This window comes from Pseudophryne corroboree, unplaced genomic scaffold (assembly GCF_028390025.1).
Source record: "Pseudophryne corroboree isolate aPseCor3 unplaced genomic scaffold, aPseCor3.hap2 scaffold_1159, whole genome shotgun sequence".
NCBI lineage: Eukaryota > Metazoa > Chordata > Amphibia > Anura > Myobatrachidae > Pseudophryne > Pseudophryne corroboree.
In genome coordinates, this window is record NW_026967784.1 from 8,055 (window position 1) to 80,143 (window position 72,089).

A 72,089-nucleotide genomic window follows, 5' to 3' on the forward strand; every position below is an offset into this window, starting at 1 on the left:
CCTCCCTCCAACACACGTACCGCGCCGTCCTCTCCTCCCTCCAACACACGTACCGCGCCGTCCTCTCCTCCCTCCAACACACGTACCGCGCCGTCCTCTCCTCCCTCCAACACACGTACCGCGCCATCCTCCCATCCCTCCAACACACGTACCGCACAATCATCTCCACCCTCCAACACACGTACCGCACCGTCCTCTCCTCCATCCAACACACGTACCGCACCGTCCTCTCCTCCCTCCAACACACGTACCGCACCGTCCTCTCCTCCCTCCAACACACGTACCGCACCGTCCTCTCCTCCCTCCAACACACGTACCGCACCGTCCTCTCCTCCCTCCAACACACGTACCGCACCGTCCTCTCCTCCCTCCAACACACGTACCGCACCGTCCTCTCCTCCCTCCAACACACGTACCGCACCGTCCTCTCCTCCCTCCAACACACTTACCGCACCGTCCTCTCCTCCCTCCAACACACATACCGCGCCGTCCTCTCCTCCCTCCAACACACGTACCGCGCCGTCCTCTCCTCACTCCAACACACGTACCGCGCCGTCCTCTCCTCCCTCCAACACACGTACCGCGCCATCCTCCCATCCATCCAACACACGTACCGCACCATCCTCTCCTCCCTCCAACACACGTACCGCACCGTCCTCTCCTCCCTCCAACACACGTACCGCACCGTCCTCTCCTCCCTCCAACACACGTACCGCACCGTCCTCTCCTCCCTCCAACACACGTACCGCGCCGTCCTCTCCTCCCTCCAACACACGTACCGCGCCGTCCTCTCCTCCCTCCAACACACGTACCGCGCCGTCCTCTCCTCCCTCCAACACACGTACCGCGCCATCCTCCCATCCCTCCAACACACGTACCGCACAATCATCTCCACCCTCCAACACACGTACCGCACCGTCCTCTCCTCCATCCAACACACGTACCGCACCGTCCTCTCCTCCCTCCAACACACGTACCGCACCGTCCTCTCCTCCCTCCAACACACGTACCGCACCGTCCTCTCCTCCCTCCAACACACGTACCGCACCGTCCTCTCCTCCCTCCAACACACGTACCGCACCGTCCTCTCCTCCCTCCAACACACTTACCGCACCGTCCTCTCCTCCCTCCAACACACGTACCGCGCCGTCCTCTCCTCCCTCCAACACACGTACCGCGCCGTCCTCTCCTCCCTCCAACACACGTACCGCGCCGTCCTCTTCTCCCTCCAACACACGTACCGCGCCGTCCTCTCCTCCCTCCAACACACGTACCGCGCCGTCCTCTCCTCCCTCCAACACACGTAACGCGCCATCCTCCCATCCCTACAACACACGTACCGCACAATCATCTCCACCCTCCAACACACGTACCGCACCGTCCTCTCCTCCCTCCAACACACGTACCGCACCGTCCTCTCCTCCCTCCAACACACGTACCGCGCCGTCCTCTTCTCCCTCCAACACACGTACCGCACCGTCCTCTCCTCCCTCCAACACACGTACCACACCGTCCTCTCCTCCCTCCAACACACGTACCGCGCCGTCCTCTCCTCCCTCCAACACACGTACCGCGCCGTCCTCTCCTCCCTCCAACACACGTACCGCGCCGTCCTCTCCTCCCTCCAACACACGTACCGCGCCATCCTCCCATCCCTCCAACACACGCACCGCACCATCCTCTCCACCCTCCAACACACGTACCGCACCGTCCTCTCCTCCATCCAACACACGTACCGCACCGTCCTCTCCTCCCTCCAACACACATACCGCACCGTCCTCTCCTCCCTCCAACACACGTACCGCACCGTCCTCTCCTCCCTCCAACACACGTACCGCGCCGTCCTCTCCTCCCTGCAACACACGTACCGCACCGTGCTCTCCTCCCTCCAACACACGTACCGCACCGTCCTCCCATCCCTCCAACACACGTACCGCACCGTGCTCCCATCCCTCCAACACACGTACCGCACCGTCCTCCCATCCCTCCAACACACGTACCGCACCGTCCTCCCATCCCTCCAACACACGTACCGCACCGTCCTCTCCTCCCTCCAACACACGTACCGCACCGTCCTCTCCTCCATTCAACACATGTACCGCACCGTCCTCTCCTCCCTCCAACACACGTACCGCACCGTCCTCTCCTCCCTCCAACACACGTACCGCGCCGTCCTCTCCTCCCTCCAACACACGTACCGCGCCATCCTCCCATCCCTCCAACACACGTACCGCACAATCATCTCCACCCTCCAACACACGTAACGCACCGTCCTCTCCACCCTCCAACACACGTACCGCACCGTCCTCCCATCCCTCCAACACACGTACCGCACCGTCCTCTCCTCCCTCCAACACACGTACCGCACCGTCCTCTCCTCCCTCCAACACACGTACCGCACCGTCCTCTCCTCCATTCAACACACGTACCGCACCGTCCTCTCCTCCCTCCAACACACGTACCGCACCGTCCTCTCCTCCCTCCAACACACGTGCCGCGCCGTCCTCTCCTCCCTCCAACACACGTACCGCACCGTCCTCTCCTCCCTCCAACACACGTACCGCACCGTCCTCTCCTCCCTCCAACACACGTACCGCACCGTCCTCCCATCCCTCCAACACACGTACCGCACCGTCCTCTCCTCCATCCAACACACGTACCGCACCGTCCTCTCCTCCCTCCAACACACGTACCGCACCGTCCTCTCCTCCCTCCAACACACGTACCGCACCGTCCTCTCCTCCCTCCAACACACGTACCGCACCGTCCTCTCCTCCCTCCAACACACGTACCGCACCGTCCTCTCCTCCCTCCAACACACGTACCGCACCGTCCTCTCCTCCCTCCAACACACGTACCGCACCGTCCTCTCCTCCATTCAACACACGTACCGCACCGTCCTCTCCTCCCTCCAACACACGTACCGCACCGTCCTCTCCTCCCTCCAACACACGTGCCGCGCCGTCCTCTCCTCCCTCCAACACACGTACCGCACCGTCCTCTCCTCCCTCCAACACACGTACCGCACCGTCCTCTCCTCCCTCCAACACACGTACCGCACCGTCCTCTCCTCCCTCCAACACACGTACCGCACCGTCCTCTTCTCCCTCCAACACACGTACCGCACCGTCCTCCCATCCCTCCAACACACGTACCGCACCGTGCTCCCATCCCTCCAACACACGTACCGCACCGTCCTCCCATCCCTCCAACACACGTACCGCACCGTCCTCCCATCCCTCCAACACACGTACCGCACCGTCCTCTCCTCCATCCAACACACGTACCGCACCGTCCTCTCCTCCCTCCAACACACGTACCGCACCGTCCTCTCCTCCCTCCAACACACGTACCGCACCGTCCTCCCATCCCTCCAACACACGTACCGCACCGTCCTCTCCTCCATCCAACACACGTACCGCACCGTCCTCTCCTCCCTCCAACACACGTACCGCACCGTCCTCTCCTCCCTCCAACACACGTACCGCACCGTCCTCTCCTCCCTCCAACACACGTACCGCACCGTCCTCTCCTCCCTCCAACACACGTACCGCACCGTCCTCTCCTCCCTCCAACACACGTACCGCACCGTCCTCTCCTCCCTCCAACACACGTACCGCACCGTCCTCTCCTCCCTCCAACACACGTACCGCACCGTCCTCTCCTCCCTCCAACACACGTACCGCGCCGTCCTCTCCTCCCTCCAACACACGTACCGCGCCGTCCTCTCCTCCCTCCAACACACGTACCGCGCCGTCCTCTCCTCCCTCCAACACACGTACCGCGCCGCCTCTCCTCCCTCCAACACACGTACCGCGCCGTCCTCTCCTCCCTCCAACACACGTACCGCACAATCATCTCCACCCTCCAACACACGTACCGCACAGTCCTCTCCTCCATCCAACACACGTACCGCACCGTCCTCTCCTCCCTCCAACACACGTACCGCACCGTCCTCTCCTCCCTCCAACACACGTACCGCACCGTCCTCTCCTCCCTCCAACACACGTACCGCACCGTCCTCTCCTCCCTCCAACACACGTACCACACCGTCCTCTCCTCCCTCCAACACACGTACCGCACCGTCCTCTCCTCCCTCCAACACACGTACCGCACCGTCCTCTCCTCCCTCCAACACACGTACCGCGCCGTCCTCTCCTCCCTCCAACACACGTACCGCGCCGTCCTCTCCTCCCTCCAACACACGTACCGCGTCATCCTCCCATCCCTCCAACACACGTACCGCACAATCATCTCCACCCTCCAACACACGTACCGCACCGTCCTCTCCTCCATCCAACACACGTACCGCACCGTCCTCTCCTCCCTCCAACACACATACCGCACCGTCCTCTCCTCCCTCCAACACACGTACCGCACCGTCCTCTCCTCCCTCCAACACACGTACCGCGCCGTCCTCTCCTCCCTCCAACACACGTACCGCACCGTCCTCTCCTCCATCCAACACACGTACCGCACCGGCCTCTCCTCCCTCCAACACACGTACCGCACCGTCCTCTCCTCCCTCCAACACACGTACCGCACCGTCCTCTCCTCCCTCCAACACACGTACCGCACCGTCCTCTCCTCCCTCCAACACACGTACCGCACCGTCCTCTCCTCCCTCCAACACACGTACCGCGCCGTCCTCTCCTCCCTCCAACACACGTACCGCGCCGTCCTCTCCTCCCTCCAACACACGTACCGCGCCGTCCTCTCCTCCCTCCAACACACGTACCGCGCCGTCCTCTCCTCCCTCCAACACACGTACCGCGCCGTCCTCTCCTCCCTCCAACACACGTACCGCGCCATCCTCCCATCCCTCCAACACACGTACCGCACCATCCTCTCCTCCCTCCAACACACGTACCGCACCGTCCTCTCCTCCCTCCAACACACGTACCGCACCGTCCTCTCCTCCCTCCAACACACGTACCGCGCCGTCCTCTCCACCCTCCAACACACGTACCGCGCCGTCCTCTCCTCCCTCCAACACACGTACCGCACCGTCCTCTCCTCCATTCAACACATGTACCGCACCGTACTCTCCTCCCTCCAACACACGTACCGCACCGTCCTCTCCTCCCTCCAACACACGTACCGCGCCGTCCTCTCCTCCCTCCAACACACGTACCGCGCCGTCCTCTCCTCCCTCCAACACACGTACCGCGCCGTCCACTCCTCCCTCCAACACACGTACCGCGCCATCCTCCCATCCCTCCAACACACGTACCGCACAATCATCTCCACCCTCCAACACACGTACCGCACCGTCCTCTCCACCCTCCAACACACGTACCGCACCGTCCTCCCATCCCTCCAACACACGTACCGCACCGTCCTCTCCTCCCTCCAACACACGTACCGCACGCGCCATCCTCACATCCCTCCAACACACGTACCGCACAATCATCTCCACCCTCCAACACACGTACCGCACCGCCCTCTCCTCCCTCCAACACACATACCGCACCGTCCTCTCCTCCCTCCAACACACGTACCGCACCGTCCTCTTCTCCCTCCAACACACGTACCGCACCGTCCTCCCATCCCTCCAACACACGTACCGCACCGTGCTCCCATCCCTCCAACACACGTACCGCACCGTCCTCCCATCCCTCCAACACACGTACCGCACCGTCCTCCCATCCCTCCAACACACGTACCGCACCGTCCTCTCCTCCCTCCAACACACGTACCGCACCGTCCTCTCCTCCATTCAACACATGTACCGCACCGTACTCTCCTCCCTCCAACACACGTACCGCACCGTCCTCTCCTCCCTCCAACACACGTACCGCGCCGTCCTCTCCTCCCTCCAACACACGTACCGCGCCGTCCTCTCCTCCCTCCAACACACGTACCGCGCCGTCCACTCCTCCCTCCAACACACGTACCGCGCCATCCTCCCATCCCTCCAACACACGTACCGCACAATCATCTCCACCCTCCAACACACGTACCGCACCGTCCTCTCCACCCTCCAACACACGTACTGTTATGAGCCACGGCTGTGGCTCATTCCTGTTTTGCATTTTTGTTAGGTATTTCATGTTTATTAAGTTGTCTTGCATGCCAGGATTTCCTGTTGCTCTGTTTTAGTATGCTCTTGTCTGCTGCCGCTGGTTAGTCTGTGTAATTGCAGCTTGTTCCATGTGTTCAGCCTCACCTGGCTGCTAATTGCATTTTGTCAGTTGGAATCATGCAATAGGCCAGCTGCTCTGGATTATTTAATTAGGACTCTCTGTTAAAAGCACTCCCAGGACTCCTCACAGACGCCGGTGATAGCTTCCTGTTTGCCTGATTCTGCTGCAGAGAGAGTTCCCAGTCCCGGTCTGTTCGTTTGTTCCTGTTCTCAGTGATCCTGTACTCGGAAGTTGCCATCTGTTCCTGGAGTCTGATCGAGCACCTTTAGCATCTGGTGGTGTTCGTGAGTCGCGGCGCAGCCGTGTGTTGCGGCTTGTCCGCTATTATTTATTATTTTGTTTATATTGTGTTCTGGAGCTTTGCGGAGGATTCCGCTTCCACAAGATCCACTCTGGTGTCCAGCGGTGCCGGATAGGAGTGTCGGATCAGTGGATCTTTGGTTGTCCTTTTCCCTGGCGGCTAGTCCGCACATACCTTTTGATTTAGTTAAGTTAGCTTGTAACCCCTGGCTTGGTTGCTTAGTCAGAGGGCCCCTTGTTATCACCCTGTCTCGGACTTCCCCTTGTCTCCCATTAAGACCTGCGGGGGCATCGGGGTTGGGCAGACATAATCCGCCCTTCGAACGCGGCTGCCATGGGCTCAAGCAACCATAGTCTCGCAGGGGATTTCTGATAACACGGGCGAGACAACGGAGTTAGGGTGCCAGGGGTTACTAGGCTTTCCAGCTCCCACAACCTGTATTTCATTCCTGTACTCAGATCTCTGCCATAAGATCTTCTCCAGTCTGGAGTACAGGAATCGTAACACGTACCGCACCGTCCTCCCATCCCTCCAACACACGTACCGCACCGTCCTCTCCTCCCTCCAACACACGTACCGCACCGTCCTCTCCTCCCTCCAACACACGTACCGCACCGTCCTCTCCTCCATTCAACACACGTACCGCACCGTCCTCTCCTCCCTCCAACACACGTACCGCACCGTCCTCTCCTCCCTCCAACACACGTACCGCGCCTTCCTCCCATCCCTCCAACACACGTACCGCACAATCATCTCCACCCTCCAACACACGTACCGCACCGTCCTCTCCTCCATCCAACACACGTACCGCACCGTCCTCTCCTCCCTCCAACACACGTACCGCACCGTCCTCTCCTCCCTCCAACACACGTACCGCACCGTCCTCTCCTCCCTCCAACACACGTACCGCACCGTCCTCTCCTCCCTCCAACACACGTACCGCACAATCATCTCCACCCTCCAACACACGTACTGCACCGTCCTCTCCTCCATCCAACACACGTACCGCACCGTCCTCTCCTCCCTCCAACACACGTACCGCACCGTCCTCTCCTCCCTCCAACACACGTACCGCACCGTCCTCTCCTCCCTCCAACACACGTACCGCACCGTCCTCTCCTCCCTCCAACACACGTACCGCACCGTCCTCTCCTCCCTCCAACACACGTACCGCACAGTCCTCTCCTCCCTCCAACACACGTACCGCACCGTCCTCCCATCCCTCCAACACACGTACCGCACCGTCCTCTCCTCCCTCCAACACACGTACCGCGCCGTCCTCTCCTCCCTCCAACACACGTACCGCGCCGCCTCTCCTCCCTCCGACACACGTACCGCACCGTCCTCCCATCCCTCCAACACACGTACCGCACCGTCCTCTTCTCCCTCCAACACACATACCGTACCGTCCTCTCCTCCCTCCAACACACGTACCGCACCATCCTCCCATCCCTCCAACACATGTACCGCGCCGTCCTCTCCTCCCTCCAACACACGTACCGCGCCGTCCTCTCCTCCCTCCGACACACGTACCGCACCGTCCTCTCCTCCATCCAACACACGTACCGCGCCATCCCTCCAACACACGTACCGCACCGTCCTCCCATCACTCCAACACACGTACCGCACCGTCCTCCAATCCCTCCAACACACGTACCGCACCGTCCTCCCATCACTCCAACACACGTACCGCACCGTCCTCTCCTCTCTCCAACACACGTACCGCGCCATGCTCATCTCTGTAACCTCTATGGACCCCCACCCAGTCCCCTTCTCACCTGTCTCAGGCACTTGTATCCCATAAACCCCGATGCACAGACGCATTGCGTGTACCCTGGTCCATCAGGCGCGCACAGCGAGTTCTCTGGACACAGCAAAGCTGAGAGGAGACAGAGTCACATGTCGTGTGTTATGCAGGTTCCACATGAGTGCCGCCATTCCCCGACACCACCTGCTCCTATTAGAGGCACACGCCCCCCAACTGCTCTCTATTAGAGGCACACCTCCCCTAACTGCTCTCTATTAGAGGCACACCTCCCCTAACTGCTCTCTATTAGAGGCACACCTCCACTAACTGCTCTCTTAGAGACCCACACGCCTCCCCTAACTGCTCTCTATTAGAGACCCACACACCTCCCCTAACTGCTCTCTATTAGAGGCACACCTCCCCTAACTGCTCTCTATTAGAGACGCACACACCTCCCCTAACTGCTCTCTATTAGAGATCCACACACCTCCCCTAACTGCTCTCTATTAGATGCACACCTCCCCTAACTGCTCTCCATTAGAGACCCACACACCTCCCCTAACTGCTCTCTATTAGAGGCACACCTCCCCTAACTGCTCTCTTAGAGACCCCCACACCTCCCCTAACTGCTCTCTTAGAGACCCACACACCTCCCCTAACTGCTCTCTATTAGAGACCCACACACCTCCCCTAACTGCTCTCTATTAGAGGCACACCTCCCCTAACTGCTCTCTATTAGATGCACACCTCCCCTAACTGCTCTCTATTAGAGGCACACCTCCCCTAACTGCTCTCTATTAGAGGCACACCTCCCCTAACTGCTCTCTATTAGAGGCACACCTCCCCTAACTGCTCTCTATTAGAGGCACACCTCCCCTAACTGCTCTCTATTAGAGGCACACCTCCCCTAACTGCTCTCTATTAGATGCACACCTCCACTAACTGCTCTCTTAGAGACCCACACACCTCCCCTAACTGCTCTCTATTAGAGACCCACACACCTCCCCTAACTGCTCTCTATTAGAGATGCACACACATCCCCTAACTGCTCTCTATTAGAGATGCACACACCTCCCCTAACTGCTCTCTATTAGAGATGCACACACCTCCCCTAACTGCTCTCTATTAGAGATCCACACACCTCCCCTAACTGCTCTCTATTAGATGCACACCTCCCCTAACTGCTCTCTATTAGAGACCCACACACCTCCCCTAACTGCTCTCTATTAGAGGCACACCTCCCCTAACTGCTCTCTTAGAGACCCCCACACCTCCCCTAACTGCTCTCTATTAGAGACCCACACACCTCCCTTAACTGCTCTCTATTAGAGGCACACCTCCCCTAACTGCTCTCTATTAGAGGCACACCTCCCCTAACTGCTCTCTATTAGAGGCACACCTCCCCTAACTGCTCTCTATTAGAGGCACATCTCCCCTAACTGCTCTCTATTAGAGGCACACCTCCCCTAACTGCTCTCTATTAGAGGCTCAAGCCCCTTAACTGCTCTCTATTAGAGACAGACCCCCCCCGCTCTCTATTAGAGGCACACACCCCTAACTGCTCTCTATTAGAGGGACACACCCCTAACTGTTCTCTATTAGAGGCATACACCCCTAACTGCTCTATATTAGAGGCACACCTCCCATCTGCTCTCTATTAGAGGCCACACACCCCTAACTGCTCTCTATTAGACAGACACGCCTCCCACCTGCTCTCTATTAGAGGCACACATTGCAAACTGTTCTCTATTAGAGGCGCACATCCCCAAACTGCTCTCTATTAGAGGCACAGATCCCCTAACTGCTCTCTATTAGAGGCAAAGATCCCCTAACTGCTCTCTATTAGAGGCACAGATCCCCTAACTGCTCTCTATTAGAGGCACAGATCCCCTAACTGCTCTCTATTAGAGGCACAGATCCCCTAACTGCTCTCTATTAGAGGCACAGATCCCCTAACTGCTCTCTATTAGAGGCACACCTCCCCTAACTGCTCTCTATTAGAGGCACACTTCCCCTAACTGCTCTCTATTAGAGACCAACACACCTCCCCTAACTGCTCTCTATTAGAGGCACACTTCCCCTAACTGCTCTCTATTAGAGACCAACACACCTCCCCTAACTGCTCTCTATTAGAGGCACACGCCCCTTAACTGCTCTCTATTAGAGACAGCCCCCCGCTTTCTATTAGAGGCACACAGCCCTAACTGCTCTCTATTAGAGGGACACACCCCTAACTGTTCTCTATTAGAGGCATACACCCCTAACTGCTCTATATTAGAGGCACACCTCCCATCTGCTCTCTATTAGAGGCACACACCCCTAACTGCTCTCTATTAGAGACACATGCCCCCTAACTGCTCTGTATTAGAGGCAGCCCCCCGCTCTCTATAAGAGGCACACATCCCATACTGCTCTCTATTAGAGGCACACCTCCCCTAACTGCTCTCTATTAGAGGCATACCTCCCCTAACTGCTCTCTATTAGACAGACACGCCTCCCACCTGCTCTCTATTAGAGGCACACATTGCAAACTGCTCTCTATTAGAGGCGCACATCCCAAACTGCTCTGTTAGAGGCACACATCCCAAACTGCTCTCTATTAGAGGCACACGCCCCAAACTGCTCTCTATTAGAGGCACACGCCCCAAACTGCTCTCTATTAGAGGCACACGCCCCAAACTGCTCTCTATTAGAGGCACACGCCCCAAACTGCTCTCTATTAGAGGCACACGCCCCAAACTGCTCTCTATTAGAGGCACACGCCCCAAACTGCTTTCTATTAGAGGCAAACGCCCCAAACTGCTCTCTATTAGAGGCACACGCCCCTAACTGCTCTCTATTAGAGGCACACGCCCCTAACTGCTCTCTATTAGAGGCACACGCCCCTAACTGCTCTCTACTAGAGGGACACACCCCTAACTGCTCTATATTACAGGCACACCTCCCATCTGCTCTCTATTAGAGGCACATGGCATTAACTGCTCTCTATTACAGACACATGCACCCTAACTGCTCTCTATTAGACACACGCCCCCTAACTGCTCTCCATTAGAGACAGCCCCCCGCTCTCTACTAGAGGCGCACACCCCAAATTGCTCTATATTAGAGGCACACCTCCCATCTGCTCTCTACTAGAGGCGCACACCTCTATAACTGCTCTCTACTAGGGGCGCACCCCCCAAACTGCTCTCTACTAGGGGCGCACCCCCCAAACTGCTCTCTACTAGGGGCGCACCCCCCAAACTGCTCTCTACTAGGGGCGCACCCCCCAAACTGCTCTCTACTAGGGGCGCACCCCCCAAACTGCTCTCTACTAGGGGCGCACCCCCCAAACTGCTCTCTACTAGGGGTGCACCCCCCAAACTGCTCTCTACTAGGGGCGCACCCCCCAAACTGCTCTCTACTAGGGGCGCACCCCCCAAACTGCTCTCTACTAGGGGCGCACCCCCAAACTGCTCTCTACTAGAGGCGCACCACCCAAACTGCTCTACTAGGGGCGCACCCCCCAAACTGCTCTCTACTAGGGGCGCACCCCCCAAACTGCTCTCTACTAGGGGCGCACCCCCCAAACTGCTCTCTACTAGGGGCGCACCCCCCAAACTGCTCTCTACTAGGGGCGCATCCCCCAAACTGCTCTCTACTAGGGGCGCACCCCCCAAACTGCTCTCTACTAGGGGCGCACCCACCAAACTGCTCTCTACTAGGGGCGCACCCACCAAACTGCTCTCTACTAGGGGCGCACCCCCCAAACTGCTCTCTACTAGAGACGCACCCCCCAAACTGCTCTCTACTAGAGACAGCCCCCCGCTCTGTATTAGAAGCGCACCCCCACCTGCCCGGTGTTATATGCTGCACTGGTGTATGAGAGAACCTCCTGTTATGAGCGCTTTGTACGCAGGAAGAGGGGAGAGACTGAGTAGGCTCCGGAATAGTATAAACACGGCCGGTAAGAGCGCAGGGCAGGAGCTATGAATGTGACATATAACAGTGTGCTAGAACCATGGGGGGCACTTACCCTGGCCTCCAGTAGTGTTGCAGGCATCTCTCTGCTGCTGACAGATCTGTGCCCCCGCGGTGACCGTCGCGCTCTCCCATGCACCCTCGCCCCCGGGGCAGCTGATGTTTACGGGCAGCGCTCTGATAGAAGACAAAGCGTTAACCCTCTCATGCCAGGCTGCAGCCAGCAGAGGCCACGGAGGCGCTGATACCTACATGTACTCCAGGCCGGTGAGTCCCTGGAAGAAGTCAGGCGGCAGCTCCTGCAGAGGATTCTGGGAGATGTCTCTGCAGGGAGAGTTTGGTACCATTACACAGTGCCCTCTGAGGCAGTGTCAGGCTATGGGTGAGGGCACAGCCTGGCACTGATCACAGCTAGAATGTACGGAGGGGTAATTACAGCAGTCTCACATAACGGCGGCAGCAGCGGTCAGGCGCACTCCAGGGTCCAGGTGAGAGAGCGAGCAGTTCCAGAGGTCCAGCCTGCAGGAGAACATTAGACGGATAAGAAGATACAGCCAGGTATGAGTTATAGCGGGAGGTAGGTGACCAGGACATACCCTATAATCACATGGCTCTGGGCGTGGTCAGTAACACAGCAGCGGCCCAGGATCCTCGCTCCAGGGGTCAGCGAGCAGTGGCGGGAGACCTCAGAGGTGTTCCTCAGCTCTCCGGGGCAGGACAGGCACACCTGGAGGCGCAGGAGACAGAACGCCAGTCAGAGATCAGAGAGGGCTTGTCCTCGCCAAATGTACTCCCGAATAGCAAACATTGCCGACACTGACACAAGAGCCGACACAAGAGAGCAGCTGTATGGTCAGGACCAGCCAGAGACGAGGCGTCTATTACATTCCAGAAACCATCTCCCCCATGAAAGAGGGGGTCCCATTACTGCCCGGTCACCAGACATCAGCCCCCCGTGCTGCGGAGAAAATAGGATTTTTAAGTACCTACCGGTAAATCCTTTTCTTGTAGTCTGTAGAGGATACTAGGATCCATTTAGTACCATGGGGTATAGATGGGTCCACTAGGAGCCATGGGCACTTTAAGAATTTGATAGTGTGGGCTGGCTCCTCCCTCTATGCCCCTCCTACCAGAATCAGTCTAGGAAACTGTGCCCGAGGAGACGGACATACTTTGAGAGAAGGATAGATAAGGACAGTGGTGAGATTCCGAACCAGCGCACACAAACAAGACGAAACCAAACTGGAAACCGGAACAGCAACAGCTGAACCAACGATACTTAACCAAGTAACAGTGCAGGAAACACGAAGCGCTGGGCGGGCGCCCAGCATCCTCTATGGATTACGAGAAAAGGATTTACCGGTTAGTAATTAAAATCCTATTTTCACTTGCGTCCTAGAGGATACTGGTGTCCACATTAGTACCATGGGAATGTACCAAAACTCCCAAACCGGGTGGGAGAGTGCTGAGGATCCTGCAGAACTGACTGACCAAACTGAAGGTCCTCAGAGGCCAAAGTATCGAACTTGTAGAACTTAGCAAACGTGTTCGAACCTGACCAAGTAGCTGCTCGGCAGAGCTGTAAAACTGAGACATCCCGGGCAGCCACCCAGGAAGAACCCACCGACCTAGTAGAGTGGGCCTGTACAGATTTTGGACACAGCAAATTTGCCGTGAATTAAGCATGCTAGATAGTAAGTCCGATCCAGCGTGTAATTGTCTGCTTTGAAGCAGGACACCCAATCTTATTGGGATCATAAAGAACAAATAGCGAGTCCGATTTCCTGCGACGAGCTGTTCTGTTCACATACACCTTCAAAGCCCTCACAACATCCAAAGACTTTGACTTCAACTTCCATGCCATCAAACGTAGCCGCGGTAAGTCCTGATAGACGAACAGGCCCTGTTGCAGAAGATCCTCGCGAAGAGGTAGAGGCCACGGATCTTCGGGGAGCATCTCCAGAAGGTCCGCGTACCAGGCCCTTCTTGGCCAATCAGGAGCAATGAGTATTGCTTGAACCTTTTCCCTTTTTATTCGTATTAGAATTCTTGGGATCAGAGGAAGAGGTCTGCTTCCCAGTTGTCTGCTCCCGGAATGAAGACCGCTGACAACGCCACAGCGTTTCTTTCTGCCCAGAGGAGAATTCATGACCCCTCTGACATTGCTGCTCTGCTGTTCGTACCGCCCTGTCGGTTTATGTACGTTACTGCCGTCACATTGTCCGACTGGACCTGAATTGCCCGATCTTGAAGAAGATGTGAGGCCTGCAGAAGGGCGTTGTATATGGCCCTGAGTTCCAGAATGTTGATTTGAAGGATGACTTCCTGACTTGACCGTCTTCCCTGAAACTGCACCCCATGAGTGACTGCTCCCCAACCTCTGAGGCTTGCGTCTGTGGTTAACAGAATCCAGTTCTGAATTCCGAACCTCCGTCCTGCGAAGAGATGAGAAGACTGTAGCCACCACAGAAGGGAGATACTGGCCTTTGGCGACAGACGGATCCTCTGGTGCATGTGAAGATGCAATCCGGACCATTTGTCCAACATATCAAGCTCGCCCAAGTGAAATAATAAAGTCTGCCCTTAGATTGATCCTTTTACGGCAAAGAGAGATCTCAAAGTTCTTGAATCTTTTCCTCCTTCCAGATAAATTCCTTTTTGCAGTTAATCAGAAGGTACCCAAAAAGAAAAGGACAATAATAGTGCAATCCTGTGTGGAATTATAACCCAAAAATAAAATGGAATTGCACTCACATTTCATAAGTAAGAGAAGCTCACTTGATTGTGAGTGATTTTCAGGACTTATAAGATCGTTTTCTTCTAAGTCCTGAATAAGCGGATATGGATACCCGACACAGCGATTTAAAAAAAAACATAGTATCAGAGGGGCTTTCTATTTGAGTCGTCCACCAATCCTCATGGGTCGACTACTTGAAAGTGAAAAACTAGATACTCAGGTGTAGCAGGAATTCACTTAGGTGAGAACCTTTAGTGGATTAGCAGTGTTAGCCTGGTCTCTGAGTAACGAATTGGTGGACGACTCAAATAGAAAGCCCCTCTGATACTATGGGTTTTTTATATCGCTGTGTCGGGTATCCATATCCGCTTATTTTTGATAATACTTTACCATACCGTTAAGAACTTGCAGCTTGGTACAAACTGGGGACATTGCATTTGAGGATTATCCATTAAAGGTCTTACTTTAGATGAAGAAAACGATCTTCTAAGTCCTGAAAATCACTCACAATCAAATGAGATATATGCCTTCTCTTACTTATGAAATTTGAGTGCAATTCCATTTTATTTTTGGGTTATAATTCCACACAGGATTGCACTATTATTGTCCTTTTCTTTTTGGATACCTTCTGATTAACTGCAAAAAGGAATTTATCTGGAAGGAGGAAAAGATTCAAGAACTTTGAGACCTCTCTTTGCCGTAAAAGGATCAATCTAAGGGAAGACTTTATTATTTCACTTGGGTGGAATTGACTCTTTGTGTCCATGTAACCTCACCTAACGCCTATTGAAGCCTCCATATTTTCTTTTTTCTTTACTTGTTTGAGAAGTTGGGTGTTACTTCTGAGAGACTTTTTGGTTGTTTGTGTGGGGTGTGGTGCGCCTATTCATATATCATTTTGCTATTTTGATTCAACAGATCGAGCTGGAAGGGTCTTGCTTGAAACCTTCCGTATTGAAGCGCCTCGTAAGAGGCCACCATTTTCCCCAGAAGGCGAATGCACAGATGCACAGACACCTGGGTTGACTTCAGGACATCCCGAACCATCGACTGGATTAACAATGCCTTTTCCAACAGAAGGAACACTTTCTGCGACTCTGTGTCCAGTATCATTCCCAGGAATGGAAGCCTCCGTGTTGGCTCTAGGTGAGATTTCGTAATGTTCAGAATCCACCCGTGATCCTGGAGGAGTTTGGTTGAGAGAGCAATACTGTCCAGCAACCTTTCTCTGGACAGCGCTTTTACCAGTAGATCATTGTCGAAGTCGAAAAAATAAGAATTTACTTACCGATAATTCTATTTCTCATAGTCCGTAGTGGATGCTGGGGACTCCGTAAGGACCATGGGGAATAGCGGCTCCGCAGGAGACTGGGCACATCTAAAGAAAGCTTTAGGACTAACTGGTGTGCACTGGCTCCTCCCCCTATGACCCTCCTCCAAGCCTCAGTTAGGATACTGTGCCCGGACGAGCGTACACAATAAGGAAGGATTTTGAATCCCGGGTAAGACTCATACCAGCCACACCAATCACACCGTATAACTTGTGATCTGAACCCAGTTAACAGTATGATAACAGAGGAGCCTCTGAAAAGATGGCTCCCAACAATAATAACCCGATTTTTGTAACAATAACTATGTACAAGTATTGCAGACAATCCGCACTTGGGATGGGCGCCCAGCATCCACTACGGACTATGAGAAATAGAATTATCGGTAAGTAAATTCTTATTTTCTCTAACGTCCTAAGTGGATGCTGGGGACTCCGTAAGGACCATGGGGATTATACCAAAGCTCCCAAATGGGCGGGAGAGTGCGGATGACTCTGCAGCACCGAATGAGAGAACTCCAGGTCCTCCTCAGCCAGGGTATCAAATTTGTAGAATTTAGCAAACGTGTTTGCCCCTGACCAAGTAGCTGCTCGGCAAAGTTGTAAAGCCGAGACCCCTCGGGCAGCCGCCCAAGATGAGCCCACTTTCCTTGTGGAACGGGCTTTTACAGATTTTAGCTGTGGCAGGCCTGCCACAGAATGTGCAAGCTGAATTGTACTACAAATCCAACGAGCAATAGTCTGCTTAGAAGCAGGAGCACCCAGCTTGTTGGGTGCATACAGGATAACAGCGAGTCAGATTTTCTGACTCCAGCCGTCCTGGAAACATATTTTCAGGGCCCTGACAACATCCAGCAACTTGGATTCCTCCAAGTCCCTAGTAGCCGCAGGCACCACAATAGGTTGGTTCAGGTGAAAACGCTGGAACCACCTTAGGGAGAAACTGAGGACGAGTACTCAATTCCGCCCTGTCCGAATGGAAAATCAGATAAGGGCTTTTACAGGATAAAGCCGCCAATTCTGACACGCGCCTGGCCCAGGCCAGGGCCAACAGCATGACCACTTTCCATGTGAGATATTTTAACTCCACAGATTTAAGTGGTTCAAACCAATGTGACTTTTGGAACCCAAACTACATTGAGATCCCAAATTGCCACTGGAGGCACAAAAGGAGGCTGTATATGCAGTACCCCTTTTACAAACGTCTAAACTTCAGGGACTGAAGCTAGTTCTTTTTTGGAAGAAAATTGACAGGGCCGAAATCTGAACCTTAATGTACCCCAATTTCAGGCCCATAGACTCTCCTGTTTGCAGGAAATGTAGGAATCGACCCAGTTGAATTTCCTCCGTCGGGCCTTACTGGCCTCGCACTACGCAACATATTTTCGCCAATTGCGGTGATAATGTTTTTGCGGTTACATCCTTCCTGGCTTTTGATCAGGATAGGGATGACTTCATCCGGAATGCCTTTTTTCCTTCAGGATCCGGTGTTCAACCGCCATGCCGTCAAACGCAGCCGCGGTAAGTCTTGGAACAGACAGGGTCCTTGCTGGAGCAGGTCCCTTCTTAGAGGTAGAGGCCATGGATCCTCCGTGAGCCTCTCTTGAAGTTCCGGTTACCAAGTCCTTCTTGGCCAATCCGGAGCCACGAATATAGTGCTTTCTCCTCTCCATCTTATCAATCTCAGTACCTTGGGTATGAGAGGCAGAGGAGGGAACACATACACTGACTGGTACACCCACGGTGTTACCAGAGCGTCTACAACTATTGCCTAAGGGTCTCTTGACCTGGCGCAATACCGGTCGAGTTTTTTAATCATGTGGACGACTTCTGGGTGAAGTCCCCACTCTCCCGGGTGGAGGTCGTGCTGAGGAAGTCTGCTTCCCAGTTGTCCACTCCCGGAATGAATACTGTTGACAGTGCTATCACATGATTTTCCGCCCAGCGAAGAATCCTTGCAGCTTCTGCCATTGCCCTCCTGCTTCTTGTGCCACCCTGTCTGTTTACGTGGGTGACTGCCATGATGTTGTCCGACTGGATCAACACCGGCTGACCTTGAAGCAGAGGTCTCGCTAAGCTTAGAGCATTGTAAATGGCCCTTAGCTTCAGGATATTTATGTGAAGTGATGTATCCAGGCTTGACCCTAAGCCCTGGATATTCCTTCCCTGTGTGACTGCTCCCCAGCCTCGCAGGCTGGCATCCGTGGTCACCAGGACCCAGTCCTGAATGCCGAATCTGCGGCCCTCTAGAAGATGAGCACTCTGCAACCACTACAGGATGGATACCCTTGTCCTTGGTGACAGGGTTATCCGCTGATGCATCTGAAAATGCGACCCGGACCATTTGTCCAGTAGGTTCCACTGGAAAGTTCTTGCGTGGAATCTAACGAATGGGATTGCTTCGTAGGAAGCCACCATTTTTACCCAGAACCCTTGTGCATTGATGCACTGAGACTTGGTTCGGTTTTAGGAGGTTCCTGATTAGCTCGGATAACTCCCTGGCTTTCTCTTCCAGGAGAAACACCTTTTTTCTGGACTGTGTCCAGGATCATCCCTAGGAAACAGAAGACAAGTCGTCGGAACCAGCTGCGATTTTGGAATATTGAGAATCCAATCGTGCTGCCGCAACACTACCTGAGATAGTGCTACACCGACCTCCAACTGTTCCCTGGATCTTACCCTTATCAGGGAATCGTCCAAGTAAGGGATAACTAAAATTCCCTTCCTTCGAAGGGATATCATTTCGTCCATTACCTTGGTAAAGACCCGGGGTGCAGTGGACCATCCCTACGGCAGCGTCTGAACTGATAGTGACAGTTCTGTACCATAACCTGAGGTACCCTTGGTGAGAAGGGTAAATTTTGACATGAAGGTAAGCATCCTTGATGTCCCGAGACATCATGTAGTCCCCTTCTTCCAGGTTCGCAATCACTGCTCTGAGTGACTCAATCTTGAATTTGAACCTCTGTATGTAAGTGTTCAAAGATTTTAGATTTAGAATCGGTCTCACCGAGCCGTCTGGCTTCGGTACCACAATAGTGTGGAATAATACCCCGTTCCCTGTTGCAGGAGGGGTACCTCGATTATCACCTGCTGGGAATACAGCTTGTGAATGGCTTCCAAAACTGCCTCCCTGTCAGAGGGAGACGTCGGTAAAGCCGACTTTTGGAAACGGCGAGGGGGAGACGTCTCGAATTCCAATATGTACCCCTGAGATATTACCTGAAGGATCCAGGGGTCTACTTGCGAGTGAGCCCACTGCGCACTGAAATTCATTGAGAACGGGCCCCCACCGTGCCTGAGCTTGTAAAGCCCTAGCGTCATACTGAGGGCTTGGCAGAGGTGGGAAAGGGTTTCTGTTCCTGGGAACTGGCTGATCTCTGCAGCCTTTTTCCTCTCCCTCTGTCAGAGCAGAAAAGAGGAACCTTTTGTCCGCTTGCCAACAAAGGACTGCGCCTGATAATACGGCGTCTTATTTTGAGAGGCGACCTGGGGTACAAACGTGGATTTCCCAGCTGTTGCCGTGGCCACCAGGTCTAAAAGACCGACCCCAAATGTCCCCTTTCAAAGGCAATACTTCCAAATGCCGTTTGGAATCCGCATCACCTGACCATTTTACTGGTAGAATTGGACAACGCACTTATACTTGATGCCAGTCGGCAATTATTCCGCTGTGCATCATGCATATATAGAAATGCATCTTTTAAATGCTCTATAGGCAATAATATACTATCCTTATCTAGGATATCAATATTTCCAGTCAGGGAATCCGACCATGCCAACCCAGCACTGCACCTCCAGGCTGAGGCGATAGCTGGTCGCAGTATAACACCAGTATGTGTGTAAATACCTTTTTGGATACCCTCCTGCTTTCTATCAGCAGGATCCTTAAGGGCGGCCATCTCATGAGAGGGTAGAGCCCTTGTTCTTACAAGCGTGTGAGCGCCTTATCCCCCCTAGGGGGTGTTTCCCAACGCACCCTAACCTCTGGCGGGAAAAGGTATGCAGCCAATACTTTTTAAGAAATTATCAATTGTTATCGGGGGGAAACCCACGCATCATCACACACCTCATTTTATTTCTCAGATTCAGGAAAACTACAGGTAGTTTTTCCCTCACCGAACATAATACCCCTTTTTGGTGGTACTCGTATTATCAGAAATGTATAAAAACATTTTCCATTGTCTCAATCATGTAACGTGTGGCCCTACTGGAAATCACGGTTGTCTCTTCACCGTCGACACAGGAGTCAGTATCCGTGTCGGCGTCTGTATCTGCCATCTGAGGTAACGGCCGCTTTAGAGCCCCTGACGGCCTATGAGACGTCTGGACAGGCACAAGCTGAGTAGCCGGCTGTCTCATGTCAACCACTGTTTTTTTATATAGAGCTGACACTGTCACGTAATTTTCAACAGTACATCCACTCAGGTGTCGACCCCCTAGGGGGTGACATCACTGTTACAGACACTCTGCTCCGTCTCCACATCATTTTTCTCCTCATACATGTCGACACAAACGTACCGACACACAGCACACACACAGGGAATGCTCTGATAGAGGACAGGACCCCACTAGCCCTTTGGGGAGACAGAGGGAGAGTATGCCAGCACACACCAGAGCGCTATATATATACAGGGATAACCTTATATAAGTGTTTTTCCCCTTATAGCTGCTGTATGTTTTAATACTGCGCCTAATTAGTGGCCCCCTCTCTTTTTTTAACCCTTTCTGTAGTGTAGTGACTGCAGGGAAGAGCAGGGAGCTTCCCTCCAACTGAGCTGTGAGGGAAAATGGCGCCAGTGTGCTGAGGAGATAGGCCCCGCCCCCTTTTCGGCGGCCTTATCTCCCGGTTTTTTGTATATTCTGGCAGGGGTTAAATGCATCCATATAGCCCAGGAGCTATATGTGATGTATTTTTTGCCATGTAAGGTATTTCTGTCATGTTTTATTGCGTCTCAGGGCGCCCCCCCCAGCGCCCTGCACCCTCAGTGACCGGAGTATGAAGTGTGCTGAGAGCAATGGCGCACAGCTGCAGTGCTGTGCGCTACCTTATTGAAGACAGGAACGTCTTCTGCCGCCGATTTTTCCGGACCTCTTCGCTCTTCTGGCTCTGTAAGGGGGCCGGCGGCGCGGCTCCGGGACCCATTCAGGCTGGACCTGTGATCGTCCCTCTGGAGCTAATGTCCAGTAGCCAAGAAGCCCAATCCACTCTGCACGCAGGTGAGTTCGCTTCTTCTCCCCTTAGTCCCTCGATGCAGTGAGCCTGTTGCCAGCAGGTCTCACTGAAAATAACAAACCTAAACTAAAACTTTCACTAAGAAGCTCAGGAGAGCCCCTAGTGTGCACCCTTCTCGTCGGGCACAGAAATCTAACTGAGGCTTGGAGGAGGGTCATAGGGGGAGGAGCCAGTGCACACCAGTTAGTCCTAAAGCTTTCTTTAGATGTGCCCAGTCTCCTGCGGAGCCGCTATTCCCCATGGTCCTTACGGAGTCCCCAGCATCCACTTAGGACGTTAGAGAAATATTGCAATACACACACCACATGCAAACACCACACAGATGGCATCCATGCATGTACTCAGTCTGCCGTGCGTGCGCATACTCGCAAATTGCGTACAATCGCCTCCCACGGGAGTGCGCGTACGGGCATGGTATGAGCAATTACAGAAAGATTCTTACTTGCAATGGAAATGATTAGACACATGCCACAGTTCCCAGCCTGTGTCGAGTCACTGTTCACACACACACACTAATCTAACCAAACATGCACAGCCTTCCAACACAATGTCTTGTTCACTCCAATGTTTGAACAGACCCCCTGGTCTGTGAAGAAAGACAAACACAAACCGAACAAGTCATCGTTTGGTGGGAGCCAGAACAATGGGAGACAAATATCCCAATAGATACACATAAGCCTGCGTTTTCAAATTATTAACTACAGGCAGCCTGCAGTCTAGAAAACCTTTGATATAATAGCAGGGAAACACTTATAAATATATATATATATATATATATATGTGTGTGTGTGTATCTTGAGAATGGTTGGTCATTTCATGTGTAGGATCATGTTGCCTGGAGATAACATAACAAAGTAACCTAATGAACATGGAAATATCTGTCACACATTACATATTTCCCAAACTTAGTAAACACATTACACATAGTCTCCCCTTTCCCCTCATGCAACTTTTACTTATTTACAAGGCACAACAAGGGAATTATACACCTTTACAGTATGCGAGGGGACAGTAACTGATCAGAGCATCATGCATGATATCTACGTGTTCGGATAATTATGAGTAATAATCCAGTGTTGGTTTGGAGTAGATCGCATGTCGTTGCGAATAGTTATTCGCAAAGGCAGATTAAAGGTATATTTGTGTTTATTATGTACTTGGTATGCGGCTGGAATCCAGAGCTACACACCCCTGGATCAAGGCATCGCCCATCTCTTCAAACCGACCAATGACCTCTCCTGTACTGGAAACAACCATCCCTCCAACCAATCGGTGGAGAGCATACAACCCCATTGTATTGTATTTTGGGCAAGGGTATATAAACCTTGCACCTGGGCCGGTCACTCTCTCTCTCTGCTTTTTAAAGACTCATAGGTCGTCTCGCCAGACGACTGGGGACCGGATCCGGGTGGCGCAAGCGACAAAGAGTACGTATCATTGGGTGCGACTCTCTCTCTCTGTGATTGAATTGTATGGTGTTGTACCATTTATATTGTAACTTATTGTAATCCCCTTTTTCAAATATATTATTACTTGTTGCTGCTTTGGACCACAACTTACAATCAAATACTGGTGTCGCATTCAGTTTCTGTTGAGCGTTTGTATAGTGTAATTGCCACACCTAGAGCTGCCTCGTGCTCTCAGCGTGTCGGTCTGTGTGTATGCACTGAGTGTAAGCTGCACAGCTATTCCGGCGTGTGCACGCAAAGTGCGTGCACAGGCCCTCATTCCGAGTCGTTCGCTCGGTATTTTTCATCGCATCGCAATGAAAATCCGCTTAGTACGCATGCGCAATATTCGCACTGCGACTGCGCCAAGTAATTTAACAATGAAGATAGTATTTTTACTCACGGCTTTTTCATCGCTCCGGCGATCGTAATGTGATTGACAGGAAATGGGTGTTACTGGGCGGAGACACTGCGTTTTATGGGCGTGTGGATGAAAACGCTACCGTTTCCGGAAAAAACGCAGGAGTGGCTGGAGAAACGGGGGAGTGTCTGAGCGAACGCTGGGTGTGTTTGTGACGTCAAACCAGGAACGACAAGCACTGAACTGATCGCACAGGCAGAGTAAGGTTGAAGTTACTCAGAAACTGCAAAGTAGTGTGTAATCGCAATATTGCGTATACATCGGTCGCAATTTTAAGAAGCTAAGATACACTCCCAGTAGGCGTAGGCTTAGCGTGTGTAACTCTGCTAAATTCGCCTTGCGACCGATCAACTCGGAATGAGGGCCACAGTACGGGACTGTGTACACTAACTGGGGATAGAGTACGAAGGTAAAGGATTTATTACAGCGGCCGCAGCGGCTTCAGTTACAGTGTGCAATAGGGGTTAGTGGCTGCTTTCCAAGAAGTCTATCAAACTTCTCATCATACAGGTACGGAATTATGTTCACTCCCTGTTTTTCGGAGTAGAGACATCATCTCTGCCATCACCTTGGTGAACATCTTTGGTGCCATGGAGAGACCAAATGGCAGGGCCTGGAACTGGTAGTGACACTCCTGCAGTGCAAACCTGAGATAAGCCTGATGTGGTGGCCAGATTGGAATATGAAGGTACGCATCCTTGATATCCAGAAATACCAAGAATTCCCCCTCCTCCAGACCGCTCTCAGAGACTCGATCTTGAATTTGAACACTCGTAAGTACGGGTTCGAAGACTTGAGGTTCAGAATTAGTCTTGCCGAACCGTCCGGCTTTGGTACTACGAACAAGTAGGAATAGTAACCCTTGTTTAACTGATGGAGGTGGAAATAGAACAATGACCTGAGTCTGTACCAGTTTTTGGATGGCCTGCTGTAAAGTTATACTTGCCTCTTGTGAAACTGGCATGCCTGATTTGAAGAATCTGTGAGGTGGGAACTTTTGGAACTCCAGCCTGTAGCCCTGGGGAATATCTATGACCCCGGGATCCTGGCACGAATTTGACCAGATCTGAGTGAAGAATTGTAGTCAGGCTCCCACCTAACAGCCTTCCAGGCATTGCGGTCCACCGTCATGCGGAAGTCTTTGAGAAAGCAGAGCCTGAGCACTGTTCCTGAGCACCTGCTGTTGCTGGTCTGCGTGGTTCACCTCTTGCGCCGCTGGAGGACGTAGAAGCACCTCTGGATTTGCCCTTGAACTTGGCCGTCCGAAAGGACTGCAATTCAGAGGGGAGCTGCGGAAGGAATATACGTAGACCTACCCGCAGTAGCTGTGGAGATCCATTTGTCTAGTTCATCTCCAAACAAGGTCTCTTCTGTGAATGGTAGGACTTCCACGTCTTTCCTGGAGTCTGCGTCAGCAGTCCACTGGCGTAGCCACAAGCCCCTGCGTGCCGACACTACCATAGCAGTGGTGCGTGCGTTAAGCACGCCTAATACCTTTATGGCTTCCACCATAAAGTTCGCAGAGTCCTGTATATATTGCAGGAGTAAAACAACATCCCCCTAGACAAGGAATCTAATCCCTCAATTAGGTTACCTGACCATTTAGCAATGGCTTTAGTGATCCACGCACATGCAATAGTGGGTCTCTGGGCCACCCCAGCAGCTGTGTACAAGGATTTGAGTGTTGTCTCAATTTTACGATCAGCAGCGTCTTTCAGGGAGGCTGCAGCAGGGACAGGCAACACTATTTTCCATGACAGCCTGGATACTGATGCGTCCACTATTGGTGGATGTGACAGGATGGTTCCGTACGAAAGCACTCGCCGCTTTCGCGTCCCGTCTCCTGCGCACAGAATGGATGGTCAGGTCACACGAGGCCTGACCACATAGGGGATTCCCGCTTACCGTCAGTAACCGCCTGTTACTGACTCCACCCACTGCGTTGTGGGCGGGTTTATGCTGCCACCACCAAACTCCTAACCTGCCATGGCGTTTGGAACCACGGTTCTGCTCTGTATGTGCCGACGCACTGCCTTACCACACCTGTGTGGTGTTGACGAATCCCCACTAGCCACTTGCTAGGTCTCTACCGGTAGCTGGCGGAAGGCGGAACTTGGAGACGTTAGGTGCTTCCCTGGACAGCCGGAGGACGGGGCTATGTTTGGCATAACCCTGTAGGTCACAAGATGAAGCAATCTTTTTGAGGCAGATGATGTTTATTTGCTCAATAATAGCCTTTAAAAAGACCCTTCCCTATTGCTAGGGGCAACAGCATACAGCAAGATGTTCCAGCAGAATAAAGATGGTACAATACAATTTTCATGGGGCAACTGCCCTCCTTTTATCTTACTCCAATACACATTACCACAGGGGGTAAGCCCGCCCTGTGGTGTACAACCAATCAATGTTTACCCATGAACTGTGCATGCCTTGGTCACATTCACAGCTAACATTGTTCTCTATGGACAGTGGGGAGTGGTCGTTCTACTTTGACTGTCCCCTCCTGGAGGATCAGGATACGCCCCGATGCCATTCAGTCTAGGCTGGGGGAGGTTTTCCCTCCTAAACTGACTTCCGGAAACCTGCCCAGGAGCTAGCCCACTGCCTGCAGCCTGGATTTGGGCTCCAGAGCTGGGCAGCCTAGCTCCCCGGTCCAGGTTTCCCGGCCACTACGGGTGATCTCCATGGAGCTCCAGAAAACCACTCAGCTTGTTTCAAAGCTGAGCTTCTTCTCTCTCTCCCAATGCCCCTTTCAAGAGTGAGGCTGGAAGGGAAAGTATTCCGTTTTTGGGGAAAAGGTCTGGGAGAATCCATCAGCCTGCACAGCCATGGATTCCCCCCTCCTGGGACACACAACCAAGTAAGTGCAATTTACCTTTAAATACATTTCATTTAAACACATGTGTTTCCCTTTAAATCTACACTGAGCCTGTGCCCTGCACAGGCTCCACACTCCCAGGCACTGCAGTGCCTCCCAGCACAATATCTCTTACATTTAAATACATTGTGTTGTTGTTTTTAAATACTGTGCCCAGCGCTCAGCGCTGGGCTCCCCTAGCCCTGCAGCCTGGCTGCTAGGGCTCTCTCTCAGCGCTGGAGGTATGGGGCTGGCTTCCCCCATCCTCCAGCCTGCCTGCCTGCCTCTGGGGTCCAGGGAGCTGGCTCTCCCTGTCCCCCCAGAGCGGCATTCACTTTGTAGCCTCGCCGAACGGAGCGGCGCACCCCCCTGATCTAAAGCCTGGCGGCCCGGGACACTTGTCCCGGCCGCTGTGGCTCTGTGTCTGTTGCAGCGCTGAGGTGCCGGGAGCGTAGTTCCCAGACCCCAGCACTCACCAACCTAATCATCCCCCCGCCGCCAGAGAGCCGGCTAGCCCGGTCCCCTGTATGCGGCGCTGAATCTGTGGCCTCGCCGCAGCGTCCGGCGGGGAGCCGGGCTGCGGCGCACCCCCCCTGCCGCCTGGCAGCCCGGGACATTCCTCCCGGCTGCCGCGGCTGGCCGCCTCCAGTGTGCTGAGGCGCCGGGAGCAGAGCAACCCCAGAGCGCGCTGCAGCGGGAGCTGAGCTCCCAGCCGCAGCGGCTCACCCTTCTCCGGCGCACACACAGCTCAGTGCGCCAGGGGGCTGTGCTCACCGCTGCCGTTGCCGGGAGCAAAGCTACTGGACCCTGGCGGTCAGCGGCGCACTACGATCGCTGCAGCAGGAGGTGATCTCCCGGCTGCAGCGGTTCACCTCTTCCCCGGCACGCCCACACTGTTCAGCGCGCCGGGGGCTGCCCTCACTGCCGCGGTCGCCGGAGAGGTCCGGGACCGCGGCACATTGTTAAAATACATTTTTAGGCATTTGTACAAACACGGCGCCTAGCGCCCACAATATTTTAAATATGGCACCAAGCGCCCATTGTCCCGATAATGGCGCCGGGCACTAGGGGTTAACCCCTTCAGTGCCGCGGCGGCCATTGTCCACGTGGGCTGGGGGTCTCTCCGGCCACACTCCCCCCCCCCCCCCCCCCCCCCCATTCAAGCGGGTCAACCAGGGACCCATGTCCCAACGATTTGGGTCCTGGTCCCGCAGTCCCTTGTGTTGAAGGGGACGCTACCTAGGGGGTGTAGGCTCTGGCCTAGACAGTTCATCCATAGGGTAGTGGCCCTCTCTTCGTGGGTGCACAATGTTCAAATAGTCCACCTGAAGTCCAAGTTCAAGGCTCCACCACAAAAGTCTGTCCAATTTCCCCAAGGTAGGTTGCCGCCACCTAACAGGTGGGTGGTAAGTCACCACGGTGGGGGGCTGGTTACAAACAATTGCCACCCAAGGTGTCCCAATTGTGGCATACCCCACCTCCCACCATAGCAGTTTTCTGCTCAAACAGGCCACAGGGTGCTCCTGCCCATATGGCTCTTTCTGGCTCGGTACTGCTCCCAGTCAGTGCAGTGGCGCAGTAGTTCGTAACACACAGTCCTGGTCAAGAATGTGCGCCATCAGCACTGGAGCGGGTACCCGAGCCTCCTTCAATGACTGGAATGCCAACTCGCAAGCGGGTGCAAAGTCCACTGACTTGGGAATGCCCTTCCTAGCCATCTCTGTCAAGGGGTTCACTACAGGACTAAAGTCAATGACAACGTGTCCGTAGGGCCTTACAGGTTCTAAGGTCAGTACCGGTCTGGGTGATGTGGGCCGGGGACAGCCTCTGGTTGCCTCCACCCCCTCTGGTTTGGGCCTACCCCTGTCTCCTCCCACATGGTGCCCCAGGCACTGCACCTCCGTCTTACCTATCTGGCAACTGTCTGCCCTAACTGTCAGACCTGCCCTCCCATCCTCCTCTGTTGACCTATGACTCAGGAAACCTACCCTGTCACCTAGGCCTACTCCTTCCTCCTCGTCCGCTACCTGTGCCACAGTGATGGCGGCCAGACCACCAGCCTCTGGATCCTGTGTGGCATCTACTACAGGGAGGCTGCGTGTCTTCCCTGATCTACTGCGCACAGGCAGGGGACCTGCTATGTCCACAGCAACTTGCTGCAAGGGTTCCCCTATGGGCAGAGGCCCAGAGACAACACAACCGCTGAAGTGCCCCAGCTGCCAACGCATGGCACCAGCCTTACAGTTGGTCTGGGCGTCATCCGACATTCCAGACCAGGGTAAGCACTGTGTCAGGCACTTCAGGGTACGGTCTGTCTCAGGGTTACTGTCCAAAGGGGTTTCACTGGCAACCGACACCGGTTGCGCAGAAAAGTTCCCTGGGGGGACCAGTTGGACACATTCCCTATCTGGTCTATCCCCTCCCACTTTCCTGTCTACCCTGTACCTTAACCCTTCCCGCCAGGTCAAACTTCCTGCCCCAACCCTGTCAAGGCCGCTGCCAGAGTGGCGCCTCATGCCTTTCATGGATAGGTCAGAGGGTTGAGCCTCCCTAAACTCCTGCCTGCGGCCCTCAATCTCTCCTAAATTGGGACACACTACAGGGGGATCTAGGTGGGGACTACTAGGGTCAGTCTGGTAGGGGTCAGTCATGGAAAAGTCAGTGTGGTTTCTCATACTCACCGCCGGAGTTGGCAAACCACTTGGGTCAGGAGCATCATTGGGCACCCCCACAGGATCAAACGAGCTGGACCCAACATCCTCTGTTTTGCTAGTGGACGTAGGCATACCAGAGGCAAAAGGCATGCGGGGTCGATGTGCTGATCTAGCCGCTGTAATCTTTTCCTCTGGGCTGGTTGAAGCTGTGGTTGGCTGTGCTGGCAGTTGTCTAGCAGCTGTAGTTTTTTCCTCTGGGCTGGGCTGTGCTGGAGCAGCTGATGTCAACGGTGGTTGTGGAACTTGACTCCGGGGAATGGCGCCAACAAACGTAGTGACGATCCCACCACCCAGATCATTTCCTAGGACCACATCAGTTGGGAGACCATCCATGACGGCAACTTCTCGCAACTCTGGTCCAGCTCCCCAGTCCAGGTAGACTCTTGCCATGGGAACCGATTTCTCCATTCCATCTGCCAGGGTGACCTTGGCAGTGCGACCCTGCAATACTGCAGCAGGATCTATAAGGTGGGGGCTCACCACAGTGATTGAGGCCCCAGAGTCCCTTAGGCCTTCTCCCTGCAGGGGTCCCACGTGGACCGGCTGCAGGTGCCTCCACATGTTGTGTAGGTGCTGTTTGGCCATGCAGGTGACTCTCTCCGCAGAGTGCACCTGTCTCTCGCCACACTCTATCGGACTGACTGGAGGGGGAACAGTCTCTGTAGGCTCATCTCCTCTCGTCAAACAAGCGAGCCGGGCTCCAGCACTCGGATTTGGAGCACGAGTCTGGGGTGCTTGGGATGCAGGACAGTTCATCCTCAGATGTCAGATTTTCCCACAGCCGTAGCACTTCTTCTCCAGTCATAGCACCGATGATCTCTGATCAGTTGCAGGGACGCTGCGGTGCGGTTGTTAGCCAAGAGCACCCGGGTTGGAAGATGCTTGTCTTTGGGGATGATGAGCTGAAGAGGAGGCTCCCCTTGGTGGTACAGTCTTTTGGAGCTGGCTGTTGGCTGGGCTCTTCTGCCCCTGTGGCCGAATTGCCACATACTTGTCTGCTAACTGGGCAGCCATCTTTAAGCTGGGTGGCTCCCGGTCTAGCACCCACTCCTTCACTTCTGGGGCGCACCTGCGGTAGAACTGCTCCCTGCAGATCAGGTCAATCAGTGCGTCCCATGTAGTGGCTTCCGAATCCTTCACCCACTTCACCACGTACTGCCGCAGCTGGGTGGCGAACTGCTCATGGGTGCTGCTAGGATTCTTGGGCAAGTCTCTGAATTTCTTCCTGCACGACTCTGGAGTGATGAAGAATCGCTGGAGGAGGGCCCGTGAGACTTCGTCTTAGTCCCCACAGTCCTCCGTGGCCACTCCTCGATAGGCCTCTCCATGCAGAGTGGGCACAAGGTGTCTCACCCACTCTGACTTGGGTAGATCGTGTGGTTTACAAGTCCTTTCAAAAACTTGCAAATGTCCATCAATGTCCCCATCACTGTCTGCAAACTTGGCAAACTGAACGCGTCCTGATCTGTGTACAACAGCTGACAACGGCTCCCGAGGTACCACGGCCTGTGGTGCCCGCTCATCACGCCACATCTGGATGATGATGATCAAGCGCTCTTGCTCCGTTGCCCTTTCCCCCAATTCCGCTAGCCGATCTGCTAGGGTATCCGGGCCGCCCCCCCTGGGACGTTGGGATCCTGGCCCTGCTAGGGACTGCTGGGAAACATTGCTGCTATGAGAGAGGGCGGGCTTGTGGGTCTCACCGGTTCCTTACGAAGGTCCACTGTTGGGCCGTCCTCTGCGATGCTGACGCCGTCAGTGCTTTCCACCTCCGCCCGATGGGACTCCTCCAAGCTCATGAGCGCCGCCTTCATGACGCTTCTGGACGCGTTCAAAGGGATATCCACACCCTTCTCCTGGCACACGTTCTCCAGATCATCCTTGCACATTCCGCTAAATTCCGCCATCTTGTGCGTTCTCCTGCGCTGCAGTTACTCCTCCCTTGAGTAACTCGGCTTCTCCAATCGGGTGATGAAAAGCCGCCTGGGATTATCCCACCGCTATGCCACCAATTTCTGTGACAGGATGGTTCCGTACGAAAGCACTCGCCGCTTTCGCGTCCCGTCTCCTGCGCACGGAATGGAGGGTCAGGTCACACGAGGCCTGACCACATAGGGGATTCCCGCTTACCGTCAGTAACCGCCTGTTACTGACTCCACCCACTGCGTTGTGGGCGGGTTTATGCTGCCACCACCAAACTCCTAACCTGCCGTGGCGTTTGGAACCACGGTTCTGCTCTGTATGTGCCGACGCACTGCCTTACCACACCTGTGTGGTGTTGACGAATCCCCACTAGCCACTTGCTAGGCCTCTACCGGTAGCTGGCGGAAGGCGGAACTTGGAGACGTTAGGTGCTTCCCTGGACAGCCGGAGGACGGGGCTATGTTTGGCATAACCCTGTAGGTCACAAGATGAAGCAATCTTCTTGAGGCAGATGATGTTTATTTGCTCAATAATAGCCTTTAAAAAGACCCTTCCCTATTGCTAGGGGCAACAGCATACAGCAAGATGTTCCAGCAGAATAAAGATGGTACAATACAATTTTAATGGGGCAACTGCCCTCCTTTTATCTTACTCCAATACACATTACCACAGGGGGTAAGCCCGCCCTGTGGTGTACAACCAATCAATGTTTACCCATGAGCTGTGCATGTCTTGGTCATATGCACAGCTAACATTGTTCTCTATGGACAGTGGGGAGTGGTCGTTCTCCTTTGACTATCCCCTCCTGGAGGATCAGGATACGCCCCGGTGCCGTTCAGTCTAGGCTGGCGGAGGTTTTCCCTCCTAAACGGACTTCCAGAAACCTGCCCGGGAGCTAGCCCACTGCCTGCAGCCTGGATTTGGGCTCCAGAGCTGGGCAGCCTAGCTCACCGGTCCAGGTTTCCTGGCCACTACGGGTGATCTCCATGGAGCTCCAGAAAAACACTCAGCTTGTTTCAAAGCTGAGCTTCTTCTCTCTCTCCCAATGCCCCTTTCAAGAGTGAGGCTGGAAGGGAAAGTATTCCGTTTTTGGGGAAAAGGTCTGGGAGAATCCATCAGCCTGCACAGCCATGGATTCCCCCCTCCTGGGACACACAACCAAGTAAGTGCAATTTACCTTTAAATACATTTCATTTAAACACATGTGTTTCCCTTTAAATCTACACTGAGCCTGTGCCCTGCACAGGCTCCACACTCCCAGGCACTGCAGTGCCTCCCAGCACAATACACTTTATTACATTTAAAACACAATGTTTTTGTTTTAAATACTGTGCCCAGCGCTGGCTCCCCTAGCCCTGCAGCCTGGCTGCTAGGGCTCTCTCTCTCAGTGCTGAAGGTATGGGGCTGGCTTCCCCCATCCTCCAGCCTGCCTGCCAGCCACTGGGGTCCAGGGAGCTGGTTCTCCCTGTCCCCCCAGAGCGGCATTCACTTTGTAGCCTCGCCGAACGGAGCGGCGCACCCCCCTGATCTAAAGCCCGGCGGCCCGGGACACTTGTCCCGGACGCTGTGGCTCTGTGTCTGTTGCAGCGCTGAGGTGCCGGGAGCGTAGTTCCCGGACCCCAGCACTCACCAACCTAATCATCCCCCCACCGCCAGGGAGCCGGCTAGCCCGGTCCCCTGTATGCGGCACTGAATCTGTGGCCTCGCCGCAGCGTCCGGCGGGGAGCCGGGCTGCGGCGCACCCCCCCTGCCGCCTGGCAGCCCGGGACATTCCTCCCGGCTGCCGCGGCTGGCCGCCTCCAGTGTGCTGAGGCGCCGGGAGCAGAGCTCCCGTCCCCCAGCACAGACAACCCCCAGAGCGCGCTACAGCGGGAGCTGAGCTCCCAGCCGCAGTGGCTCAGCCTTCTCCTCCGGCGCACACACAGCTCAGTGCGCCGGGGGGCTGTGCTCACCGCTGCCGTTGCCGGGAGCGGAGCTCCCGGACCCTGGCGGTCAGCGGCGCACTCCGATCGCTGCAGCGGGAGCTGATCTCCCGGCTGCAGCGGTTCACCTCTTCCCCGGCACGCACACACTGTTCAGCGCGCCGGGGGCTGCCCTCACTGCCGCGGTCGCCGGAGAGGTCCGGGACCACGGCACATTGTTAAAATACATTTTTAGGCATTTGTACAAACACAGCATCTAGCGCCCACAATATTTTAAATATGACGCCAAGCGCCCATTGTCCCGATAATGGCGCCGGGCACTAGGGGTTAACCCCTTCAGTGCCGCGGCGGCCATTGTCCACATGGGCTGGGGTCTCTCCGGCCACAGTGGATTTTCCCATTTTTTCCTATCCTCCAGAGGAAAAGGAAAAGATGAGAGTAACCTCTTAGGGATTTGAAGTTTCTTATCAGGATTAACCCATGGTTCTTCAAACAGGGTATTCAATTCCTTTGACGCAGGAAAAGTTACTGAGGATTTCTTTTTTACATTAAAATAAGATTCCTCACACTCCTCTGACACCTTATCAGGAATATAGAGAACATCTCTGATAGGGAATAGAGGCTCTTATAGAGACTGTGACAGAGCCGCATCCCCCCCCCTCCAAATCCACCTCACGCTCCTCCATGTCTGACACATCAGAGTCAGACTGCAGGATATGGGCCAGAGATCGCTTTTGCGGACAATTGGGAGGGGACTGAGACGCTGGTTTGGGGACCGAGTCTCTATTCACAAACTCATCCACAGTCTGTCTTAAGTATTGCTTCTCTTTATCATGGCGGGACAATTTTGAAGAAAGAGTTGAGATCATTCCCTTAAGAGAATTAACCCACTCCGGTTCAGCCTCGCTAGTCTGTGAACCCTGAGTACCCAGTATTGAGCCCCCTGGTGAAGAGGAACACTCCGCTGTACAAGAAACACACTCCTTGCCTGACAATGTAATGCGACAGCGCACACACACACACACACACACACACACACACAGTTGAAGTCGAAAATATTACAGCCATACACATCACGGACAAACTCCACACAGATGGCCTCCATGCGCGTACTTGTTCTGCCATGCGTGCGCATACTCGCAAGTTGCGTATAGCCGCTCACGCGGTGGTGTGTATTAGCGCGTGGTATGAGTAATTACGGTAGCATTTGTAATCGCATGGAAAAGCCACAAAGACACATTACATATTTAATACACATAGTGCATAATGTACACATAGTCTCCCTGCACCGCACCAGCGAGTTATACTTGCTTAAAGGGTATAATAACAAAGGGATTCACCTTTACAGGATAGGAGAGGACAGAACTAGGTTATAAGGTGGTGTTTGATATCCAGCTGTAGGGTATTTTTAGAGCAATATTCCGGTGTTGGTTTGCAGAAGATCGCACGCTCCTGCAAAGAGTTATGTGCAGGAGCAGAATATTAATATTAACTGTATTTACTGTGCTCTTGATATGCGGCGGGAACCCAGAGGAGAACATCTGCAAGTGCACCTGGACCAGACATCGCCCACCTATTCAAACTGACCTATGACCTCTCCTGTACTGTAAATGACCATCCCAGTGACCAATGGGTGAAGAGATTACAGTTTCCATTGTGTTAGGTTTTGGACAAATGTATAAAAAGCCAGCTGCATGCCCGGCCACACACAATCTTTGAAGGTCATCTACCTTGATTGACTTGAGCACCGGGACCGTGTGGCGCTGGCGAACAAACGTATGTACCATTGACTGTAGCCTTTTTCTCTAATAGTATTGTAATATTGTTGTAACCCCCTGCTAGTAAATATAACCGTTGGTGGGTTGGACCCCAACATATTTTTAAATACAATTGGTGTCGTGTCCCATTTCCTGCTAAGGTTTAAAGTGTATCTACAGCCACTCGGGCTGCTGCATTGTGCTAACAGCGTGTAGGCTTGTGTGTGCAAATTGAGTACTTACTACGCCCATTCGGCGTAGGTACGCAGAGTGCGCACACGGTACGATCTTGTGTACGTAAGGTATAAACAGCATAGAGGTTAAGTAATATATACAGCGGCCGCAGCGGCTTGAACATAGGTGAAATAAGGTATCGCTTTTTGTCCTGTAAAATAATCAGCATTCACAACACACACAGGAAAAGGTTAAAAGCACAATTAACCCATAAAGAGCCCTTCCAGGGAGAGACAGAGATAGTATGGAGCCAGCACACAGCGCTCTTATCGCTAATGCCAAGCTTAGCCGCGTCGCAGACTAAGTATCCTGATAGGAGACGTAGTACACTAATAATCGCTCCCCCCTGGTACCGCTGAGGTAATCTGGAGTCACACCGGAGGAGCTGCACATCCCTGTCAGTCAGCGTCTGTGTCCACTGCAGAGGGAAAATGGCGCTGGAGAGCTACTGGATCCGCTCATAGTGAAGCCCCGCCCCCTCAATGGCGCGAGGTCTTCCAGATTTTTTTATACTGGCTGAGGAATCTGGTGCTTAAAATGGAGAGAACCGTTTGAAGGCTGTGGTGCCAGTGTGGATACTGTGTACAGTGTACGGGGACGCAGTTGTGTAATGTGTCCGGAGACGCATTCTGCCCTGTTTAGAAGTCGTGCGTCTCCGTACCCTCATGCCACCATAATGGCCGGAAGCCGACTCAGTACTCGCCACTCCTCATTCTTACGGCTCTGTTAGGGGTGGCGGCGTGCTACAGGAATGTACGCTCGACGTGGTGGGGCTTGCGAATAGCTCCCTCAGGAGCTCAGTGTCCTGTCAGTTGGGAACGGGACCATTAACCCTATAAGTGGTTGTACCCCCCCCCCCCCCCCCCCCCCCAAGTCCCACGACGCAGACAGGCTGGTGCCATCCAATCCTGCCTGAAAATAACAAACAGATAAAGTAAATGCAGAAAACTCTTCAGGAGCTTCCATCAGGGTGACCGGCACCTCCGGGCACGTTTTCTAAACTGAGTCTGGTAGGAGGGGCATAGAGGGAGGAGCCAGCCCACACTATCAAATTCTTAAAGTGTCCATGGCTACTAGTGGACCGTCTATACCCCATGGTACTAAATGGACCCCAGTATCCTCTAGGACGTAAGCGAAATGGGGGTATATACAGCGATATGTGTATAATGGGGGTATATACAGTGTGTGTATGTGTAATGGGGGTATATACAGTGTGTGTGTGTGTGTGTGTGTGTGTGTGATGGGGGTATAGACGTGTGTATGTGTATAATGGGGGTATATACAGTGTATGTGTGTGTAATGGGGGTATAGACCGTGTGTATGTGTGTGTAATGGGGGTATATACAGTGTGTATGTGTGTGTAATGGGGGTATAGACAGTGTGTATGTGTGTGTAATGGGGGTATAGACAGTGTGTATGTGTGTGTAATGGGGGTATATACAGTGTATGTGTGTGTAATGGGGGTATATACAGTGTATGTGTGTGTAATGGGGGTATATACAGTGTATGTGTGTGTAATGGGGGTATATACAGTGTATATGTGTGTAATGGGGGTATATACAGTGTATATGTGTGTAATGGGGAGTATATACAGTGTGTGTGTGTGTGTGTGTGTGTGTGTGTGTGTGTGTGTGTGTGTGTGTGTGTGTGTGTGTAATGGGGGTGTATACAGTGTGTATGTGTGTAATGGGGGTGTATATATACAGTGTGTATGTGTGTATATATACAGTGTATATGTATAATGGGGTGTATATATACAGTGTATATGTATGAAGGTAAATATACAGTGTATATGTATAATGGGGGTGTATATATACAGTGGTATATAATATAATGAGGGTTTATATATACAGTGTATATGTATAATGGGGGTATATATACAGTGTATATGTATGAGGGCATATATACAGTGTATATGTATAAATAAGATTTTACTCACCGGTAAATCTATTTCTCGTAGTCCGTAGTGGATGCTGGGTACTCCGTAAGACCATGGGGAATAGAACGGGCTCCGCAGGAGACTGGGCACTCTTAAAAGAAAGATTAGGTACTACATCTGGTGTGCACTGGCTCCTCCCTCTATGCCCCTCCTCCAGACCTCAGTTAAGGAAACTGTGCCCGGGAGAGCTGACATTACTAGGAAAGGATTTGGAATCCAGGGTAAGACTCATACCAGCCACACCAATCACACTGTACAACTTGTGATAACTATACCCAGTTAACAGTATGAACAACAACCGAGCCTCATTTAACAGATGGCTCATAACAAAACCCTATAGTTAAGCAATAACTATATACATGTATTGCAGAAAGTCCGCACTTGGGACGGGCTCCCAGCATCCACTACGGGCTACGAGAAATAGATTTATTGTGAGTAAAATCTTATTTTCTCTGACGTCCTAGTGGATGCTGGGTACTCCGTAAGGACCATGGGGATTATACCAAAGCTCCCAAACGGGCGGGAGAGTGCGGATGACTCTGCAGCACCGAATGAGCAAACTCAAGGTCCTTCTCAGCCAGGGTATCAAACTTGTAGAATTTTGCAAAAGTGTTTGATCCCGACCAAGTAGCAGCTCGGCAAAGTTGTAAAGCCGAGACCCCTCGGGCAGCCGCCCAAGAAGAGCCCACCTTCCTTGTGGAATGGGCTTTTACTGATTTAGGATGCGGCAGTCCAGCCGCAGAATGAGCCTGCTGAATCGTGCTACAGATCCAGCAAGCAATAGTCTGCTTAGAAGCAGGAGCACCCAGCTTGTTGGGTGCATGCAGGATAAATAGCGAGTCAGTTTTCCTGACTCTAGCCGTCCTGGAAACATAGATTTTTAGGGCCCGGACTACGTCCAGCAACTTGGAATCCTCCAAGTCCCGAGTAGCCGCAGGTACCACAATAGGTTGGTTTAAATGAAACGCTGATACCACCTTTGGGAGAAATTGGGGACGAGTCCTCAATTCTGCCCTGTCCATATGGAAAATCAGATAAGGGCTTTTACAGGACAAAGCCGCCAATTCTGACACACGCCTAGCTGAGTCCAAGGCCAACAGCATGACTACCTTCCACGTGAGATACTTCAACTCCACGGTCTGAAGTGGCTCAAACCAATGTGATTTTAAGAAACTCAACACCACGTTGAGATCCCAAGGTGCCACTGGAGGCACAAAAGGGGGCTGAATATACAGCACTCCCTTAACAAACGTCTGAACTTCAGGCAGTGAAGCCAGTTCTTTTTGAAAGAAAATAGACAGGGCCGAAATCTGGACTTTAATGGATCCCAATTTTAGGCCCATAGTTACTCCTGACTGTAGGAAGTGCAGAAATCGACCCAGCTGAAATTCCTCTGTTGGGGCCTTCATGGCCTCACACCAAGCAACATATTTTCGCCATATGCGGTGATAATGTTTTGCTGTCACATCCTTCCTACCCTTTATCAGCGTAGGAATGACTTCAACCGGCATGCCCTTTTCCATTAGGATCCGGCGTTCAACCGCCATGCCGTCAAACGCAGCCGCGGTAAGTCTTGGAACAGACAGGGCCCCTGCTGTAGCAGGTCCTGTCGTAGCGGCAGAGGCCAAGGGTCCTCTGAGATCATTTCTTGTAGTTCCGGGTACCAAGTTCTTCTTGGCCAATCCGGAACGATGAGTATAGTTCTTACTCCTCTCTTTCTTATTATCCTCAGCACCTTTGGTATGAGAGGAAGAGGAGGGAACACATAAACCGACTGGTACACCCACGGTGTCACTAGAGCGTCCACAGCTATCGCCTGAGGGTCCCTTGACCTGGCGCAATATCTTTTTAGCTTTTTGTTGAGGCGGGACGCCATCATGTCCACCTGTGGCCTTTCCCAACGATTTACAATCAGCTGGAAGACTTCTGGATGAAGTCCCCACTCTCCCGGGTGGAGGTCGTGCCTGCTGAGGAAGTCTGCTTCCCAGTTGTCCCCTCCCGGAATGAACACTGCTGACAGTGCTAGCACGTGATTCTCCGCCCATCAGAGAATCCTTGTGGCTTCTGCCATCGCCATCCTGCTTCTTGTGCCGCCCTGTCGGTTTACATGGGCGACAGCCGTGATGTTGTCTGACTGAATCAGCACCGGCTGGTTTTGAAGCAGGGGTTCTGCTTGACTTAGGGCATTGTAAATGGCCCTTAGTTCCAGAATATTTATGTGTAGGGAAGTCTCCTGACTCGACCATTGTCCCTGGAAGTTTCTTCCCTGAGTGACTGCCCCCCAACCTCGGAGGCTTGCATGCGTGGTCACCAGGACCCAGTCCTGAATGCCGAATCTGCGGCCCTCGAGAAGATGAGCACTCTGCAGCCACCACAGCAGAGACACCCTGGCCCTCGGGGACAGGGTGATCAGCCGATGCATCTGAAGATGCGATCCGGACCACTTGTCTAACAGATCCCACTGAAATATTCTTGCATGGAACCTGCCGAAGGGAATTGCTTCGTAAGAAGCTACCATCTTTCCCAAGACTCGCGTGCAGTGATGTACCGACACCTGTTTTGGTTTCAGGAGGTCTCTGACCAGAGAGGACAACTCCTTGGCCTTCTCCTTCGGGAGAAACACCTTCTTCTGTTCTGTGTCCAGAATCATGCCCAAGAACAGCAGACGCGTCGTAGGAACCAGCTGCGACTTTGGGATATTCAGAATCCAGCCGTGCTGTTGTAGCACTTCCTGAGATAGTGCTACTCCGACCAACAACTGCTCCTTGGACCTTGCCTTTATAAGGAGATCGTCCAAGTATGGGATAATTATAACTCCCTTCTTTCGAAGGAGTATCATCATTTCGGCCATTACTTTGGTAAATACCCTCGGTGCCGTGGACAGACCAAACGGCAACGTCTGGAATTGGTAATGGCAGTCCTGTACCACAAACCTGAGGTACTCCTGGTGGGGGGGTAAATGGGGACATGTAGGTAAGCATCCTTTATGTCGAGTGACACCATAAAATCCCCCTCTTCCAGGCTTGCAATAACCGCCCTGAGCGATTCCATTTTAAACTTGAACTTCCTTATATAAGTGTTCAAGGATTTCAAATTTAGAATGGGTCTTACCGAACCGTCTGGTTTCGGTACCACAAACATTGTGGAATAGTAACCCCGTCCCTGCTGAAGGAGGGGAACTTTGATTATCACCTGCTGAAGGTAAAGCTTGTGAATTGCAGCCAGTACTACCTCCCTTTCCATGGGAGTAGCTGGCAAGGCTGATTTGAGGTAACGGCGAGGGGGAGACGTCTCGAACTCCAGCTTGTATCCCTGAGATACCACTTGTAGCACCCAGAGATCCACCTGTGAGCGAACCCACTGGTCGCTGAAGTTCCGGAGACGGGCCCCCACCGCACCTGGCTCCACCTGTGGAGCCCCAGCGTCATGCGGTGGACTTAGTGGAAGCAGGGGAGGATTTTTGTTCCTGGGAACTGGCTGTCTGGTGCAGCTTTTTCCCTCTACCCCTGCCTCTGGGCAGAAAGGACGCGCCTCTGACCCGCTTGCCTTTCTGAGGCCGAAAGGACTGTACTTGATAATACGGTGCTTTCTTAGGCTGTGAGGGAACCTGAGGTAAAAAAGTCGACTTCCCAGCTGTTGCTGTGGATACGAGGTCCGAGAGACCATTCCCAAACAATTCCTCACCCTTATAAGGCAAAACTTCCATGTGCCTTTTTGAATCTGCATCACCTGTCCACTGCCGAGTCCATAATACTCTCCTGGCAGAAATGGACATTGCATTAATTCTAGATGCCAGTCGGCAAATGTCCCTCTGTGCATCCCTCATATATAAGACTACGTCTTTAATATGCTCTATGGTTAGCAAAATAGTATCCCTGTCAAGGGAATCAATGTTATCTGACAGGGAATCAGACCAAGCTGCTGCAGCACTACACATCCATGCTGAAGCAATTGCAGGTCTCAGTATAGTATAATAGTACCTGAGTGTGTATACACAGACTTCAGGATAGCCTCCTGCTTACTATCTGCAGGCTCCTTTAAGGCGGCCGTATCCTGAGACGGCAGTGCCACCTTTTTTGATAAGCGTGTGAGCGCCTTGTCCACCCTAGGGGATGTTTCCCAACGCAACCTGTCCGTTGGCGGGAAAGGGTACGCCATTAGTAACCGCTTAGAAATCACTAATTTCTTATCTGGGGAACACCACGCTTCTTCACACAATTCATTAAACTCATCAGATGGGGGAAAAGTCGCTGGCTGCTTTTTCTCCCCAAACATAATACCCTTTTTAGTGGTAACCGGGTTAATATCAGAAATGTGCAACACATTTTTCATTGCCGTAATCATGCATCGGATGGCCCTTGTGGATTGTACATTTGTCTCATCCTCGTCGACACTGGAGTCAGACTCCGTGTCGACATCTGTGTCTGCCATCTGAGGTAGCGGGCGTTTTTGAGCCCCTGATGGCCTCTGAGATGCCTGGGCAGGCGCGGGCTGAGATGCCGGCTGTCCCAAAGCTCCGTCATCGAACCTTTTGTGCAAGGAGTTGACACTGTCGGTTAATACCTTCCACATATCCATCCACTCTGGTGTCGGCCCCGCAGGGGGCGACATCACACTTATCGGCACCTGCTCCGCCTCCACGTAAGCGTCCTCCTCAAACATGTCGACACAGCCGTACCGACACACCGCACACACACACAGGGAATGCTCTGACTGAGGACAGGACCCCACAAAGTCCTTTGGGGAGACAGAGAGAGAGTATGCCAGCACACACCAGAGCGCTATTTATAACAGAGGGATTTACACTAATACAAAGTGGAATTTCCCCCAATAGCTGCTTATATTACCTTTTGTGCCTAAATTTATGTGCCCCCCCTCTCTTTTTTACCCTTCTCGTAGTGAATACTGCAGGGGAGAGTCCTTCCAGCGGAGCTGTGAAGAAAAAATGGCGCTGGCTGTGCTGAGGAAGATAGCCCCGCCCCTTCAGCGGCCGGCTTCTTCCGCTTTTTTAATAATATTTATGGCGGGGATTAGGCACATATACAGTTAATAACTGTATTATGTGCATTTTGCTAACCAAGGTATACAAATTGCAGCCCAGGGCGCCCCCCCCAGCGCCCTGCACCCACCAGTGACCGGAGCGTGTGGTGTGCTGTGGGAGCAATGGCGCACAGCTGCAGTGCTGTGCGCTACCTTATTGAAGACCGGAGTCTTCAGACGCTGATTTTCTCCTGGAATCTTCCGTCTTCTGGCTCTGCAAGGGGGACGGCGGCGCGGCTCCGCGAACGGACGATCGAGGTCGGGCCCTGTGTTCGATCCCTCTGGAGCTAATGGTGTCCAGTAGCCTTAGAAGCACAAGCTAGCTGCACGCAGGTAGGTTTGCTTCTCTCCCTCAGTCCCTCGTAGCAGTGAGTCTGTTGCCAGCAGATCTCACTAAAAATAAAAAACCTAACAAATACTTTCTTTTTTAGTGAGCTCAGGAGAGCCCTCTAGGTGCATCCAGCTCTGGCCGGGCACAGATACTAACTGATGTCTGGAGGAGGGGCATAGAGGGAGGAGCCAGTGCACACCAGATGTAGTACCTAATCTTTCTTTTAAGAGTGCCCAGTCTCCTGCGGAGCCCGTCTATTCCCCATGGTCCTTACGGAGTACCCAGCATCCACTAGGACGTCAGAGAAATGGGGGTGTATATACAGTGTATATGTATGAGGGTATATATACAGTGTATATGTATAATGGGGGGTGTATATATACAGTATATATAATATAATGAGGGTGTGTATATATACAGTGTATATGTATAATGGGGGGTATATATACAGTGTATATGTATGAGGGTATATATACAGTGTATATGTATAATGGGGGTGTATATATAAAGTGTATATGTATGAGGGTATATATACAGTGTATATGTATAATAGGGGTGTATATATACAATGTACATGTATAATGGGGGTGTATATATGCAGTGTATATGTATGAGGGTATATATACAGTGTATATGTATAATGGGGGTGTATATATAAAGTGTATATGTATGAGGGTATATATACAGTGTATATGTATACTAGGGCTGAATATATACAGTATATATAATATAATGAGGGTGTGTATATACAGTGTATATGTATAATGGGGGTGTATATACAGTGTATATGTATGAGGGTATATATACAGTGTATATGTATAATGGGGGGTATATATACAGTGTATATGTATGAGGGTATATATACAGTGTATATGTATAATGGGGGTGTATATATAAAGTGTATATGTATGAGGGTATATATACAGTGTATATGTATAATGAGGGTGTGTATATACAGTGTATATGTATAATGGGGGTGTATATACAGTGTATATGTATGAGGGTATATATACAGTGTATATGTATAATGGGGGTCTGGGTGTATATATAAAGTGTATATGTATGAGGGTATATATACAGTGTATATGTATACTAGGGGTGAATATATACAGTATATATAATATAATGAGGGTGTGTATATACAGTGTATATGTATAATGGGGGTGTATATACAGTGTATATGTATGAGGGTATATATACAGTGTATATGTATAATGGGGGTCTGGGTGTATATATAAAGTGTATATGTATGAGGGTATATATACAGTGTATATGTATAATAGGGGTGTATATAAACATTGTATATGTATAATGGGGGGTGTATAGATACAGTGTATATGTATGAGGGTATATATACAGTGTATGTGTATAATGGGGGTGTATATATAAAGTGCATATGTATGAGGGTATATATACAGTGTATATGTATAAATAAGATTTTACTCACCGGTAAATCTATTTCTCGTAGTCCGTAGTGGATGCTGGGGATTCCGTAAGGACCATGGGGAATAGACGGGCTCCGCAGGAGACTGGGCACTTTAAGAAAGATTTAGTACTACTGGTGTGCTCTGGCTCCTCCCTCTATGCCCCTCCTCCAGACCTCAGTTAAGGAAACTGTGCCCGGAAGAGCTGACATTATAAGGAAAAGATTTTGGAATCCAGGGTAAGACTCATACCAGCCACACCAATCACACCGTATAACTTGTGATAAACTAACCCAGTTAACAGTATGAACAACAACAGAGCATCAACAATGGATGCACACATAACATAACCCTTTATTAAGCAATAACTATGTACACGTATTGCAGAAAATCCGCACTTGGGACGGGCGCCCAGCATCCACTACGGACTACGAGAAATAGATTTACCGGTGAGTAAAATCTTATTTTCTCTAACGTCCTAGTGGATGCTGGGGACTCCGTAAGGACCATGGGGATTATACCAAAGCTCCCAAATGGGCGGGAGAGTGCAGATGACTCTGGAGCACCGAATGGGCAAACACAAGGTCCTCCTCAGCCAGGGTATCAAACTTGTAGAACTTAGCAAATGTGTTTGTACCCGACCAAGTAGTTGCTCGGCAAAGCTGTAATGCCGAGACCCCTCGGGCAGCCGCCCAAGAAGAGCCCACTTTCCTAGTGGAATGGGCTTTCACTGATTTTGCATGCGGCAAACCAGCCGCAGAATGAGCCTGCTGAATCGTGCTACAGATCCAGCGAGCGATGGTTTGCTTTGAAGCAGGAGCACCCAGCTTGTTGGATGCATACAGGATAAACAGCGAGTCAGTCTTCCGGACTCCAGCCGTCCTGGCAACATAGATCTTCAAAGCCCTGACTACATCAAGCAACTTGGAATCCTCCAAGTCACGAGTAGCCGCAGGCACCACAATAGGTTGATTCAAATGAAAAGATGACACCACCTTCGGCAGAAATTGCGGACGAGTCCGTAATTCTGCCCTGTCCGTATGGAAAACAAGATAGGGGCTTTTACACGACAAAGCCGCCAATTCTGACACACGCCTAGCCGAAGCTAAGGCCAATAGCATGACCACCTTCCACGTGAGATACTTTAGCTCCACGGTCTTAAGTGGCTCAAACCAGTGGGATTTCAGGAAACCCAACACCACGTTGAGATCCCAAGGTGCCACTGGTGGCACAAAAGGGGGTTGAATATGCAGCACTCCTTTAACAAACGTCTGAACTTCAGGAAGAGAAGCCAGTTCCTTTTGAAAGAAAATGGATAGGGCCGAAATCTGGACCTTTATGGACCCCAACTTCAGGCCCATAGTCACTCCAGACTGTAGGAAGTGCAGGAACCGTCCCAGCTGGAATTCCTCTGTAGGGGCCTTCCTGGCCTCACACCAGGCAACATATTTTCGCCATATACGGTGATAGTGTCTTGCTGTCACGTCCTTCCTAGCCTTTATCAGCGTAGGAATAACTTCCTCCGGAATGCCTTTTTCCGCTAGGATCCTGCGTTCAACCGCCATGCCGTCAAACGCAGCCGCGGTAAGTCTTGGAACAGACAGGGCCCCTGTTGCAACAGGTCCTGTCTGAGAGGCAGAGGCCACGGGTCCTCTGTAAGCATTTCTTGCAGTTCCGGGTACCAAGTCCTTCTTGGCCAATCCGGAACAATGAGTATTGTTCTCACTCCTCTTCTTCTTACGATCCTCAGCACCTTGGGTATGAGAGGAAGAGGAGGAAACACATAGACCGACTGGAACACCCACGGTGTTACCAGTGCGTCCACAGCTATCGCCTGAGGGTCTCTTGACCTGGCGCAATACCTTTGTAGCTTTTTGTTGAGACGGGACGCCATCATGTCTACCTGTGGCAGTTCCCATCAATTTGTAATCTGAGTGAAGACTTCGTGATGAAGTCCCCATTCTCCCGGGTGGAGGTCGTGCCTGCTGAGGAAGTCTGCTTCCCAGTTGTCCACTCCCGGAACGAACACTGCTGACAGTGCTTGCACGTGATTCCCCGCCCAACGAAGAATCCTGGTGGCTTCCGCCATCGCCACTCTGCTTCTTGTGCCGCCCTGGCGGTTTACATGAGCCACTGCGGTGATGTTGTCTGACTGAATCAGCACGGTTGGTTTTGAAGCAGAGGCTCCGCTTGACTCAGGGCGTTGTATATGGCCCTTAGTTCCAGGATATTTATGTGCAGACAAGCCTCCTGACTTGACCACAACCCTTGGAAGTTTCTTCCCTGAGTGACTGCCCCCCCACCCTCGGAGGCTCGCATCCGTGGTCACCAGGACCCAGTCCTGTATGCCGAACCTGCGGCCCTCGAGAAGGTGAGCACTCTGTAGCGACCACAGAAGAGACACCCTGGCCCTCGGGGACAGGGTGATCAGCCAATGCATCTGAAGATGCGATCCGGACCACTTGTCCAACAGATCCCATTGAAAGATCCTCGCATGGAACCTGCCGAAGGGAATGGCTTCGTATGATGCCACCATCTTTCCCAGGACTCGCGTGCAGCGATGCACCGACACCTGTTTCGGTCTTAAGAGGTCTCTGACTAGAGTCACGAGTTCTTGAGCCTTCTCCGCCAGGAGAAATACCTTCTTCTGGTCCGTGTCCAGAATCATGCCCAGAAAAGGCAGACGCGTTGTAGGAATCAGCTGCGACTTTGGGATATTCAGAATCCAGCCGTGCTGTTGCAACACTTCCTGAGAGTGTGCTACGCTGATTAGCAACTGCTCTCTGGACCTCACCTTTATGAGGAGATCGTCCAAGTATGGGATAACTGTGACTCCTTGCTTTCGAAGGAGCACCATCATTTCTGTCATTACCTTGGTAAATATTCTCGGTGCCGTGGAGAGCCCAAACGGCAACGTCTGGAATTGGTAATGACAGTCCTGTACCACAAATCTGAGGTACTCCTGATGAGGTGGATAAATGGGGACATGCAAGTAAGCATCCTTGATGTCCAGAGACACCATAAAATCCCCCTCTTCCAGGCTTGCAATGACCGCTCTGAGCGATTCCATTTTGAACTTGAATCTTTTCAGATAAATGTTCAGGGACTTTAAATTCAATATGGGTCTGACCGAACCGTCCGGTTTCGGTACCACAAACATTGTGGAATAGAATCCTCTCCCCTGTTGAAGGAGGGGAACCTTTACCACCACCTGCTGGAGATATAACTTGTGAATTGCCTCTAACACTACTTCCCGTTTCATGGGGGAAGCTGGCAGGGCCGATTATAGGTAACGTTGAGGGGGCATCACTTCGAATTCCAGCTTGTTTCCCTGAGACACAATCTGTATAGCCCAGGGATCCACCTGTGAGCGAACCCAATGGTGGCTGAAATTTCGGAGACGCGCCCCTACCGCTCCTGGCTCCTGTGGAGCCCCAGCGTCATGCGGTGGATTTAGTGGAAGCCGGGGAGGACTTCTGTTCCTGGGAACTAGCTGTATGGTGCAGCTTCTTTCCTCTACCCCTGCCTCTGGCAAGAAAGGACGCACCTCTGACCTTCTTGCTTCTTTGTGATCGAAAGGACTGCATATGGTAATACGGTGCTTTCTTAGGCTGTGAGGGAATATATGGCAAAAAGTTTGACTTCCCAGCCGTAGCTGTGGAAACTAGGTCCGAGAGACCGCCCCAAACAATTCCTCACCCTTGTAAGGTAACACCTCCATGTGCTTTTTGGAGTCGGCATCACCCGTCCATTGCCGAGTCCACAGGACCCTTCTGGAAGAAATTTACATTGCATTTATTCTAGAGCCCAGTAGGCAAATGTCCCTCTGGGCATCCCTCATATATAGGACAGCGTCTTTTATATGCCCCAGGGTCAGTTAAATGGTATCCTTGTCTAAGGTATCCATTTCCTCAGACAGATTATCTGTCCGTGCTGCTACAGCACTACACATCCAGGCCGACGCAATTGCCGGCCTCAGTAGAGTACCTGAATGTGTATAAACAGACTTCAGGATACTTTCCTGCTTCCTATCCGCAGGATCCTTGAGGGCGGCCGTATCCTGTGACGGCAGGGCCACCTTCTTAGACAAGCGTGTCAGAGCTTTATCTACCCTAGGGGAGGATTCCCAGCGCATCTTGTCCGTTGGCGGAAAAGAGTACGCCATAAGTAACCTTTTGGAAATCAGCACTTTCCTATCAGGGGAATCCCACGCTTTTTCACATAATTCATTTAACTCATGTGAAGGGGGAAAAGTCACCTCTTGCTTTTTCTCCCCATACATATAAACCCTCGTCAGGGACAGGGTTTACCTCTGATATGTGCAAAACATCCATTATTGCTATAATCATGTAGCGAATGGCTTTAGCCATTTTAGGCTGCAATTTTGCATCATCGTCATCGACACTGGAGTCAGAATCCGTGTCGATATCTGTGTCAACAACTTCGGATAGTGGGCGCTTCTGAGACCCTGACGGCCTCTGCGCTGTAGGATCAGGCATGGGCTGAGACCCCGACTGTCCCAAGGCTTCAGCTTTATCCAACCTTTTATGCAAGGAATTAACATTATCATTTAACACCTTCCACATATCCATCCAATCAGGTGTCGGCGCCGTTGGCGGAGACACGTCATTCATCTGCACTTGCTCTGCCTCCACATAGCCCTCTTCGTCAAACATGTCGACACACGTGTACCGACACAACACACACACCGGGGATGCTCTATATGAGGACAGGACCCCCAGAAGGCCTTTTGGAGAGACAGAGAGAGAGTATGCCAGCACACACCCCAGCACTATATGACCCAGGAATCACACAGTAACTTAGTGTTCACCCAGTAGCTGCTGTATATATGATTAATGCGCTAAATTTATGTGCCCCCCCTCTCTTTTTACCCTTTCTACCGTGAGTCTGCAGGGGAGAGCCTGGGGAGCTTCCTCTCAGCGGAGCTGTGGAGAGAAAATGGCGCTGGTGAGTGCTGAGGAAGAAGGCCCCGCCCCCTCAGCGGCAGGCTTCTGTCCCGCGATTTTGTGTAAAATTAATGGCGGGGGCTAATGCATATAACAGTGTCCAACTGTATATATGCTGCTTTTGCCAGGAGGTACTTAATTGCTGCCTAGGGCGCCCCCCCCCCTGCGCCCTACAGTGACCGGAGTGTGTGGGTTAGTGTGGGAGCAATGGCGCACAGCTGCAGTGCTGTGCGCTACCTCATATGAAGACAGGAGTCTTCTGCCACCGATTTTGACGTCTTCTTGCTTCTGCCGGCTTCTGTCTTCTGGCTCTGCGAGGGGGACGGCGGCGCGGCTCCGGGAACGGACGACCAAGGTTAGGTTCCTGTGTTCGATCCCTCTGGAGCTAATGGTGTCTAGTAGCCTAAGAAGCGCAACCTAGCCGCAGTTAGTAGGTTTGCTTCTCTCCCCTCAGTCCCACGTAGCAGAGAGTCTGTTGCCAGCAGATCTCTCTGAAAATAAAAAACCTAACAAATACTTTCTTATTAGCAAGCTCAGGAGAGCTCACTAAAATGCACCCAGCTCCTTCCGGGCACAGATTCTAACTGAGGTCTGGAGGAGAGGCATAGAGGGAAGTGCCAGTGCACACCAGTAGTACTAAATCTTTCTTAGAGGGCCCAGTCTCCCGCGGAGCCCGTCTATTCCCCATGGTCCTTACGGAGTCCCCAGCATCCACTAGGACGTCAGAGAAATGGGGGTGTATATACAGTGTATATGTATGAGGGTATATATACAGTGTATATGTATAATGGGGGTATATATACAGTGTATATGTATGAGGGTATATATACAGTGTATATGTATAATGGGGGTGTATATATAAAGTGTATATGTATGAGGGTATATATACAGTGTATATGTATAAATAAGAACTTACTTACCGATAATTCTATTTCTCATAGTCCGTAGTGGATGCTGGGGACTCCGAAAGGACCATGGGGAACAGCGGCTCCGCAGGAGACTGGGCACAAAAGTAAAAGCTTTAGGACTACCTGGTGTGCACTGGCTCCTCCCCCTATGACCCTCCTCCAAGCCTCAGTTAGGATACTGTGCCCGGACGAGCGTACACAATAAGGAAGGATTTTGAATCCCGGGTAAGACTCATACCAGCCACACCAATCACACCGTACAACTTGTGATTTGAACCCAGTTAACAGCATGATAACAGAGGAGCCTCTGAAAAGATGGCTCACAACAATAATAACCCGATTTTTGTAACAATAACTATGTACAAGTATTGCAGACAATCCGCACTTGGGATGGGCGCCCAGCATCCACTACGGACTATGAGAAATAGAATTATCGGTAAGTAAATTCTTATTTCTCTAGACGTCCTAGTGGATGCTGGGGACTCCGAAAGGACTATGGGGATTATACCAAAGCTCCCAAACGGGCGGGAGAGTGCGGATGACTCTGCAGCACCGAATGAGAGAACTCCAGGTCCTCCTCAGCCAGGGGTATCAAATTTGTAGAATTTTGCAAACGTATTTGCCCCTGACCAAGTAGCTGCTCGGCAAAGTTGTAAAGCCGAGACCCCTCGGGCAGCCGCCCAAGATGAGCCCACCTTCCTTGTGGAATGGGCTTTTACAGATTTTGGCTGTGGCAGGCCTGCCACAGAATGTGCAAGCTGAATTGTACTACAAATCCAACGAGCAATAGTCTGCTTAGAAGCAGGAGCACCCAGCTTGTTGGGTGCATACAGGATAAACAGCGAGTCAGATTTTCTGACTCCAGCCGTCCTGGAAACATATTTTCAGGGCCCTGACTACGGTCCAGCAACTTGGAGTCCTCCAAGTCCCTAGTAGCCGCAGGGTACCACAATAGGCTGGTTCAAGTGAAACGCTGAAACCACCTTAGGGAGAAATTGAGGACGAGTCCTCAATTCTGCCCTGTCCGTATGAAAAATTAGGTAAGGACTTTTATAGGATAAAGCCGCCAATTCTGAGACACGCCTGGCTGAAGCCAGGGCTAACAGCATTACCACTTTCCATGTGAGATATTTTAAGTCCACAGTGGTGAGTGGTTCAAACCAATGTGATTTTAGGAATCACAAAACTACATTGAGATCCCAAGGTGCCACTGGAGGCACAAAAGGAGGCTGTATATGCAGTACCCCCCTTGACAAACGTCTGAACTTCAGGAACTGAAGCTAGTTCTTTCTGGAAGAATATTGACAGGGCCGAAATTTGAACCTTAATGGACCCTAATTTTAGGCCCATAGACAGTCCTGTTTGCAGGAAATGCAGGAATCGACCCAGTTGAAATTCCTCTGTAGGGGCCTTCCTGGCCTCGCACCACGCAACATATTTTCGCCAAATACGGTGATAATGTTGTACGGTTACATCCTTCCTGGCTTTGATCAGGGTAGGGATGACTTCATCCGGAATGCCTTTTTCCTTCAGGATCCGGCGTTCAACCGCCATGCCGTCAAACGCAGCCGCGGTAAGTCTTGGAACAGACAGGGTCCCTGCTGGAGCAGGTCCCTTCTTAGAGGTAGAGGCCACGGATCTTCCGTGAGCATCTCTTGAATTTCCGGGTACCAAGTCCTTCTTGGCCAATCCGGAGCCACGAGTATAGTCTTTACACCTCTCCTTCTTATGATTCTCAGTACTTTTGGTATGAGAGGCAGAGGAGGAACACATACACTGACTGGTACACCCACGGTGTTACCAGAGCGTCCACAGCTATTGCCTGAGGGTCCCTTGACCTGGCGCAATACCTGTCCAGTTTTTTGTTGAGGCGAGACGCCATCATGTCCACCTTTGGTTTTTCCCAACGGTTCACAAGCATGTGGAAGACTTCTGGGTGAAGTCCCCACTCCTCCGGGTGAAGATCGTGTCTGCTGAGGAAGTCTGCTTCCCAGTTGTCCACTCCCGGAATGAACACTGCTGACAGTGCTATCACATGATTTTCCGCCCAGCGAAGAATCCTTGCAACTTCCGTCATTGCCCTCCTGCTTCTTGTGCCGCCCTGTCTGTTTACGTGGGCGACTGCCGTGATGTTGTCCGACTGATCAACACCGGCTGACCCTGAAGCAGAGGCCTTGCCTGACTTAGGGCATTGTAAATGGCCCTAAGTTCCAGGATATTTATGTGAAGTGACGTTTCCATGCTTGACCACAAGCCCTGGAAATTTTTTCCCTGTGTGACTGCTCCCTGCCTCTCAGGCTGGCATCCGTGGTCACCAGGACCCAATCCTGAATGCCGAATCTGCGGCCCTCTAGGAGATGAGCACTCTGTAACCACCACAGGAGAGACACCCTTGTCCTTGGAGACAGGGTTATCCGCTGATGCATTTGAAGATGCGATCCGGACCATTTGTCCAGCAGATCCCACTGAAAAGTTCTTGCGTGGAATCTGCCGAATGGAATCGCTTCGTAAGAAGCCACCATTTTTCCCAGAACCCTTGTGCATTGATGCACTGACACTTGGCCTGGTCTTAGGAGGTTCCTGACTAGGTCGGATAACTCCCTGGCTTTCTCCTCCGGGAGAAACACCTTTTTCTGGACTGTGTCCAGAATCATCCCTAGGAACAGCAGACGTGTCGTCGGAATCAGCTGCGATTTTGGAATATTTAGAATCCACCCGTGCTGTCGTAGTACTACTTGAGATAGTGCTACTCCGACCTCTAACTGTTCTCTGGACCTTGCACTTATCAGGAGATCGTCCAAGGGATAATTAAGACGCCTTTTCTTCGAAGAAGAATCATCATTTCGGCCATTACCTTGGTAAAGACCCGGGGTGCCGTGGACAATCCAAACGGCAGCGTCTGAAACTGATAGTGACAGTTCTGTACCACAAACCTGAGGTACCCTTGGTGAAAAGGGCAAATTGGGACATGGAGGTAAGCATCCTTGATGTCCAGAGACACCATATAGTCCCCTTCTTCCAGGTTCGCTATCACTGCTCTGAGTGACTCCATCTTGAACTTGAACCTTTTTATGTAAGTGTTCAAGGATTTCAGATTTAAAATGGGTCTCACCGAGCCGTCCGGCTTCGGTACCACAAACAGCGTGGAATAATACCCCTTTCCCTGTTGTAGGAGGGGTACCTTGATTATCACCTGCTGGGAATACAGCTTGTGAATGGCTTCCAATACCGCCTCCCTGTCGGGGGGAGACGTTGGTAAAGCAGACTTCAGGAACCGGCGAGGGGGAGACGTCTCGAATTCCAATTTGTACCCCTGAGATACTACCTGCAGGATCCAGGGGTCCACTTGCGAGTGAGCCCACTGCGCGCTGAAATTCTTGAGACGGGCCCCCACCGTGCCTGAGTCCGCTTGTAAGGCCCCAGCGTCATGCTGAGGACTTGGCAGAAGCGGGGGAGGGCTTCTGTTCGTGGGAAGAGGCTGTCTGCTGCAGTCTTTTTCCCCTTCCTCTGCCCCGGGGCAGATATGAGTGGCCTTTTGCCCGCTTGCCCTTATGGGGACGAAAGGACTGAGCCTGAAAAGACGGTATCTTTTTCTGCTGAGAGGTGACCTGGGGTAAAAAGGTGGATTTCCCAGCCGTTGCCGTGGCCACCAGGTCAGATAGACCGACCCCAAATAACTCCTCCCCTTTATACGGCAATACTTCCATATGCCGTTTGGAATCCGCATCCCCTGACCACTGTCGCGTCCATAACCCTCTTCTGACAGAAAAGGACAGCGCACTTACTCTTGATGCCAGAGTGCAAATATCCCTCTGTGCATCTCGCATATATAGAAATGCATCCTTTAAATGCTCTATAGTCAATAATATACTGTCCCTGTCCAGGGTATCAATATTTTCAGTCAGGGAATCCGACCAAGCCACCCCAGCACTGCACATCCAGGCTGAGGCGATAGCTGGTCGCAGTATAATACCAGTATGTGTGTATATACTTTTTAGGATATTTTCCAGCTTCCTATCAGCTGGTTCCTTGAGGGCGGCCGTATCAGGAGACGGTAACGCCACTTGTTTTGATAAGCGTGTGAACGCCTTATCTACCCTAGGGGGTGTTTCCCAACGCGCCCTAACCTCTGGCGGGAAAGGGTATAATGCCAATAATTTTTCAGAAATTAGCAGTTTGTTATCGGGGGAAACCCACGCTTCATCACACACCTCATTTAATTCATCTGATTCAGGAAAAACTACGGGTAGTTTTTTCACACCCCACATAATACCCTTTTTTGTGGTACTTGTAGTATCAGAAATGTTCAAAACCTCCTTCATTGCCGTGATCATGTAACGTGTGGCCCTACTGGAAAATACGTTTGTTTCCTCACCGTCGACACTGGAGTCAGTGTCCGTGTCAGTGTCTGTATCGACCTGAGGTAACGGGCGTTTTAGAGCCCCTGACGGTGTTTGAGACGCCTGTACAGGTATTAACTGATTTGCCGGCTGTCTCATGTCGTCAACAGTCTTTTGAAAAGTGCTGACACTATCACGTATAATTCTTTCCATAAGACCATCCAGTCAGGTGTCGACTCCCTAGGGGGTGACATCACTAACACAGGCAATTGCTCCGCCTCCACACCATTTTCCTCCTCATACATGTCGACACAACGTACCGACACACAGCACACACACAGGGAATGCTCTGACAGAGGACAGGACTCCACTAGCCCTTTGGGGAGACAGAGGGAGAGTTTGCCAGCACACACCACAGCGCTATATATATATAGGGATAACCTTATATAAGTGTTTTTCCCTGATATAGCTGCTGTATATATTTATCTGCCAATTAGTGCCCCCCCTCTCTTGTTTTACCCTGTTTCTGTAGTTCAGGACTGCAGGGGAGAGTCAGGGAGCCTTCCTCCAACGGAGCTGTGAGGAAAAAATGACGCCAGTGTGCTGAGGAGATAGGCTCCGCCCCCTTCTCAGCGGCCTTTCTCCCGCTTTTTTATGGAAAAATTGGCAGGGGTTAAATGCATCCATATAGCCCAGGAGCTATATGTGATGTATTTTTTGCCAAAAAAGGTGTTTTTATTGCGTCTCAGGGCGCCCCCCCCCCCCAGCGCCCTGCACCCTCAGTGACCGGAGTGTGAAGTGTGCTGAGAGCAATGGCGCACAGTTGTGGTGCTGTGCGCTACCTTATTGAAGACAGGACGTCTTCTGCCGCCGATTTTTCCGGACCTCTTCTGCTCTTCTGGCTCTGTAAGGGGGACGGCGGCGCGGCTCTGGGACCCATCCATGGCTGGGCCTGTGATCGTCCCTCTGGAGCTAATGTCCAGTAGCCTAAGAAGCCCAATCCACTCTGGACGCAGGTGAGTTCGCTTCTTCTCCCCTTAGTCCCTCGATGCAGTGAGCCTGTTGCCAGCAGGTCTCACTGAAAATAAAAAACCTAAAACTAAACTTTTTTCTAAGCAGCTCAGGAGAGCCACCTAGACTGCACCCTTCTCGTTCGGGCACAAAAATCTAACTGAGGCTTGGAGGATGGTCATAGGGGGAGGAGCCAGTGCACACCAGGTAGTCCTAAAGCTTTTACTTTTGTGCCCAGTCTCCTGCGGAGCCGCTGTTCCCCATGGTCCTTTCGGAGTCCCCAGCATCCACTAGGACGTTAGAGAAATAGGGGTGAATATATACAGTGTATATAATATAATGAGGGTGTATATATACAGTGTATATGTATAATGGGGGTATATATACAGTGTATATGTATGAGGGTATATATACAGTGTATATGTATAATGGGGGTGTATATATACAGTATATATAATATAATGAGGATATATACCTGCTGTTGCTGGCACCATCCCATCTGCAGGATCACACACATTAGGAAATACACAGACACAGATACAGCAGCCATATTTCCGGACTCCAGTCATGTGACACATCCAGCTGCCCCGTGACCGGCAGAATAAATACCATGTTATTGTGTCACCAAGTGCCGGCGCCATGATGCCTGAGGCTTTCCTATTGCAAACACTGTGAGGGTGGGCTCCACAATGATGGCCACCCCCTTCTCATGTAACATTCATCTGTATGCTCACTATACTCCCTCTGTATATTGTCACTGTCCTCTCTGTATACTGTCACTGTACTTTGTATACTCCCCCTGTACTCTGTATATACTGTCTCTGACTGTACTCTGTATACTCTCCTACACTCTCTATATACTGTCACTGTCCTCTGTATACTCTCCTGTACTCTGTATATACTGTCACTGTCCTTTGTATACTCTCCTGTACTCTGTATACAGTGTCACTGTCCTCTGTATACCCCCCTGTACTCTGTATACACTGTCACTGTCCTCTGTATAGCCCCCCCCCGTACTCTGTATATACTGTCACTGTCCTCGATATACTCTCCTGTACTCTGTATATACTGTCACTGTCCTCTGTATACTCCCCCTGTACTCTGTATATACTGTCACTGTCCTCTGTATACTCCCCCTGTACTCTGTATATACTGTCACTGTCCTCTGTATACCCCCCCTGTACTCTGTATATACTGTCACTGTCCTCTGTATAGCCCCCCCCCTGTACTCTGTATATACTGTCACTGTCCTCTGTATACTCCCCCTGTACAATATATATACTGTCACTGTACTCTGTATAGCCCCCCCCCTGTACTCTGTATATACTGTCACTGTCCTCTGTATACCCCCCTGTACTCTGTATATACTGTCACTGTCCTCTGTATAGCCCCCCTGTACTCTGTATATACGGTCACTGTCCTCTGTATACCCCCCGTACTCTGTATACACGGTCACTGTCCTCTGTATAGCCCCGCCTGTACTCTGTATATACTGTCACTGTCCTCTGTATAGCCCCCCCTGTACTCTGTATATACTGTCACTGTCCTCTGTATAGCCACCACCCCCCGTACTCTGTATATACTGTCACTGTCCTCGATATACTCTCCTGTACTCTGTATATACCGTCACTGTCCTCTGTATAGCCCCCCCTGTACTCTGTATATACTGTCACTGTCCTCTGTATACTCCCCCTGTACTCTGTATATACTGTCACTGTCCTCTGTATAATCCCCCTGTACTCTGTATATACTGTCACTGTCCTCTGTATACCCCCCCTGTACTCTGTATATACTGTCACTGTCCTCTATATACCCCCCCTGTACTCTGTATATACTGTCACTGTCCTCTGTATAGCCCCCCCTGTACTCTGTATATACTGTCACTGTCCTCTGTATACTCCCCCTGTACAATATATATATATACTGTCACTGTACTCTGTATACCCTCTCTGTCCTCTGTATAGCCCCCCCCTGTACTCTGTATATACTGTCACTGTCCTCTGTATACCCCCCTGTACTCTGTATATACTGTCACTGTCCTCTGTATATACTGTCCTCTGTATAGTCCCCCCTGTACTCTGTATATACTGTCACTGTCCTCTGTATAGCCCCCCCCTGTACTCTGTATATACAGTCATTGTCCTCTGTATACCTCCCCTGTACTCTGTATATACGGTCACTGTCCTCTGTATACCCCCCCCCCCGTACTCTGTATACACTGTCACTGTCCTCTGTATAGCCCCGCCTGTACTCTGTATATACTGTCACTGTCCTCTGTATAGCCCCCCCTGTACTCTGTATATACTGTCACTGTCCTCTGTATACCCCCCCTGTACTCTGTATATACTGTCACTGTCCTCTGTATAGCCCCCTCCTTTACTCTGTATATACTGTCACTGTCCTCTGTCTACTCCCCCTGTACAATATATATACTGTCACTGTACTCTGTATACCCCCTCTGTACTCTGTATATACTGTCACTGTCCTCTGTTTAGCCCCCCCCCCCTGTACTCTGTATATACTGTCACTGTCCTCTGTATAACCCCCCTGTACTCTGTATATACTGTCACTGTCCTCTGTATATACTGTCCTCTGTATAGCCCCCCCTGTACTCTGTATATACTGTCACTGTCCTCTGTATAGCCCCCCCCCCTGTACTCTGTATATACAGTCACTGTCCTCTGTATACCTCCCCTTTACTCTGTATAAACGGTCACTGTCCTCTGTATACCCCCCCCCCTGTACTCTGTATACACTGTCACTGTCCTCTGTATAGCCCCCCCTGTACTCTGTATATACTGTCACTGTCCTCTGTATACCCCCCCTGTACTCTGTATATACTGTCACTATCCTCTGTATACCCCCCCCCTGTACTCTGTATACACTGTCACTGTCCTCTGTATACTCCCCCTGTACTCTGTATACACTGTCACTGTCCTCTGTATACACCCCCTGTACTCTGTATATACTGTCACTGTCCTCTGTATACTCCCCCTGTACTCTGTATATACTGTCACTGTCCTCTGTATACCCCCCCGTACTCTGTATATACTGTCACTGTCCTCTGTATACCCCCCTGTACTCTGTATATACTGTCGCTGTCCTCTGTATAGCCCCCCCCTGTACTCTGTATATACTGTCACTGTCCTCTGTATACTCCCCCTGTACAATATATATACTGTCACTGTACTCTGTATACCCCCTCTGTCCTCTGTATAGCCCCCCCCCCCCTGTACTCTGTATACACTGTCACTGTCCTCTGTATAGCCCCGCCTGTACTCTGTATATACTGTCACTGTCCTCTGTATACCCCCCCTGTACTCTGTATATACTGTCACTATCCTCTGTATACCCCCCCCTGTACTCTGTATACACTGTCACTGTCCTCTGTATACTCCCCCTGTACTCTGTATACACTGTCACTGAAAGGATATGACCTTATTTTCTTTAACCCTCGATGTGATGGCCTCTTAGACGTCTGGAGTGTAAACCTTTACGCTATCAATTACATGCACAACAACAGCAGTAAAAATTCACACTGTTTTATTATGAGGTTAACAAAAGTATATAAGGCAATGCATATGGGTGGAACTGACATGTCGTTACACTCCCATTGGCTCGCCAGCGGCTACCAGGCAGAATAGAAAAAGGCGGATGTTCATATATGGGTTTTCTACAAGTTTCTCAAAACATGTAACACAGGATATTTGATAACACAGAAATAGTAATACAGGTTTGATCTAGTATGGAACTGACCTTGGATGCCAGACCCACACAAGCCTGGTATCTGTATGAAAGACAAAGGCATCTAACACAGGGCACCACGCATCCATTGCAAACACATAAGAGTTCATAAAGCATGTTTTAACCCTTCAATCCCCTCTTAGAATCATGATTATTATATGACATGATTCTTGAGTGAGGCTCCTTTCTTGTTTCTCCAGTTCTTGAGATATTGGACATAATCGTCGGGTCCCTCACTATCAGAGGAGGTGACAGGACTGGTGGTTATGTCATAATACATCAGGGCCTTATCAATGCCTTTGGAGGTAAGTTTCTTTCCACAGGGAATTACACAATAAACTATAATGCCTAAAAGAATTAAAGTTATGAGTATAAATATGCTTATTTGCACAAGAGCCTGTTTCCAATTTTCAAACCACCCAAAATATTGGCTCCATGGGTTATCAATACCTGAATTTTTCTTAAGTTCTATGGATAAGGTTTCTAACTTGTTTATGGCTAAAGTAACCTTACCATTGGGACCAGTGTTGTCAGGAATATATGTACAACAGCCTTCCACCTTACTAATGTAAACACATGTACCGCCTTTTTCTGCTAGGATCATGTCAAGGGCCATTCTATTTTGGAATGTCATTTGGGAAGTGGCTTCTAGCTGTTCAGCTATACCTTTAAGAGCATCTTTGGTATCATTAACAAATCTTTGTTGATTATAATATATATAATTAATCCAGGCTACGTTTTTATTTACAGTTCAATGTATACGTGGGGGTCAAAGCTACCTCCTGGGAGTGCTCTTTTCTTTCGATTAGCAGGAGTATTAGAGGGAGGAGTGGGGTCATCGGTGATCATTAAAAAGGCTGAAAAAAAAACAATTTTCCTGTTCTAGGGGTATATTAAGGGGCACTGTACCTAGGTGGGGCCTAGATTTGCCACAGACATAACAGTTGCTTTTATTGTGTTTGTTAGCACTATACTTCATCCATTCCAACCAAAATTAATGTCAGAGAAACCAGTTTCAATAGCTAGGGTGTCTTCAAAGGTAGGGTTAGTAATAGCCACCATATCTTTAGAAGTGGCAATATGGGGCTTTTAAAGGTTTGTTTTGGGGATATTTGCTATATCTATTTTTTGCAAATGATGGGCCATATTTCCAATCTGCTCCTGTATTCCACCCCACAGCTTCCCAGGAATTACAATTAGATCCATAATATCTAATGTCATAGTACCATTCGTCAGTAACACAAATATATACTGTCTCAGACATTCCTGATTTCCTTTTCTGCTGTATGAAATGTTTGTTGTCAGCAAGTCTAGGGAACATGAAATAATCAAGGATGTATGTGGCTACGTGTGTATTGGAGGAATTGTACCACAAGGTGGGGACCCCATCTGTTTGTGTGATGTCGACTTCACATATTGTGAGGTGAATGAGGGCCAGTAGGGCTATCGAGATAGTCCCCAGGATAAAGATAGGGGACAGGTTCCTCATCTTCTTCTGTTCTTCTTTCTTCGCTAGGTGGGAGGTCAGGGCTGTCTGCCCCGGTTCGTACCTCACTGGAATCACTTGCTTCCCTCTCTAGGTCTGGTCTAGGAACCTTTTTTACTCGGGATGCATGGATCCAGGTAGGACTTTCCTCTGTCAGGACTGCTGTCCGGGTAACTGCTACGACCTCTGTCTCTGGACCATAGGTGAAGTCTCCTGGGCTCTTGTTCCTGGGGAGCACCTTCACCACGACTCTGTCTCTGACTTTAAAGGGGTGTGTAGGTTCCTGTGGATTCAAAAGGGTTTTTACAAACAACCTCATGTTCAATTTCATTCAGTTTTGTTATCAGGGACCTGACATACTCTTCCCTTATAAGTTCTAGATCTCCTTCCTGTATTACTAGTGGTTTCTTAGCCCAGGGTGTAGGAAAAGGGTCTACCCATTAGTATTTCAAAGGGTGAGTAACCTAGAGTCTTTTGTGGGGTATTCAAGATGCTGGTGTTTAGCTTTATTAGGGTTGTTCCTGAGGCAAGTGATGCGTCTGCTAACATACTGGTCCACAAGTGATTTGGCATTAGTAACATAAAAATCATTGGTTAGTAGGAGGAGTGTTGTGGCTTCACCACGGTGACCAACACCACGGCACTGGGCAACGAGCAAAGGGGCACTGGACTGGGGTATACAGGGTTTCCCCTCTTTGCAGATTAATCCTGATTTAGGATTTTTTCTGCAGAATTGGGTAAGTCCAGTCGGAGAGATCAGCATTAGTCGCAGCAGCTTGAAGTTGAGTGAGCAGATGGACGTTGTCAAGGGAGGGACATGCTCTAGTGAGTGCAATGAGTTCTGCAGCTTGCGCGGACTGATAAGGTATTGGTAGGGTTTCCAACACAGTATCAGGGAGGGTGACAATGGCATAGCCAGCCTGGTATGTATTGTCATTGGGCCTACTACAGGAGCCGTTAACAAACACTATGTCTGCGCCTGGTATGGGAACGGGAGACATGTCAAGTCTGGGAGAGGTTTCAGCTTCAATGGAAGCAGCACAGTCATGTAGGTCGGGTGGTTCATCCTCGGGACCTTTCAAGCCTAAAAGGGCATTGAGAATGGGTGCAGGGCCAGAAGAACTAGCAGTGTATTTAATGGTAAGGGTAGGGTTACTCAAAAGGAGTACTTCATATCCACTAAGGCGTTGTGCTGACATGTGCTGTGTGTGTAAGCCTTTAAGTATTGCCAGGACATCATGTGTGGTGTGGAGTACTGTGATGTGGCCTAAAGTGAGGTTAGTGGCCATTTCTGCAACCATTGCACAGGCTGCCAAAGCCCTGAGGCAGGCAGGCATACCTTGCACAGACACTGGCATGACTTTGGAAAAAAAATGCCACGGGGCGCAACTTCCCTCCATGAAACTGTGTGAGCACCCCCGCCATGGTTTTACAATTGTCCCTTGCATATAGATGGAAAGGTAGCACATAACTGGGGAGGCCAAGTGCCGGACTTTTTATCAACATACATTTTAAACTTTCATATGCAGTTAACATTTCTTGTGACCATTGTACAGTTTTAGGTTTGTCCTTCAGTGTGGCTTGTCTCAAAATGTTATCATAATAAGAGCAATCAGATATCCACTGTCTGCAGTAATTTACCATACCCAGGAAGGACAGTAGTTCCCTCTGGGTAGTTGGGGTGACCAGGCCCAATACAGACTGTATGCGTTGTGGACTGACTTTCCTCTCTCCCTGAGTGAGCACAAAACCTAAGTAATCAACATGCTTTTTACACCATTGCATTTTTATTTTGGACACCTTGTGTCCACATTCACAAAGCCAGTTTAGTAATGAAACATCATCCTCTCGGCAGGCCTCCTCAGTTTTACTACAGAGCAGCAGATCATCTGCATACTGTAGCAGGACTGAACCATGGTGAGGTTGCCAGGGCCCCAATGTGGCCTGGAGACAACAGGTGCGTCAATAATCTGCACCAGGTAAGTTGTTTACCCTCAAAAGAAAAGGCAAAAGTAATTGTGTCTGTGAATCTACAGGCATGCTGAAAAGGCATTCTTCAAATCAAATACAGAGAAGAACGCAGCATCTGCAGGGATTGCAGAAATGAGTGAGTTTACATCTGGAACAATTGGTGCAATTGGGACAATTAGCTGATTGATCGCTCTGAGATTCTGTACAAATCTTATACTGCCATCAGCTTTGGCAACAGGGTTCACAGGAGTACAGTATGGTGATACAATATGTCTGAGAATACCCTGTTGTAAGAATTGCTGTATCATGGGGCGGAGACCTTCTATCTTTTCTGGTGAGAGGGGATACTGCATAGGTCAGAACACAAAACACTGGTTGTTGCACCGCTGTCCACTAAAAAGGGAATTTTACTTCCATTTATAATAAGTGGCAGCAGAGGTGAATCTTTACTATGACGGGAGAGTTGAATAAAGGCTGGGATACCCTCCTCCGGGCCCCGTCAGTGCGCGGGGTCTTTGGAATGTTCCCTGACTGTGGGGTTGGTTCTGTCTGTCAAAGCGTCTGGAGTTCTGATAGTTATGAGTGAGTGGGGAAGTGAGTAAGCTTTCTGAGTTAAGCAAAGGTAAGCCAGCGTCATCTGTCCAGCAGTCCTTAAACCTTTTCCAAAACGCAGTAACAGACTATGAAGGTTTCTGTTTACAAGCCACAGCGACAGGCAAAAAAAAGAACACAGGCTTTAAAGACTTCCTTCATATGTGTATAGCTGCGTCCTTTGCAAGCTTTGCGCAAATAAGATATACAGCCATCGAGGGTAATAGTGGGCTTGGGACAGTGTTTTACTATTATCTAAACTCTGGGTTATTGGTGCTAGGGATAGAGCTAGTGGACGCCCCCTCCAGCAGTGGAGCTGGGGGCAATCCCATCTAGTGTGAAAGGGTTACTGCTGCCAAGAGATTTGTGTCTCTGAGCGCAGGATACATTGGAATGCAAAGGGGGGAGGCGAGAGGGATTTTCAAAGATTTACAGTTCTCTGCAGTTTCGCTTCTATGCTAAACTGACATTTTTTCTTAAATCTCCATATAGAAAGGGTAATTACTGCCTTCCCGTAGGAATGGGTCCTGTCCTGCTTTCTCTGTCCATCCCGCTAAATTATCCACCCATGGGTTAACTAAATAATACTCTGAGGTAGAGTTGCGGGCGACATACATCTTGCATGTCTCACCAGGGAGGGGCGGGGGATATGCAGTTTTTTACTCTGACTAGAGCCCATTGTCAGACAGTAATATAAATCAACAGTACAACTTTAAAGAAAATTATCTAAAATATACAACACTCTACTTATACATGCATCAGCTTAACCAGTTAATTAGTCATTGACAATATCACAATATTATCTGTATAATGAGAACATGAAATCTTTTGACGGGTACGCTTACCTTCGTACAAGATGTCAGAAAAATACAGCGTTTTAAACAGGAAGCAAGAAAAGTGTTTGAGTAAAGATATCTGGCAGACGAAAACTTACCAGCCGTCTGGACCAAATATAAGAACTTATCTCACTACAAACATACAAGAATATATAGGCGATCAAATCGGGGTATTCTCTACGTTACGTATAGACCCCAGGTCTATATTTTTAAGTATCCCAGATACTGACGTCTTTGGAGAATTGCGCTTGGACGCCTGGTCCTTTCTCAGACGTATCTTTAAGTCCCAGACATTAAAGATTCTATGGTATCCCTGATACCTGTTTTATGCTTTTACATAAAACTTCGTAATATTAAGTCCCGGACTTAAATATTACCTTGTCACGTGTTCCCGGAACACTGACACGGATTCAGCTTCAGTGTATGACCGCAATCCTGTATGGCAGAGACAGACAATAAATTCTCTATCCTTACCATCCAGGGACGATCACTGAATTCCGGACATAGCCCCCAGCTGAAAGGATATGACCTTATTTTCTTTAACCCTCGATGTGATGGCCTCTTAGACGTCTGGAGTGTAAACCTTTACGCTATCAATTACATGCACAACAACAGCAGTAAAAATTCACACTGTTTTATTATGAGGTTAACAAAAGTATATAAGGCAATGCATATGGGTGGAACTGACATGTCGTTACACTCCCATTGGCTCGCCAGCGGCTACCAGGCAGAATAGAAAAAGGCGGATGTTCATATATGGGTTTTCTACAAGTTTCTCAAAACATGTAACACAGGATATTTGATAACACAGAAATAGTAATACAGGTTTGATCTAGTATGGAACTGACCTTGGATGCCAGACCCACACAAGCCTGGTATCTGTATGAAAGACAAAGGCATCTAACACAGGGCAGCACGCATCCATTGCAAACACATAAGAGTTCATAAAGCATGTTTTAACCCTTCAGTCACTGTCCTCTGTATACACCCCCTGTACTCTGTATATACTGTCACTGTCCTCTGTATACTCCCCCTGTACTCTGTATATACTATCACTGTCCTCTGTATACCCCCCCTGTACTCTGTATATACTGTCACTGTCCTCTGTATACCCCCCTGTACTCTGTATATACTGTCACTGTCCTCTGTATAGCCCCCCCCCCCTGTACTCTGTATATACTGTCACTGTCCTCTGTATACTCCCCCTGTACAATATATATACTGTCACTGTACTCTGTATACCCCCTCTGTCCTCTGTATAGCCCCCCCCCCTGTACTCTGTATATACTGTCACTGTCCTCTGTATACCCCCCTGTACTCTGTATATACTGTCACTGTCCTCTGTATAGCCCCCCCTGTACTCTGTATATACTGTCACTGTCCTCTGTATAGCCCCCCCTGTACTCTGTACATACAGTCATTGTCCTCTGTATACCTCCCCTGTACTCTGTATATACTGTCACTGTCCTCTGTCTACTCCCCCTGTACAATATATATACTGTCACTGTACTCTGTATACCCCCTCTGTACTCTGTATATACTGTCACTGTACTCTGTATACCCCCTCTGTACTCTGTATATACTGTCACTGTCCTCTGTTTAGCCCCCCACCCTGTACTCTGTATATACTGTCACTGTCCTCTGTATAACCCCCCTGTACTCTGTATATACTGTCACTGTCCTCTGTATATACTGTCCTCTGTATAGTCCCCCCCTGTACTCTGTATATACTGTCACTGTCCTCTGTATAGCCCCCCCCTGTACTCTGTATATACAGTCACTGTCCTCTGTATACCTCCCCTTTACTCTATATATACGGTCACTGTCCTCTGTATACCCCCCCCCGTACTCTGTATACACTGTCACTGTCCTCTGTATAGCCCCCCCTGTACTCTGTATATACTGTCACTGTCCTCTGTATACCCCCCCTGTACTCTGTATATACTGTCACTATCCTCTGTATACCCCCCCCCTGTACTCTGTATACACTGTCACTGTCCTCTGTATACTCCCCCTGTACTCTGTATACACTGTCACTGTCCTCTGTATACACCCCCTGTACTCTGTATATACTGTCACTGTCCTCTGTATACTCTCCCTGTACTCTGTATATACTGTCACCGTCCTCTGTATACCCCCCCTGTACTCTGTATATACTGTCACTGTCCTCTGTATAGCCCCCCCCCCTGTACTCTGTATATACTGTCACTGTCCTCTGTATACTCCCCCTGTACAATATATATACTGTCACTGTACTCTGTATACCCCCTCTGTCCTCTGTATAGCCCCCCCCCCATGTACTCTGTATATACTGTCACTGTCCTCTGTATACCCCCCTGTACTCTGTATATACTGTCACTGTCCTCTGTATATACTGTCCTCTGTATAGCCCCCCCTGTACTCTGTATATACTGTCACTGTCCTCTGTATAGCCCCCCTGTACTCTGTATATACAGTCATTGTCCTCTGTATACCTCCCCTGTACTCTGTATATACGGTCACTGTCCTCTGTATACCCCCCCCCCCCCGTACTCTGTATACACTGTCACTGTCCTCTGTATAGCCCCGCCTGTACTCTGTATATACTGTCACTGTCCTCTGTATAGCCCCCCCTGTACTCTGTATATACTGTCACTGTCCTCTGTATACCCCCCCTGTACTCTGTATATACTGTCACTGTCCTCTGTATAGCCCCCCTCTGTACTCTGTATATACTGTCACTGTCCTCTGTCTACTCCCCCTGTACAATATATATACTGTCACTGTACTCTGTATACCCCCTCTGTACTCTGTATATACTGTCACTGTCCTCTGTTTAGCCCCCCTCCCCCCTGTACTCTGTATATACTGTCACTGTCCTCTGTATAACCCCCCTGTACTCTGTATATACTGTCACTGTCCTCTGTATATACTGTCCTCTGTATAGCCCCCCGCTGTACTCTGTATATACTGTCACTGTCCTCTGTATAGCCCCCCCCTGTACTCTGTATATACAGTCACTGTCCTCTGTATACCTCCCCTTTACTCTGTATATACGGTCACTGTCCTCTGTATACCCCCCCCCCCCCGTACTCTGTATACACTGTCACTGTCCTCTGTATAGCCCCCCCTGTACTCTGTATATACTGTCACTATCCTCTGTATACCTCCCCTGTACTCTGTATATACTGTCACTGTCCTCTGTATAGCCCCCCCTGTACTCTGTATATACTGTCACTGTCCTCTGTATACCCCCCTGTACTCTGTATATACTGTCACTGTCCTCTTTATAGCCCCCCTGTACTCTGTATATACAGTCACTATCCTCTGTATAGCCCCCCCTGTACTCTGTATATACTGTCACTGTCCTCTGTATAGCCCCCCCTGTACTCTGTATATACTGTCACTGTCCTCTGTATAGCCCCCCCTGTACTCTGTATATACTGTCACTGTCCTCTGTATAGCCCCCCCTGTACTCTGTATATACTGTCACTGTCCTCTGTATACCCCCCCTGTACTCTGTATATACTGTCACTGTCCTCTGTATAGCCCCCCTGTACTCTGTATATACAGTCACTGTCCTCTGTATACCTCCCCTGTACACTATATATACTGTAACTATCCTCTGTATACCCCCCTGTACTCTGTATACACTGTCACTGTCATCTGTATAGCCCCCCCCCCCTGTACTCTGTATATACTGAAACTGTCCTCTGTATACTCTCCTGTACTCTGTATATAGTGTCATTGTACTCTGTATACTCTCCTAAACTCTCTATATACTGTCACTGTCCTCTGTATACTCTCCTGTACTCTGTATATACTGTCACTGTCCTCTGTATACCCCCCCTGTACTCTGTATATACTGTCACTGTCCTCTGTATACTCCCCCTGTACAATATATATACTGTCACTGTACTCTGTATACCCTCTCTGTTCTCTGTATAGCCCCCCCCCTGTACTCTGTATATACTGTCACTGTTCTCTGTATACCCCCCTGTACTCTGTATATACTGTCACTGTCCTCTGTATATACTGTCCTCTGTATAGTCCCCCCTGTACTCTGTATATACTGTCACTGTCCTCTGTATAGCCCCCCCTGTACTCTGTATATACAGTCATTGTCCTCTGTATACCTCCCCTGTACTCTGTATATACGGTCACTGTCCTCTGTATACCCCCCCCCCGTACTCTGTATACACTGTCACTGTCCTCTGTATAGCCCCGCCTGTACTCTGTATATACTGTCACTGTCCTCTGTATAGCCCCCCCTGTACTCTGTATATACTGTCACTGTCCTCTGTATACCCCCCCCCCTGTACTCTGTATATACTGTCACTGTCCTCTGTCTACTCCCCCTGTACAATATATATACTGTCACTGTACTCTGCATACCCCCTCTGTACTCTGTATATACTGTCACTGTCCTCTGTTTAGCCCCCCCCCCTGTACTCTGTATATACTGTCACTGTCCTCTGTATAACCCCCCTGTACTCTGTATACACTGTCACTGTCCTCTGTATATACTGTCCTCTGTATAGCCCCCCCTCTACTCTGTATATACTGTCACTGTCCTCTGTATAGCCCCTCCCCCTGTACTCTGTATATACAGTCACTGTCCTCTGTATACCTCCCCTTTACTCTGTATAAACGGTCACTGTCCTCTGTATACCCCCCCCCCCTGTACTCTGTATACACTGTCACTGTCCTCTGTATAGCCCCCCCTGTACTCTGTATATACTGTCACTGTCCTCTGTATACCCCCTCTGTACTCTGTATATACGGTCACTATCCTCTGTATACCCCCCCCCTGTACTCTGTATACACTGTCACTGTCCTCTGTATACTCCCCCTGTACTCTGTATACACTGTCACTGTCCTCTGTATACACCCCCTGTACTCTGTATATACTGTCACTGTCCTCTGTATACTCCCCCTGTACTCTGTATATACTGTCACTGTCCTCTGTATACCCCCCCCTGTACTCTGTATATACTGTCACTGTCCTCTGTATACCCCCCTGTACTCTGTATATACTGTCACTGTCCTCTGTATAGCCCCCCCCCCGTACTCTGTATATACTGTCACTGTCCTCTGTATACTCCCCCTGTACAATATATATACTGTCACTGTACTCTGTGTACCCCCTCTGTCCTCTGTATAGCCCCCCCCCCTGTACTCTGTATATACTGTCACTGTCCTCTGTATACCCCCCTGTACTCTGTATATACTGTCACTGTCCTCTGTATATACTGTCCTCTGTATAGCCCCCCCTGTACTCTGTATATACTGTCACTGTCCTCTGTATACCCCCCCCCTGTACTCTGTATATACTGTCACTGTCCTCTGTATAGCCCCCCCTGTACTCTGTATATACTGTCACTGTCCTCTATATAGCCCCCCCTGTACTCTGTATATACAGTCATTGTCCTCTGTATACCTCCCCTGTACTCTGTATATACTGTCACTGTCCTCTGTCTACTCCCCTTGTACAATATATATACTGTCACTGTACTCTGTATACCCCCTCTGTACTCTGTTTATACTGTCACTGTCCTCTGTTTAGCCCCCCCCCCCCCTGTACTCTGTATATACTGTCACTGTCCTCTGTATAACCCCCCTGTACTCTGTATATACTGTCACTGTCCTCTGTATATACTGTCCTCTGTATAGTCCCCCCCTGTACTCTGTATATACTGTCACTGTCCTCTGTATAGCCCCCCCCCTGTACTCTGTATATACAGTCACTGTCCTCTGTATACCTCCCCTTTACTCTGTATATACGGTCACTGTCCTCTGTATACCCCCCCCCCCCCCCGTACTCTGTATACAATGTCGCTGTCCTCTGTATAGCCCCCCCTGTACTCTGTATATACTGTCACTGTCCTCTGTATACCCCCCCTGTACTCTGTATATACTGTCACTATCCTCTGTATACCCCCCCCCCTGTACTCTGTATACACTGTCACTGTCCTCTGTATACTCCCCCTGTACTCTGTATACACTGTCACTGTCCTCTGTATACACCCCCTGTACTCTGTATATACTGTCACTGTCCTCTGTATACTCCCCCTGTACTCTGTATATACTGTCACTGTCCTCTGTATACCCCCCCTGTACTCTGTATATACTGTCACTGTCCTCTGTATACCCCCCCTGTACTCTGTATATACTGTCACTGTCCTCTGTATAGCCCCCCCCCCCTGTACTCTGTATATACTGTCACTGTCCTCTGTATACTCCCCCTGTACAATATATATACTGTCACTGTACTCTGTATACCCCCTCTGTCCTCTGTATAGCCCCCCCCCCATGTACTCTGTATATACTTTCACTGTCCTCTGTATACCCCCCTGTACTCTGTATATACTGTCACTGTCCTCTGTATACCCCCCCTGTACTCTGTATATACTGTCACTGTCCTCTGTATATACTGTCCTCTGTATAGCCCCCCCTGTACTCTGTATATACTGTCACTGTCCTCTGTATAGCCCCCCTGTACTCTGTATATACAGTCATTGTCCTCTGTATACCTCCCCTGTACTCTGTATATACGGTCACTGTCCTCTGTATACCCCCCCCCGTACTCTGTATACACTGTCACTGTCCTCTGTATAGCCCCGCCTGTACTCTGTATATACTGTCACTGTCCTCTGTATAGCCCCCCCTGTACTCTGTATATACTGTCACTGTCCTCTTTATACCCCCCCTGTACTCTGTATATACTGTCCCTGTCCTCTGTATAGCCCCCCCCCCCTGTACTCTGTATATACTGTCACTGTCCTCTGTCTACTCCCCCTGTACAATATATATACTGTCACTGTACTCTGTATACCCCCTCTGTACTCTGTATATACTGTCACTGTCCTCTGTTTAGCCCCCCTCCCCCCTGTACTCTGTATATACTGTCACTGTCCTCTGTATAACCCCCCTGTACTCTGTATATACTGTCACTGTCCTCTGTATATACTGTCCTCTGTATAGCCCCCCCCCTGTACTCTGTATATACTGTCACTGTCCTCTGTATAGCCCCCCCCCTGTACTCTGTATATACAGCCACTGTCCTCTGTATACCTCCCCTTTACTCTGTATATACGGTCACTGTCCTCTGTATACCCCCCCCCCCCGTACTCTGTATACACTGTCACTGTCCTCTGTATAGCCCCCCCTGTACTCTGTATATACAGTCACTATCCTCTGTATACCTCCCCTGTACTCTGTATATACTGTCACTGTCCTCTGTATAGCCCCCCCTGTACTCTGTATATACTGTCACTGTCCTCTGTATACTCCCCCTGTACTCTGTATATACTGTCACTGTCCTCTGTATACCCCCCTGTACTCTGTATATACTGTCACTGTCCTCTTTATAGCCCCCCTGTACTCTGTATATACAGTCACTATCCTCTGTATAGCCCCCCCTGTACTCTGTATAAACTGTCACTGTCCTCTGTATAGCCCCCCTGTACTCTGTATATACTGTCACTGTCCTCTGTATAGCCCCCCCCTGTACTCTGTATATACTGTCACTGTCCTCTGTATATACTGTCCTCTGTATAGCCCCCCTGTACTCTGTATATACAGTCACTGTCCTCTGTATACCTCCCCTGTACTCTGTATACACTGTCACTATCCTCTGTATACCCCCCTGTACTCTGTATACACTGTCACTGTCCTCTGTATAGCCCCCCCCCGTACTCTGTATATACTGAAACTGTCCTCTGTATACTCTCCTGTACTCTGTATATACTGTCACTGTCCTCTGTATACCCCCCCTGTACTCTGTATATAGTGTCATTGTACTCTGTATACTCTCCTAAACTCTCTATATACTGTCACTGTCCTCTGTATACTCTCCTGTACTCTGTATATACTGTCACTGTCCTCTGTATACCCCCCCGTACTCTGTATATACTGTCACTGCCCTCTGTATACTCCACCTGCACTCTGTATATACTGTCACTGTCCTCTGTATACCCTCCTGTACTCTGTATACACTGTCACTGTCCTCTGTATACTCCACCTGCACTCTTTATATACTGTCACTGTCCTCTGTATACACTGTCCTCTGTATAAGCCCCTGTTCTCTGTATATACTGTCACTATACTGTCACTTTCCTCTGTATACCCCCCCTGTCCTCTGTATAACTTTAATTGACCTCTGTATACGCCCCTGTCCTCTGTATATACTGTCACTGTCCTCTGTATACCCCACTGTACTCTGTATATACTGTCACTGCCCTCTGTATACCCCCCTGTACTCTGTATATACTGTCACTGTCCTCTGTATACCCCCGTGTACTCTGTATATACTGTCACTGTCCTCTGTATACCCCCCTGTACTCTGTAAATACTGTCACTATCCTCTGTATACTCCCCTGTACTCTATATATACTGTCACTGTCCTCTGTATTCCACCCCGTACTCTGTATATACTGTCACTGTCCTCTGTATACCCCGCTCTGTACTCTGTATATACTGTCACTGTCCTCTATATACCCCCCTGTACTCTGTATACTGTCACTGTCCTCCGTATAACCCCCCCTGTACTCTGTATATAATACTGTCACTGTCCTCTGTATATACTGTCACTGTACTCTGTATATACTGTCACTGTCCTCTGTATACCCCCCCAGTACTCTGTATACACTGTCACTGTTCTCTGTATACACCCCCCTCCGTACTCTGTATATACTGTCACTGTCCTCCTGTATACCCCCCTGTACTCTGTATATACTGTCACTGTCCTCTGTATACCCCCCCTCCGTACTCTGTATATACTGTCACTGTCC

The 72,089-nt window shown here is 50.6% G+C and overlaps 1 protein-coding gene across 1 annotated transcript; it reads right to left on the reverse strand.

Annotated features, from left to right (window-relative positions):
* Nucleotides 1–8,225: 8,225 nt before the first annotated feature.
* Nucleotides 8,226–55,272, reverse strand: ATRAID (all-trans retinoic acid induced differentiation factor; the record flags this gene model as incomplete). Its single annotated transcript, XM_063950673.1, has 6 exons — nt 55,166–55,272; nt 12,751–12,881; nt 12,602–12,673; nt 12,407–12,478; nt 12,210–12,331; nt 8,226–8,326 (listed from the first exon to the last, which is right to left on the reverse strand). Coding segments are annotated over exons 1-6 (573 nt in total), but the record flags the coding sequence as incomplete, so codon positions are not given.
* Nucleotides 55,273–72,089: the final 16,817 nt, after the last annotated feature.